We start from the raw sequence: 55,954 nt of genomic DNA, 5'->3' as shown, positions 1-55,954 counted from the left end.
TTGGGTTTCATACAAATTTTAGGATTATTTGTTCTAGTTCTGTGGAAAATGTTGTTGGTATTTCGATAAGGATTGCATTGAATTTGTAGATTACTTTGAGTGTTATGGACATTTTAACAACATTTGTTCTCTAGTCCATGAACATGGAATGTATTTCCATTTGTGTCATCTTAAATTTCTTTCATGACGGTTAACAATCTTGAGTATATTTTCATATATTTTTTGGCCATTTTTCTGTCTTCTTTGGAGAAATATTTGAATCCATAGCCCATTTTAAAATCAGGTTATTTGGGTTTTTGCTACTGAATTGGAGGCAAATACAGTTTCTGTACAATGTATCTGATAATGGATTAATCTATTAACCTAATAGATTATCTGGTATGTTTTGCAAATATTTTCTCCGATTCCCTAGGTTGCCTTTTTCCACTGTGTTGATTGTTTTGTTTGCTTTGTAAAAGATTTTTAGTATGATGTATTTCACTCCTCTAGTTTTGCTTTTGTTGCCTTTGCTTTTGGTGTCCTATCCAAGCAATCAATCACTGTCAACACCAGTGTCAAGTAGCTTTACCCATAAGTTTTATTTGAACAATTTTATGGTTTTAGGACTTACAGTTAAGTCTTTCATCAATTTAAAGTTGGTTTTAGTAAGTAGTATAATAGTCCAATTTCATTCTTTTGCATGTGGATATCTAGTTTTCATAACATCATTTTTTGAAGAGACTACCGTGTCCTCATTGTATATTATTTTTTTTTCATGTGGTCATTAAAAAAAAATTAAATCCAAGTTAGTTAACATATAGTGTAATAAATAATGCCTTCAGGAGTAGAATTTAGTGGTTCATCGTTTACACAGAGTTTTCATCACAAGTGCCCTTCTTAATGCCTGTCACCCATTTAGCCCATTTCCCCCTGCCCCCCCCCCCCCCTCAGTTTGTCCTCTATAGCTAAGAGTCTCTTATGGTTTGCCTCCCTCTCTGTTTTTATCTTATTTTTCCTTCCCTTCCCCTATGTTCATCTGTTTTGTTTCTTAAATTCCACATATGAGTGAAATTATATGGTATTTGTCTTTCTCCGATTGACTTATTTCATTTACCGTTACACACTCTGGCTCCATCCACGTTGTTGCAAATGGCAAAATTTCGTTCTTTTTGATGGCTGACTAATATTTTGTTTTATATTCTCAAGACTGTTTTTGCTATTTGGAATTTCTCGTACTTTCATGTAGATTTTAGGATTCTTTTGTTTATTTCTATAAAAAATGCCATTGGGATTTTAGGATTTTAATAGAGATTGAATTGAATCTGTAGATCACTTTGGTTATAATGGTCATTTTAACAACACTTAGTCTTCCAAGCTATAAACATGTGACATTTTTCCATTTACTTGAGTTCTTCTTTTATTTCTTTCATCAAATGCTTTTGTTTCCAATGATTAAGTCTTTCATCTCATTAGTTGAGTGTATTCGTAAGTAATTTTTTCTTTCTGATGCTACTGATGAAGTAGTTTTCTTATTTCCTTTCAGATTGCTCATTGTGAGTGCATAGAATCACAACTGAATCCTTAACACGCTCTAGTCTGCCTCCTTTCGATTCCTCCATTGCAACCTCATTAACAAAGTCACTAATGGCCTTCATGTCATTAAGGGCAATGGAAAGTCTTCCAGACTGTTTTGCTTCAACTCTGTTAATATTTTAATGTTGTTGACACAGCCTCTTGAGCCTTATTCTATCCTTGAATTATATGATTACTTCCTTTCAATCCTCTTTGGTAATACCTTCCCTATCAGACTCTTCAATGTCAGAAATACTCAGCACTCTTCCCTAGTCCTCCTCAGCCTTCATGTTTCATACTCCTCCTAGTTTATGTCATTCATTCTGATAAAAAGGCAAAATATATTCAAGAAACTCAATATTTTGGTTTAGCCTTGAGCCAAATGTCCAACATTTATATATGTTTAATGAGCTTGTGTGTGTGTAAGGATCCAGTGCATTTCCCTTCACAATTTCCTCATTAAAGGACATACCTGTAGTATTATTCCACTATTGGAATCAACCAGCCTTGCAGGTATGTACATGGTGGGAGGAGGAGCTGTCAAGGGGGTTCCTCTCTACTCCCTAGGGTCATGTAGAAGCTTTCACCTGACTTGGCAAGGTGTTCAAATGGACTGCTTTGACCTTGCCTCTGACTATATTTATTTTCAGAAGAGATTTATTTCATTCTTACCAATGTTTATTAGCAAATTTCCAAGTTCACCCTAGGCTCCTTTGTTTGGGTAGCAAAACTTTGATTCAAGTCCTTTGATAGCATCTGTTCACATCAGCTCACTCCTTCTAAAGGGTGGCAGGATATTCTGACAGAGGATGTCCTCCTATTCTGACAGAGACAGCACTCTATGTGACAGAGAAGGACTAACCTGGGAGTCAGAGTGGTAACTCTTTCACCACAATGTATTATCTCAGGGTCTCTTGTTATCTAAAATTCCCTTTAGTGTGAACTTTTGGGAGATTAGTTATTGACAATGAGTTGTGGTTACAAATGTTATGAGTCACTCCCAGACCAGAGCGTTTTGATGCCAGGGCAAAATTTTTCAGAGCGATGATAAGCATTTGCAATGGTGTTTCTCCATCAACTTTGGTCACAGAATGTTTAAAATGAGAAGCACCCTTATGCTTTTTAATGGTGGGCATGCAGTGTGAATATGAAATAAACCTTTGGTTTCAAGGTCCAATGATTTTGAGATTGTTTCCTCAGCACAACCTCGCTTATCCTGACAGATACACATTGCCTTCTTCCAGATATAAAGGGCATTTCGTGAGGATCATGGACATGTGAACAAAGGCAGAATAAAAGGGAAAGTAAAAGGGGTCAAAAGCTGAGAATTCACTGTGAGGACCCATTGGTATTAGTGAGGGCACTAAATCTGTTTTGTATATTCTTCCATCTTTTCAGACTTACTCTCTCTGTTCTCAAATTGAACAAGCAGCATTGGAGTTTCTGCTATCCCTCAAACGCATTCCAGTACTTATTGCCTTTTCCTCTTTGTGTGGTTCCCACTGTTTAGAATGCTCTGTCCACTTGCTGCTCTATTGAACTTGCTCTGTCAATCCTTAAGGACATCCTTAAGGACAGTCTCAAGTTGTTATTCTAAGAAGTCATTCCAAATTCCCTACAGAATTCATGTAACTTCTTATTCTCAAAATGAATAGGACTTTGTAATTTCTTGAGTATTAGCCAAAGTCAAGTCCAATAGAGGAGGGATTGGAAGACGCTTTATTGTACTTCAAGATAACTTTATTTATATAGGGGGCAGAAATAGCTTTCCTGAAATGTGGGTTCCTAGCAGCACTTGTCCTGGATTGTACATGTATTTGGTCAAGGTTTTTGATAGAAACTAAGTATTCTAGCTTCCCAGTCAGGGCTCTTATTTCTTTTCAACACTACCTTATTATTTTAAAAAAAATGTTTGGTTTTTTTAATTTATTTATTTATTTATTTATTTTTATTTATTTTTGGGACAGAGAGAGAGACAGAGCATGAACGGGGGAGGGGCAGAGAGAGAGGGAGACACAGAATCGGAAACAGGCCCCAGGCTCCGAGCCATCAGCCCAGAGCCTGATGCGGGGCTCGAACTCACGGACCGCGAGATCGTGACCTGGCTGAAGTCGGACGCTTAACCGACTGCGCCACCCAGGCGCCCCTAAAAAAAATGTTTTTTAATGTTTGTTTACTTTTGAAGGAGAGACAGAGTGTGGGGTGGGTGGCAGAGAGTGTGGGGTGGGTGGCAGAGAGTGAGGGAGACATAGAATCTGAAGCAGGCTCCAGGCTCTGAGCTGTCAGCACAGAGCCGGACGTGGGGTTCAAACCCACAAACTGCGAGATCATGACCTGAGCCGAAGTTGGATGCTCAACGGACTAAGCCACCCAGGCGCCTCTCAACACTACTTTAAATGACCTCTTAGTGTGTCATGTGAAAAAATGGATAGGAGGGAAAGATAACATGATCATTTCTTGGGTCATCTCCCAGTTAAGACATTCCATCAATTTTTTCTTTCTATGAGTGAATTCTGTCCCTTAATTTCCTCAAACCCCTCTTCATATCTTTGTTCCTCAGACTATAGATGAAGGGGTTCAGCATGGGTGTCACTACTGTGTACATGACTGTGGCTACCCGGTCTTTCACCACTGAGTACATGGACAGGGGCCTGAAATACACATAGGTGATACTCCCATAGAACAAGGCCACTACAGTGAGGTGGGAGCTACAGGTAGAGAAGGCCTTCCACTTGCCGGCTGCAGAGGGAATTCTGAGCACGGTGACGATGATTCGCAGGTAGGAGAAGAGAATGCACAGAAAGGGGGTCGCGATGACAGCCAGGGTCTCGGTCATGACCACAATCTGGCTGGAGGACGTGTCAGAGCAGGATAGCTTTAGCACAGGCTGGGTGTCACAAAAAAAGTGCTTAATGACATGGGAGGCACAGAAGGACAGGCGGGACATGAGTAGCACACGGAGCAGGGAGTGCAGGTGGGAGATGGTGCAAGAACCCAGCAGCATGAGGAGGCAGCGCCGTGGGTTCATAACCCTATTGTAATGGAAGGGGTGGCAGATGGCTACCAGCCGGTCTATGGCCATGGAGGCCAGCAGGTAACTGTCAGTGTTCCCACAGGCCATGAAGAAGTACATCTGGATCAGGCATCCCAGGAAGGAGATAGCCTTTGTCTCTGACAGTAAATTCACCAGCATCTTGGGCACAATGACAGTTGTGAAGCAGATATCCATGAATGATAGGTTGCTGAGGAAAAAGTACATAGGGGTATGGAGTCGGGGGTCTGAGTGGATGGCCAGGATGATGAGTACATTGCCCAGCACGGTGACCAGGTACATGATGAGGAAGATGGCAAAGAGAGGTTTCTGTAGCCGAGGGTTGGAAGAGAGGCCCAGGAGGATAAAGCCTGAGTCACTGCTGTAGTTCTTGGTCTCCATGTCTGTGCCTTCCTGGACAGGGTGTGGAGAAGCAGTTGGAGAGATGTAAAAGACAATTTCATCAATTCAGCTTCTTCCCTAATCCACAGCCTAGAAAAATAATCTCTCTGCTTTTGTTAGAATTTCAAAACACATTTACTTTAAGAAACTACTGAGATAGAGAGTAAAATCCAACAAGGAAAAAATAAAGAAAATTCCAGTTGCTTTCCCAACGAGAAACTAAAAGTGCGTCCCATGCTTCTTAGGAACTTCTAGGTAGCCTAATGTGTGTGAGTTCTTCTCAAAAATTTTAAAACGATATTCTTCTTAGGTGGTTTCCTGAACAACTCCTTATACTCTTTTTTCCTTCATGTCCCAGGGGAAGAGGCTGCTGAGTTCCACCTTGAATCAGGATGCTTTCATACAAGGGGTTTCCATGAATTAGGTCCTCTCATTAGGAGTCTCTCCTACTCATGGGACCAGAGGTGGTAGTAGTAGTAATGGGGATGGGACAAAAGGGAACATCAAATGTCATCAGTGCTCCTTGGTATCCACAGAAGTCCGATGAGACTTGCTTAAGTCTTCATAGCAAAATTTGCTTACTGTTTATTTAAGTATTTTTGTTTGGCCAATATGATCCAGATACTTGAAGTTTTAGAAAAGGATGCCAGTCAAAATAGGAATACTACCATGGATAGCCCATGTTATTGTGGTTAGTTTTAAAATATGTTAATTTTTCTGATTAAAAGACTATGAAGTCTTCATTCTAAACCTTCAAATATTATTGAAATAGAAGACTTTGAATGTAAGTCCCTTTCTTACCAATATCATGGTAAGAAACACACATAAAAAGATATGGTCATTTTGTGCAGTGATGGAGGAGTTAACCAACTCTATTGTGGTGGTCATTTCAGAATGTGTAAGTGCATCACATCACCATCTTGTGCACCTTAAACTTACAAAATGTTATGTGTCCATTATATTTCAGTAAGGCTAGAAAAAAGTCAATTTTCTCAATTAATAAAGATCAGTGCATGTGTAATAACACCCCAAAAGCATTTTTTGAAGTGTCAAAGTCATTTGTACAAAGATATTTATGGCATCAAATTCAAACTCAAAAGAATTTTTAATGGGACTTGAGAAGGTCATTCTAAAACTCATCTAGAAGAGTAAGTGGCTAATGAAAGAGAAAATAATTTTGAAAAAATTAGAATTTCAGAGAAATTTTCTAACCAAAAGTCAAAGTCCATAACAATGAGAAACAGTAAGATAATAGTACACACAGAGAAAAACAAATGAAGGGTCAACATAAAGAATTCTGTATACCTGTGTTTATACATGTTTATAGATCTTAATCTACATAGAAATTAATATATAATATTTATCTCATAGCAATGAAAAATGGATGAACTATTAAATAAGAGATTTGATATTTATGTCAATTGGCTGCAGCTTTTGAAAAGAGAAGACTAGATTTATATCTTAACACACATAGAAATAATTCTATATGAATGAACAAACTAAAAGTAAAAACAAAATCCAAACCATAAAGTAAGTATAAGCTAAAAAGGAGTATATATTTATGGTCTCAGGACAAGGATGCCATTCCAAGTAAGAAAAAAATGTAGAGGTATAAATACAAAATACTGTACTCAAATATTTGATAATTACATAATAAGTAAAGCTGAAATATACACCAATGACTCAGGGAGAGAGAAGAAATAACAACCAACACTACAGAAAAAACAAAAAATTATAAGAGAATATTATGAAAAACTATTTGCCAACCTGGAAAACTATTTGGACAACCTAGAAGAAATGGATAAATTCCTAGAAACATATAAATCATCAAAACTGCAGCAGGAAGAAGTAGAAAACTTGAACAGACTGATAACCTGCAAAGAAATTTAATCAGTAATCAAAAAACTCCAACAAAGCAAAGTCCTAGACCAGATGGCTTCACAGGTGAATTCTGCGAAACATTTTAAGAAGAGTTAATACCAATTCCTCTGAAACTATCCCCTCCCCCCCAAAAATAGAAAAGGACGGAAAACTTCCGGATTCATTCTGTGAGGCAAGCATTACCCTGATACCAAAACAGCTAAAGATACAACAAAAAGAGAACTGCAGGCCAATATCCCTAATGAACATAGATACAAAAATCTCAATAAAATGCTAGCAAACTGAACCCTACAATACATTAAAAGAATCAGTTGCATTTCTATACACCAAAAATAAAGCAACAGAAAGAGAAATCAAGAAATTGATCCCATTTGCAATTGCACCAAGAACCATAAAATACCTAGGAATAAGACTAACCAATGATGTAAAAGATATGTATGCTGAAAACTATAGAAAATTTATGAAGGAAATTGAAGACACAAAGAAATGGAAAAACATTCCGTGCCCATGGATTGGAAGAACAAATATTGTTAAAATGTCAACACTACCCAAAGAAATCTATAAATTCGATTCAATCCCAATCAAAATTGCACTGGCATTCTTCTCAAAGCTAGAACAAACAATCCTAAAATTTGTATGGAACCCCACAAGACCTCGAATAGCCAAAGTTATGTTAAAAAAGAAAACCAAAGCAGGAGGCATCACAATCCTGGACTTTAGCATCTACTACAAGGCTATAATCATCAAGACAGTATGGTTCTGGCACAAGAAAAGACACATAGACCAATGGAATAGAATAGAGAACCCAGAGTTGGACCTACAAATGTATGGCCAACTAATCTTTGACAAAGCAGGAAAGAGTATCCAAAGGAAAAAAGAGTCTCTTTAGCAAAGGGTGCTGGGAGAACTGGACAGCAACATGCAGAAGAATGAAACTAGACCACTTTCTTACACCATTAACAAAAATAAACTCAAAAGGGATGAAAGACCTAAATGTGAGCCAGGAAACTATCAAAACTGGCAATAATATCTTTGACCTCAGCCGCCGCAATTTCTCGCTCAACACGTCTATGGAGGCAAGGGAAATAAAAGAAAAAATGAACTATTGAACCTCATCAAGATAAAAACCTTCTACACTGTAAAGGAAACAATCAATAAAACTAAAAGGCAACCAATGGAATGGGAGAAGATATTTGCAACTGACATATTTGATAAAGGGTTAGTATCCAAAATCTATAAAGAACTTACCAAACCCAACACCTAAAAAACAAAAAATCCAGTGAAGAAATGGGAAGAAGACATGAATAGACACTTTTCCAAAGAAGACATCCAGATGGCAAACAGACACATGAAAAGATGCTCAACATCACTCATCATTAGGGAAATACAAATCAAGACCACATTGAGATACCACCTCACACTGGTCAGAGTGGCTAAAATTGACAACCCAGGAAACAACAGGTGTCGGTGACGATGTGAAGAAACAGGAACCTTCTTGCATTGTTGGTGGGAATGCAAACTGGTGCAGCCACTTTGGAAAGCAGTTTGGAGGTTCCTCAAAAAATTAAAAATATAAGTACCCTACAACCCAGGAATAGTGCTACTAGGAATTTATCCAAAGGATACAGGAGTGCTGATTCATAGGGGCAGATGTACCCCAGTGTTTATAGCAGTACTTTCAACAATAGCCAAATTGTGGAAAGAGCCCAAATGTCCATCAACTGATGAATGGATAAAGAAGATGTGGTTTATATATACAATGGAATACTACTTGGCAATGAGAAAGAATGAAATCATACCATTTGCAACAACATGGATGGAACTGGAGGTTATTATGCTAAGTGAAATAAGTCCGTCAGAGAAAGACAGATATATGTTTTCACTCATATGTGGAACATGAGAAACTTAACAAAAGACCATGAGGGAAGGAAAGTGGAAAAAATAGTTTTAAACAGAGAGGGAGGCAAACCATAAGAGACTCGTACATACAGAGAACAAACTGAGGGTGATGGGGGTTGGTGCAGGAGGGGGGAGATCAGTGATGGACATTGAGGAGGGCACTTGTTGGGATGAGCAGTGGGTGTTGTATATAAGTGATTAATCACAGGAATCTACCCCCAAAACCAAGAGCACACAGTGTATACACTGTATGTTAGCTAACTTGACAATAAATTATATGTATAAATTTTTTTAATGCCAGAAAAAAAAATGAAAGAATCATTCATGACAGTCAAGTGGGTTTTTTTCCCCTATGTTGCAAGGGTAGTTCAATATTCAAAAATCAATCAATGTGATACACTACATTAATAAAGGATAAGAACCACATGATGATTTCAATAGATGCAGAAAAAGCATTTGACAAAGTACAACATCCATTCATGATAAAAACCTGCAACTAAGTGGGTTTAGAGGGAATATACCTCAACATCATAAAGGCCATATATGAAAAACCCACAGCTAATATCATCCTCAATGTGGAAAAATGGAGAGTTTTTCTTCCATGGTCAGAAACAAGACAGGGATGATACATTCATCACAGTTATTCAAAATAGTACTGATAGTTTTAGCTACAGCAGTCAGACAAGAAAAAGAAATAAAAGGCATCCAAATCAGCAAAGAAGAAGTCAAACTTTCACTATTTGCAGATGACATGATAGTCTATATAGAAAGCCCAAAGACTCCCCCACAAATCTGCTAGAGCTGAACAGTGAATTCAGTAAAGTTTCAGGATACAAAATTAACATACAGGAATGAGTTGCATTTCTATAAAGCAATAACGAAGTAACACAAAGAGAAATTAAGGGATTGACCCCATTTAGGATTGCACCAAAAACAATGAGATACCTAGGAATAAACCTAACCAAAGAGGTGAAGATCTGTACTCTGAAAATTATAAAACATTGATGAAAGAAATTGAAGAGGACACAAAGAAATGGAAAGTCATTCCATGCTCATGGATTGGGAGAACAAATATTGTTAAAATATCTATACTACCCAAAGAAACCTACACATTTAATGCAAGCCCTATTAAAATACCAACAGCATTTTTCACAGAGTGAGAACAAACAATCCTATAATTTGTATGGAACCACAAAGGGCTCTGAATAGCCAAAACAGCCTTGAAAAAGAAAAGCAAAGCTGGAGACATCACCATTCCAAACTTCAAGTTCTACTACAGCTTTAATCAAAACAGTATGGTACTTGCATAAAAATAGACACAGGGGTGCCTGCGTGGCTCAACTGGTTAAGTGTCAGACTCTTGATTTCAGCTCAGGTCATGATCTCACAATTCACGAGTTTGAGGCCTGCATCGGGCTGTGAGCTGACAGTGTGAGCCTGCTTGGGATTCTCTCTCTCAGCCCCTCTCTAACTTGTGTGCACACTCTCTGTCTCTCATTCTCAAAAATAAATAAACTTAAAAAACATTAGACACATAGATCAATAAACAGTATAGAAAACCCAGCAATGAATCCACAACTATATGGTCCTTTATACTTTGACAAAGCAGGAAAGAATATCCAATGGGGAAAAGTCTCTTCAACAAATGGCATTGGGAAAACTGAGCAGAAACTTGCAAAAGAATTATATTGTGTATATTATGCTATACACAAAAATAAATTCAAAATGGATGGAAGACCTAAGTGGGAGACCTGAAACCAGAAAAACCCTAGAGGAGAACACAGGCAGTAACTTCTTAGACATCAGCCTTAGCAACTTCTTTCTAGATATATCTCCTAGGGAAGGGAAGCAAAAGCAAAAATAAACTATTAGGACTACATCAGAATTAAAAGCTTCTACACAGCAAAGGAAACAATCAACAAAACCAAAAGGTAACCTATGAATGGGAGAAGATATTTGCGAATGACCTATCTGGCAAAGGAATCTATAAAGAACTTATAAAACTGAACACCAAAAGATACATTATCCAATTAAAATACGGGCAGAAGACATAAACATTTCTCCAAGAAAGATATATTGATGGCCAACAGACACATGAAAGGTGCTCAACATCAGTCATCGTGAGGGAAATGCAAATCACAACTACAATGAGATATCACCTCACACCTGTCAGAATGGCTACAATCAACAACACAGGAAACCACAGGTGTTAGCAAGGGTGTGTAGAAAGGGGATGTAGTAAGGGTGTGTAGTAAGGCACCTCATACACTGTTGGTGGGAATGCAAAATGGTATAGCCAGTGTGGAAAACATTATGGAATTCCCTCAAAAAGTTAAAATAGAATTACCCCATAATCAAGCCATTGCACTACTAGGTATTGACTCAAAGAATACAAAAATACTTATTCAAAGGAACACATGCACCTCAATGTTTATAGCAGCATTACCTACAATAGCCAAATTATGGAAAGAACTAAAATGTCCATCAACTGATGAATGGATAAAGAAGATAAATACTATACACACACCCGTGCGCGAATATACAATGGAATAGATATACAATGGAATATTACTCAGCTGTCAAAAAGAATGAAATCTTACCATTTGCAACTATGTGGATGCAGGTAGAGAGTATTATGTTAGGCAAAATAATTCAACCAGAGAAAGACAAATACCATATTTCAAATGTTGTGTTTTATCTACCCTAAGTGATGCTATCGCACCTGTTCCCCAAGCCATACGGATGTGGTAGAGAACAAAGCTGGTGTGGTCTCTGCAACAGAAGTCCTTTTACTGCCCAGTGCCTTATGCCTCCTGCTGACCCACTCCTTTTCTCCCTCCTTTGCTCCCACACACTGGGACCTTTTCAATTTACTTCTTTCTTTTCCCTTTTTGCCTCCCATCCCATGAAGCCATGTGCTCACCCATGTTCCCCGTCTTCAGAGAGGAACAGTTGTAGGAGACTTTGGCCCTCAGTGCTGTCACATTGTGAGAAAACAGCAACTCTCTCCTTTTGCACCATCAGTACTTGACCTTCGAATCTCTCGTGGGTCAGGTTCTTAGAAACCCAGCTTGTCCCTGACTACCCTTTTCCCACTTCCAGCAGAGAGGCAAACGGACATGGAGCCCCTTGAACAGATATGTCTTGCTTAGGGAACCTGCAGAGCCCTTTCTAGGCATGTTCCTTCTCTTCAATTGTCTGAAATCCCTTCTTTATGCCCAATTTTCACTCTAGTGTCAGATTGGAGCTTGACCCAGCCATTCCCAGCCATTAAATTACAGATTCCAAGGCAAGTGGACACTTGAAATATGCCCACTGGGTTCTTTTTTACGAATAATTGTCTTCCGTCTGTTTCAACATACCTTTGGTATCCATCTGATTGACCAGAAGTGCTTCAAGTGGGACTTTGGCTGAAACCCTGTGTAGTGTCCCTCTGCTGGGCTGGCAGTGCCTCACCCCGATGTCTCCTACCGGAGACACCCACTTCATCGAGCCCCTTCCCGTGGATACTCTCAGTCATGGTCATACAGTAGCGAGCAGTGACACAGTGCTCAGGTGTGCCAGACCCTGTTCCAGGAATTTTATGTACATTAAGTCATTTAGTCTTTACAGTACCCCCATTTTACAGATAATGAAAGTGAGGTAGAAGCACTTGAAGTGACTTGGCTAAGTCCACACAGCTAGAGGGTGTGGAGTCCAGCTTCAGAATGTGTGCTCTTACCCCCTGCATTATCCTCGTTTTCTCGTTCACTTGTCTCCTGCCTTTGAGATGGAGGAGAGAAGATGGGATTAGGAAAAGAGAGGAAGATCATATGAAGATGTTGACCCCAGGTTCTGTTCCCAATGACCCCTCAGCCAGCCTACCTGTGGGCTTGACAGAGGAGGTTCAGGGTCCTGATCAGACTAGGGGGTTTTCCAGGGGGTTAAGGTCAGGCTCCAAATCTGTGAGGAAGTAGGCGAGGGGAAATGCAGATCTGGTTTCAGGAACGTGCTGTCTCCTTTCTCTACCTACAGTGGGCGTTGGAACCCCGGGGCCTGTCTTCCGTGCATGTCAGAGCCCTGTGGGGATTGGCCCTTTGGGCTTCCCAGGAGAGGAGAACATTACTGATGTCCTCACTGAACTCTTTTGGGAGCTCACAGGGGCTTCTCACGGGAGCTTGGTGGGAACTCTGGGCTGTAGGTGTAGCCTCATCTCCCCAGGAAGAGATAGGGCCATTCAGCAACAAGGGTGGGGGTGATTCATGAACAATTTATGTTAAGTATGTATGTGAAAATGCATGTCGTGCACACACACACTCTCTGTACATGCATGTACTCCTTGTGCATGTCTGTGTGTAGGCTTCTGTGTGCCTACCTGGAGGGAGAAGTGACGGCCTCTTACGTCTCTGAAGTCTGTGTCTACATGCATGGCTTATCTAGGTGCTGGTGTAGTGTTATGACAAAGGATTTAAGAGGCAGGCTCTATAGCCAGAGGGAGTAGATTCAAATGCTGGCTCTGTCGCCTACAATCTTGATGTGCTTTTGCAACTTAGCAGATAGATATTTTAAGTTTTTGTTAGAATTCCAGTTAACTAATATACAACATAATATTAGTTTCATGTGGACAATGTAGTGATTCAACACTTCCATACAACGTCCGGTGCTTGAGTGAATTCCTTAATCCCCATCACCTATTTAACCCATCCCTCCATCCACCTCATCTCTGCTAGCCATCAGTTTGTTCTCTATAGTTAAGAGTCTGTTTCTTGGGTTGCTTCTCTTTTTTTTCCCTTTGCTCATTTGTTTTGTTTCTTAAATTCCCCATATGAGTGAAATAATATGGTATTTTTCTTTCTCTGGTTGAATTATTTTGCTTAGCATAATACTCTCTACCTCTATCCTTGTTGTTGAACATGGCAAGATTTGATTCTTTTTGATGGCTGAGTAATAATCCGCATCTCCTTTATCTTCTTTATCCATTATTCAGTCGATGGACATCTGAGCTGTTTCCATATTTTTGCTATTGTATGTAATGCTACTGTAGACATAGGGGTGCATGTATCTCTTTGAATTAGTATTGGGGTTTTTTAAAGAGAGAAATAGAGAGCATGAGCAGGGGAGAGGGACAGAGAGAGAGGTGGGGGGGGGAATCTTAATCAGGGTCCATGCTCAGGGCAGAGCCTCATGCAGGGCTGAATCCCAGGACCCTGGTATCATGACCTGACTGAAACCAAGAATTGGAGGTCGGCCAAGTGAGCAACCCTGGTGCCCCTGAATTAGTATACTTTGGGAAAATACCTAGTAGTGCAATTGCTGGATTGTAGGATAGTTCTATTTTTAACTTATGAATCCCCAAATTGTGTTTTGAACAATTGTGTTTGCAGTCAGTTGAGTGACTGCACCAGTTTGCATTTGTACCAACAGTGCCAGAGGGTTCCCCTTGCTTACATATTCGGCAACATCTGTTGTTTCCTATGTTGTTGATTTTAGCCATTCTGACAGGTGTGAAGTGATATCTCGTGGTTTTGATTTGCATTTCCATGATCATCAGTACAGTTGAGCATCTTTATATGTGTCAATTGGCTATCTGTATGTCTACCTTGGAAAAATGTCTCTTTTTGTCTTCTGCCCCCTTTTTTAGTTGGATTATTCATTTTGGAGTATTGTTGGTTGTTTCCAGATTTTTTTAAAAAATGTTTTTTCTTTTAATAGACTTAAATTTTTTAGAGGAGTTACAGGTTCACAGAAAATTGATCACTTGGTACAGAGGGTTCCCACATACTTTCAAGCCCCCATACATGCACAGACACCTCCCCCCCCCATTATCAACTTCCCCAGTAGAGTGCTACAGTTGTCATGATTGATGAACCATAGCAACACATCATCATCGTTCATCGAGTTTACATTAGGGTTCACTCTTGCTGTTGTACATTCTACAGGTTTTGACAAATGTATACTGACACCATGATAGTGGTGGCCCTAAAGTCCTTGGTGTTTCACCTATTCCTTCCTCTGTCTCCCTGAACCCTTCAAGCACCAGTCTTTTTACTGTCTCCATAGTTTTACCTTTTCCAGAATGTCATGTAATGGAATCAGATAGCTTGCAACCTTTTCAGACTGGCTTCTTTCATTTAGTAATATGTGTTTAAGTTTCCTCCATGTGTTTTCCAGACTTGATCGCTCATTTCTTTTTTGTACTGAATAATATTTCATTGTTTGGATGTACATATTTATTTATCCTGTTTATTTATCCATTCACCCATTGAAAGATATATATTTAAAAATAGAGATGATTTTATCATTACATGGGAAATGCAAAAATCTTATTCTGCCACATGACACTGTCTTCTGTTTTGTGTGTGGTGCTTCAGTTCTTAAGCCCGACCTCTATTTCAGGTTCCCAGCTTTATAGTGGCTCCGCAAGGGCTCTGTGTATGGGCACTGTGTTCCACTTCACAAGCGAGGCAGAGTAGTCCTCTGACTTGCCAAAGTCACTGTTAGGGTGGGGCTGGCATGGGAGCCTGTTTTTATGGTTCCTTACTTGGTTTCCTCTGATATAGTAGCAGAATACCGCCTCCCTAACAAGGGGCAGGTGTTTGGTGGCTGAGGGCAGGGCTTGGTGGTGGTGGATGGATTCCATGAAGGGAATCTAAAACCCCTAAGCATGCCAGTGGGAATCTGAGAGCTGACCATGGTAAAGTGGTTTGGGACCGGGTCTTCAGTTTCTTTATGCCTGTGTATAGCTGGCTGACTTCATCTTTTTCTTTTGAACCTCCTCATTTCCAAAAACCCTTGTCATTTCTGTTTTGTGAAGCAAGCCCAGGGTTACCTATCATGCAGATCAGTAGGACTCTGGCTCGGATGAAACGAGTTTCTGGGGACGCCCCTAAGAATGACTTTATGATATGTGTCTGGAATTCCTGACACATCCAGAAACAATAGCTCTGAGAACACTTCTCCTGTACAGGGAATGCAGTGGCTCTGGACAAGCTCAGTGCTGTTTGTATTTATAGTTATACACCAGGTTCCACCCTAAGTAGCTCATTTGCTTCCTCCATGTGCAAGTTCTGCTGATGGGACATCTCCTGGAGAGGCTTGTCTAGAAGGAGATTCTTCTGCTGTGGGGGGAAATACATCCATATCCTCATCTCTTGAACCTTCTACTCTTGGATTATATGACTCCTCGTTTTCAGTCTTCTTTGCTAATATCTTCTCTCTCAGACTCTTCAACATCAGAAATACTCAGCACTCTTCTCCAGTCCTCCTTAGCCTTCATGTTTCACATCCCTCGTAGTTTATGTCATTCACTCTGATACACAGATAAACTATATCCAAGGAACTCAATTTTCCTTAGCTCAATATTGAGGAAAATCTCCTCAATATTGAGGAAAAACTCAACTTTCCTTGGCTCAATATTGAGTGATGTTGAATGTTTACAGTGGCATCTGCTCCATTGGCTTTGGTTGCTGAATGTTTAAAATGAGCAGCACCCTAATACTTTTCAGTGGTGGACATGCAGTGTGATAATGAACTAAACCTTTGGTTTCCAAGTCCAGCAATTTTGAGATTGTTTGTTTCCTCAGTACAATCTCGCTTATCCTGATTGACACACACATTGCTTCTTCCAGAATATATAGGGCATTTCCGTGAGGATCATGGCCATGTGGACAAGGGCAGAAGAAAAGGAAAAGGAAAAAGAGTCAAGTGCTGAGAATTCACTATGAGGACACATTGGTGTTTTGGGGCATTAAATCTGCTTTCTGGATTCTTCCATATTTCCAGCCATATTCTCTTTTCTGTCAAATTGAACAAGCCTCACCGGGCTTTCCACTGTCCCTCAAACACATTCCAGTGTTTATCATCTCTTCCTCTTTGTGTGGTTCCCACTATTTGAAATGCTCTGTCCATTTCCTACTCTATTGAACTTTGCTCTGTCAAAATCAATACATTTTAAGTGTGATCTTAGGTCGTTATTCCAAGAAGTCTTTTCCCAATTCCCTACCAGATTCATGTAACTTCTTATTCTCAAATTGAGTAGGACTGTAATTTCTTGAGTATTAGCCAAGGTCAAGCCCATAGAGGAAGGATTGGAAGATGCTTTATTGCACTTCAAGATAGCTTTATTTATATAGGGGGCAGAAATAGCTGTCCTGAAATGTGGATTCCTAGCAGCAGTTGTCCTGGGATTGCACATGTATTTGGCTAAGGTCATTAATATAAACAGACTGTTCTAGCTTCCTGCTCAGGGTTCTTGTTGCTTTTCAACACTCCCTTCTAGGACCTCTCTGTATGCCATGTGACAAATGTGTATGAGGGAATGATGAAGTGATCATTTCTTGGGTCATCTCCCAATTAAGCTGTTCCATCTATTTGTTCTTTCTATAAGTGAATTCTGTTCCTTAATTTCTTTAAGCCCCTGTTCATGTCTTTGTTCCTCAGACTATAGATGAAGGGGTTCAGCATGGGTGTCACTACTGTGTACATGACTGTGGCTACCCGGTCCTTCACCACTGAGTACATGGACAGGGGCCTGAAATACACATAGATGACGCTCCCATAGGTCAAGGCCACTACGGTGAGGTGGGAGCTACAGGTAGAGAAGGCCTTCCACTTGCCGGCTGCAGAGGGAATTCTGAGCACAGTGATGATGATTCGCAGGTAGGAGAAGAGAATGCACAGAAAGGGGGTCGCGATGACAGCCAGGGTCTCGGTCATGACCACAATCTGGCTGGAGGACGTGTCAGAGCAGGATAGCTTTAGCACAGGCTGGGTGTCACAAAAAAAGTGCTTAATGACATGGGAGGCACAGAAGGACAGGCGGGACATGAGTAGCACACGGAGCAGGGAGTGCAGGTGGGAGATGGTGCAAGAACCCAGCAGCATGAGGAGGCAGCGCCGTGGGTTCATAACCCTATTGTAATGGAAGGGGTGGCAGATGGCTACCAGCCGGTCTATGGCCATGGAGGCCAGCAGGTAACTGTCAGTGTTCCCACAGGCCATGAAGAAGTACATCTGGACCAGGCATCCCACAAAGGAGATAGCCTTTGTCTCTGACAGTAAATTCACCAGCATCTTGGGCACAATGACAGTTGTGAAGCAGATATCTATGAAGGACAGGTTGCTGAGGAAAAAGTACATGGGGGTATGGAGTCGGGGGTCTGAGTGGATGGCCAGGATGATGAGTACATTGCCCAGCACGGTGACCAGGTACATGATGAGGAAGATGGCAAAGAGAGGTTTCTGTAGCCGAGGGTTGGAAGAGAGGCCCAGGAGGATAAAGCCTGAGTCACTGCTGTAGTTCTTGGTCTCCATGTCTGTGCCTTCCTGGACAGGGTGTGGAGAAGCAGTTGGAGAGATGTGAAGGGCAATTTCATCAAGTCAGCTTCTTCCCTAATTTCTAGCCTGTAAAAAGAATCCCTCTTGTTTTAAAGAGGAAATTTTATAGTTTTGTTAGAATTTAAGAACATTTACTTAACCCCTAAAACAGATAGTAAATCCCACATGGAAAACTTAAGATAATTCCAAGCTATTTTCTCAATGAGAAAGTAAAGGTGCGTCTCATGTGTCTTAGGAACTTCTAGGTAGCCTAAGGTGTGTGAATTCTTCTCCATTTTCTTTTGAATATTCTTCCTAGATTGTTTCTTGAACAACTCCTTATCCTCTTATTTTCTTCTTTTCTCAGGGGAAGAGGCTTGTGGGCCCCATCTTGAATCAGGATGCTTTCATATAAGGGGTCCCTATGAATGAGATTCTCTTTAGTATTCTCTCCTACTCAAAGGACGACAGGTGGTGGTGGTGGCAGTGATAATGGGAATAAGACAAAAGTGAGAACAAGATGTCATGAGTGTTCCTTGGGATCCACATTGTCAGATGAGACTTGGCTTAGGTCTTCATAGCAGAACCTGCTTAATGTTTATTTAAGAATTGTATTGGCTAATATGATCTGGGTACTTAAGGTTTTGGGTCAGGGATGCCATCAATATAGGAATACTACCATGCCTATGTTACTGTGGTTAATTTTTAAAATATTTTTAATTTTTATTTAAATATGAAGTCATCATTCTCAACCTTCAGATATTATTGGAATAGAAAACTTTGGATGTAAGTCCCTTTCTTACCAGTATTAATGTAAGAAACAGACATAAAAAGTTAATGGTGATTTCATGAGGTGATCGAGGTGTTAACTAATCTAACCTTGGCAATCATTTCAGAATATGTAAGGTTGTCAAGTCATTATGTTGTACACCTTAAACTCACAAAATGTTACATGTCCATTATATCTTAGGAAAGCTGGAAAAAAAGTCAGTTTTGTCAATTAATAAAATTCAATGCACATGTAATAACACCCCAATGTCATCGACTCTCAATAGGAGTTGAGAAGGTCATTCTAAAACTCAGAGGAGTAAAGGCTAAATAAAGACAAGATAATTTGAAAAAATTAGAGTTTTAGAGAAGTTTTCTAACCCAAATCAAAGCACATTACAATGAGAAACTAAGATAATGGTACACACAGAGAAAAACAAATGAAGGGTCAGCATAAAGAGTTCTGCATGCCTATATTTATACATATATACAGATCTTAATCGAAGTGGAACTTAGTGTATAATATTTATCTCACAGCTATGAAAAATGGATGAGCTATTAAATAAGAATATTTGATATTTGTGGCACTTGGCTGCAACTTTGGAAAAGAAAAGACTAGATTTCTATCTAACACACACAGAAATACATCCCGTAAGAATGAACAATCAAGGTAAAAAATCCAAACCATAAAGTAAGTATTCACCAAAAAGAAGTATATATTTATGGTCTCAGGACCAGGATACTGTTCCAAGTAAAAAATATATAGAGGCATAGTGACAAAATACCGTACTCAAAATGCGAAAATTACACCAAAAGAGATAATAAGTAAAGCTAGACTATAATGATTCACAGAAAATATCTGCAGTATATTTACCAAAGAAAACACAGAGAAAATGCTCAGCTTCATTTGAAATCAGAATATTGGGGTGCCGAGTGGCTCAGCTGGTTAAGCCTTGAATTCTTGGTTTTGGCTCTGGTCATGGGCTTGCAGTTTGCGAGTAGAAGCCCTGCATCAGGCTCCATGCTGATAGTATGGAGACTGCTTGGGATTCTCTCTCTTCCTCTCTCTCTGCCCCTCCCCTGCTCGCTGTCTCTGTCTCTGTCAAAATAACTAAATAAAGTTGAAAAAAATTAAAAAAAGAAATCAGAAAATATACATTAGTCTGAAATGCAATTTTCATCCATTAGATTGTCAACGCATTTTTTTTTTTTTTTACAATATGCAAAGGAAAAAAGAGCCTCACATATACTATTGATGGGAAGGTAATCACTATTGGCTTTTTGGTAATCTCTATCAGAATTGAATATACACTTATTTATCCAATAATTTCACTCACAGAAATCTATCCTTTAGAAACAGTCATGTTTCATAGCACAAATATACACACATTTTTATTTTAGCATTGTCTGTAATGCCAAACAAAATAATATAAACAAACAAACAAACAAAACATTCCCCAGAGAAATCACCCAACAATCCACCATCGGGGAATTATTAAAGCAATTTATAGTGCATCTCTTTACTTAGTACCTCACAATGTCTAAAAAAATCATATGGCTCACATCTGCCAACATTTATTAGCATGCAGTGTATGTCCCACACTGAGCTAAGTGCTTGGCATGCCTTCCATCATTTTATTTTCTCCAAATCCTAAGAGACAGGCCCTATTGTTTTCCCTACTTTACAGATAAAAAATAGAATTTAGAAAGGGTAAGTAATGTAGCAGATCCCACAGTTAGTAAGTGGTAGATCAGGGATTTTAATTCAGGCAGCCTGATGGCAGAGTAAGAGCTGTTTACTGCTGCTCTATTATCAAGGCTATACTCTTGCCCATTATGTTTTGTTAAGTGACAAAAGCAGGTTGCAGAGCAATACATATAGAATTATGCTGTTTTGTAAAGAAGAATACTTTTTATTTGTGCTTGTTGAGGTTTGTGTGTTTATTTGTGTGCGGCTTCCTTCTGAAGTGAAGATATGCAGGGAGGAGATCCTTCCATAGTTAACTTTTTACTTTATTGTTCATATTTAAAAACACTGGCCACATGTTTATTTATATTATATTTATATAATTAAAAAGTTGAGAGTTTCCTCTAATTCCAGTTTTCAGAGACTAGACTTGTGTGCATATTCAAAGTTTTTTCCTCTACATAGATGTAGACAAAGATTATATACAATAATGGGGTCACTGCATCCATAATGCTTTGTCCCCCACAGATGGTGCCACAGTGGATATGTGTGTGTGTGTGTGTGTGTGTGTGTGTGTGTGTGTGTGTGTGTGTATGCTCAAACGCGCGTTCACATTGCACTCATGAGAGTTTCTGGGGTATGGAATACATTCTGAGATACGGAATGCTGAATTGGAGTTCATGAATATTGAAAATTCCAATAGATACTCCCAATCTGAGACAAACACCCTCCATCCCACGGCAATATATTCATTTGACTGTCTGGACTCTTTCTCCATTTCCTTCACTAGGTCTTTCAGCCTCAGTGCTGGGACATTGTTTTCCCTGGAAGTGAAGGGTTATCTGGTCCTCTTTGGGCTTGCACCAGGTAACATTGTGTATTTCCTTGTGCCTTGGGCAAGTCATTTCCTGTCCTTAGAGCCATCAGTAAGAGACGCTGGCTCTACTTCCTGTCTAGCCTACTCCTCACACCTGAACACTCACGTGCCTCTTGAAATATGCGTATACCTGTGCTATCATCATCACATTAAATTGCATTAATAAATATATAAAGGTTTTTGTATAGCAGTTATACCCCAAAATAGCTGTTAAAGAAAAGAAGATGAAGGAGAAGCATAGCAGAGCCTGAAATATGTGCAGACCTGTCTACATAGGTAATGATAAGAGGACCCTGCCCATTTGGCTGTCCCTGAATACTTTTCAAAGGTAGACCTGAAAAGAATTTAGGGATTTTGACTGCTGGCTGAACAGTCTCATAAGCAACAGTCAGCTCCTTTTACTTGGAGTACTTGTGTGCTGCCCCAGAGCAGAGTTGGAGGAGGGGTGCTATCTAGCGCCAGATAATTACGTATCTTGCTTATCCTGAGGTTTTGATGTAAAAATGCCGTGTTAATAAAGGATTGTAGTAGAATTCAGAAATGAAGTGCCTGTGTCTCTTTGTAAAAGTTTAGCCTCTCTTTCCCATAATGCTGGTGTTGCCTGACCTACCTAAGGGGGAGGTAGGATGATGCTTCATCAGGGCTTTGTAATGATTCAGAAGCAGCATGGAGTTTTGATTCACAATTTAAGAGTAACAATGAAAGAAACACAGTTATCATTCTCTTCAGAAGCACAGTTGTCATAATGTCATTGGTCTGTACCTTCTTAAGTTCTATTAGTAATTTACGAAGGTTATTTCCCCACCTTCCTAGTATTTAAATGAGATACTGTGTGAAAACTCATTGTGATATGGTATAGCACCATGTAAATGGAAGTTATTACAGTTAGTAATAAAGCATTTTATGTTACTGGCCAAAAACGATAGTTGAATGAAAGAGTTTGGTAAGGCTTCCTACAGGTGGGTGGTATGATTGCTCATACAGTAAGCTTGAGAAGTGACATTTCAAAGATGGGGCTGGTCATCAGGTAGTGGTGGGAGGGACAAAGAGGGATAGGAGTCTTTCCAAGACTTTTAAATTATGCTATCCCCCCTTAAAAGAAGGTATCCACTCCCTTCCTTATTAGACAGGAAATCTAATCTATTTCTGTACTTCTCAACTTTCTCTATTGGAATTTTCCACTTTGTGGACATTTGTCATCTCAGGATGGTTTTCCCTTGCCTGCTTTCTCACCAGTGATGCAGGGCCCTTCTCCTAGCTGCCAGCCCACATCCAACCCAGGACTACAAACTTGGCGTGCAGCGCGGTCTTCCCAAACAGGAAATAAAAGTGCTTGGTGTGTAATGCACTAGGAAAGCCGCCCATCATCCATGCACCTGCACCTGTGAATGAGCGAGGACAGTTGGGAAGTGAGTCAACTGGACAAAATTCAGCTAACATTTCATGGCAAGGTTCTGGGCTTAGTACTCGTCCATTTAGTTCTTCTCACACTAGCACTATGTCGTTAGAAGCAGTGCTTCTCCTCTTGTATAGAAAAAGGGACCGAAGTTCAGAGAGGCATGCTGCTGGTAAGTGGCATAGCTGAGACTCAAACCCAGGTAGGTTTGATTTCAAATGTTGTGTTTTATCTACCCTAAGTGATGCTATCGCACCTGTTCCCCAAGCCATACAGATGTGGTAGAGAACAAAGCAGTGTGGCCTCTGCAACAGAAGTCCTCTTACTGTCCAGTGCCTTACGCTTCCTGCTGACCCACTCCTTTTCTCCCTCCTTTGCTCCCACACACTGGGACCTTTTCAATTTACTTCTTTCCTTTCCCTTTCTGCCTCCCATCCCATGAAGCTGTGTGCTCGCCCACGTTCCCTGTCTTCAGAGAGGAACAGTTGCGGGAGACTTTGGCCCTCAGTGCTGTCACATTGAGAGAAAACAGCAACTTTCTCCTTTTGCACCATTAATCTTCTGGTTCAGGTTCTTAGAAACCCAGCTTGTCCCTGACTACCCTCTTCCCACTTCCAGCAGAGAGGCAAACAGATATGGAGCCCCTTGAACAGATATGTCCTGCTTAGGGAACCTGCAAAGCCCTTTCTAGGCATGGTTCCTCTCTTTTTAATTGTCTGAAATCTGTCTTTTATGCCTAATTTTCATTCCTGCATCATATTGGAGCTCTACCCAGCCATTCCCAGCCATTCCCAGCTATTCCCAGCCATTAAATTACAGATTCCAAGGCAAGTGGACACTTGAAATATGCCTACTGGGTTCTTTTTTACGAATAATTGTCTTCCGTCTGTTTCAACGTACCTTTGGTATCCATCTGATCAACCAGAAGTGCTTCAAGTGGGACTTTGGCTGAAACCCTGTGTAGTGTCCCTCTGCTGGGCTGGCAGTGCCTCACCCTGATGTCTCCTACTGGAGACACCCACTTCATTGCAGCCCCTTCCCGTGGATACTCTCAGTCATGGTCATACAGTAGTGAGCAGTGACACAGTGCTCAGGTGTGCCAGACCCTGTTCCAGGAATTTTATGTACATTAAGTCATTTAGTCTTTACAGTACCCCCATTTTACAGATAACGAAAGTGAGGTAGAAGCACTTGAAGTGACTTGGCTAAGTCCACACAGCTAGAGGGTGTGGAGTCCAGCTTCAGAATGTGTGCTCTTACCCCCTGCATTATCCTCGTTTTCTCGTTCACTTGTCTCCTGCCTTTGAGATGGAGGAGAGAAGATGGGATTAGGAAAAGAGAGGAAGATCATATGAAGATGTTGACCCCAGGTTCTGTTCCCAAGGACCCCTCAGCCAGCCTACCTGTGGGCTTGACAGAGGAGGTTCAGGGTCCTGATCAGGCTAGGGGGTTTTCCAGGGGATTAAGGTCAGGCTCTGAATCTGGGAAGAGCAGGTGAGGGGAAATGCAGATCTGGTTTCAGGAACGTGCTGTTTCCTCTCTCTACCTACAGTGGGCATTGGTGATAGAAAGGGTGACCCAGGGGCCTGTCCTCCGTGCATGTCAGTGCCTTGTGGGGATTGGCCCTGTGGGCTTCCCAGGAGAGGAGAACATTACTGATGTCCTCACTGAGCTCTGTGTGCAGGAGCTTGGTGGGAACCTGGCCTCTGGAGGTGCAGCCTCATATACCCAGGAAGGGAATTAGGGCCTTGCAGCAACACAGGTGATGTTTCATGCACATGTGTGTGAAACATGTACAGTAACATGTACGTTCTTGCACATATGCATGCTGTGTACATACATGTGCTCTTTGTGCAAGTCTCTGTGTAGCTTCTGTGTGCCTACCTGGAGGGAGAGGTGGGGTGATGGCTTCTGACGTCTCTGAAGTTCTATGTCTGTATGTGTGTCTATATCTATGTGAAAATGTAGTGTTAGGGGAAGGGATTAAAATATAGGCTCTGGAGACAGAGGGAATAGATTCAGATGCTGGCTGTTTCTTGTAAACTGTGTGAGCTTTTGCAAACTTAGACACATTTTTTTAAAGTTTTTATTTTAGTTCCAGTTAGTTAATATTCAGGGTTATATTAGTTTCAAGTGTACAGTATAGCAATTCAACACTTCCATTCCTCACGCTGTGCTCATCATGATAAGTGAGCTTCTTGAGCCCCATCTCCGCCTCCCCTGGAAACTGTTAGTTTGTTCTCTATAATTAAGAGTTTGTTTCTTGCTTTGTCTGTCTGTTATTTATTTCCCTTTGCTCATTTGTTTTGTTTCTTAAATTCCACATATGAATTAAATTATATGCTATTTGTCTTTCTCTGACTGACTTATTTCATTTAGCATAATGCTCTAGCTCCATCCATGTCATTGCAAATGCTAAGATTTCATTTTTTGATGGGTGAGTAATATTCCATTGTGTGTGTGTGTGTGTGTATCTCACAACTCATTTTTTTAACGTTTTTAAAACTTTATTTATTTATTTTGAGAGTGAGAGAGACAGAGAGAGTGCTCAAACAGGGGAGGGTAGAGAGAGAGGGACAAAGAGAGAATCCCAAGCAGGCTCTACATTGTCAGCACAAAGCCCGATGCGGGGCTTGACCCATGAGGCATGAGATCATGATCCGAACTGAAACCAAGAGTAGGAGGCTTAACCAACTGAGCCACTCACAACTTCTTTATCCATTAGTTGATGAATACTTGGGTTATTTCCATATTTTGGCTATTGTGGATAATGCTGCTATAAACAAACAGGTGCATATATCCCTTTGAATTGTATCCTTTGGGTAAACACCTGGTAGTGCAATTGCTGGATTGTTGGGTAGTTCTATTTTTAACTTTTTGGGGAACCTCCATAATGTTTTCTAAAGTGGCACACCAGTTTGCATTCCCAGCAATAATGCAAGAGGGTTCCCTTTCTCCACATCGTTACCAATACCTGTTGTTTCTTGTGTTTTTGATTTTACCCATTCTGACAGTTGTGAAGTGATATTTCTTTGTCGTTTTGATTTGTATTTCCCTTATGATCAATGATGTTGAGCATCTGTTCATGTGTCCGTTGGCCAGCTAATGTCTTTGGAAAAATGTCTGTTCATGTCTTCTGTTTTTAATGGATTTTTCACATTTTGGGTTTTGTTGATTGTTTCCAGATAGTTTTTTAAATTTTTTCCTTTAATAGACTTAATTGTTTTAGGGCAGTTTCGGGTTCACAGCAAAATTGATCACATAGTCCAGAAGTTCCCACATACTTGTAAGCCCTCGTACATGCACAGACCTCCAAATTGTCAACATCCCCAGCAGGGTGCTACAGTTGTCATAACTGATGAACTATAATGACACATCGTCATCACTCATCCACAGTTTACATTGGGGTTCACTCTTGCTGTTGTACATTCTACGGGTTTTGACAAATGTATATTGACACCATGATAGTATCAGAGAGAGTAGTTTCACTGGTCCTAAAGTCCTTGGTGTTCCAGCTGTTCATTCCTCCCTCCCTCTGTGCCCTGCAAGCACCAATGTTTGTACTGTCTCCATAGTTTTACCTTTTTCAGAATGTTATATAATGGAATCAGATGGCTTGTAGCCTTTTCAGACTGGCTTCTTTCATTTAGTAATATGTGTTTAAGTTTCCTCCCTGTGTTTTCCAGACTTGATGGCTCATCTCTTTTTTGCACTTAATAATATTTGATTGTTTTGATGTACCACTGTTTCTTTAGCCACTCACCCATTGAAAGATATATATTTAAAAATAGAGTTAATTTTATTATTACATGGGGAATGCAAAAGTCTTATTCTTCCACGTGATGCAGTCTTCTGTTTTGTGTGTGTTACTTCAGTTCTCAAGCCCCGCTTCTATCTCGGGTTCCCAGTTTTATAGTGGCTCCATAGGGGCCCTGTGTATGGGCACTGTGTTCCACTTCACAAGCGAGGCAGAGTAGTCCTCTGACTTGCCAAAGTCACTGTTAGGGTGGGGCTGGCATGGGAGCCTGTTCTTATGGTTCCTTACTTGGTTTCCTCTGATATAGTAGCAGAATACCGCCTCCCTAACAAGGGGCAGGTGTTTGGTGGCTGAGGGCAGGGCTTGGTGGTGGTGGATGGATTCCATGAAGGGAATCTAAAACCCCTAAGCATGCCAGTGGGAATCTGAGAGCTGACCATGGTAAAGTGGTTTGGGACCAGGTCTTCAGTTTCTTCATGCCTGTGTATAGCTGGCTGACTTCATCTTTGTCTTTTGAACCTCCTCATTTCCAAAAACCTTGGTTATTTCTATTTTGTGCAGCAAGCCCAGGGTTACCTATCATGCAGATCAGTAGGACTCTGGCTCGGATGAAACGAGTTTCTGGGGACGCCCCTAAGAATGACTTCATGATATGTGTCTGGAATTCCTGACACATCCAGAAACAATGGCTCTGAGAACACTTCTCCTGTGCAGGGAATGCAGTGGCTCTGGACAAGCTCAGTGCTGTTTGTATTTATAGTTATACACCAGGTTCCACCCTAAGTAGCTCATTTGCTTCCTCCATGTGCAAGTTCTGCTGATGGGACATCTCCTGGAGAGGCTTGTCTGGAAGGAGATTCTTCTGCTGTGGGGGGAAATACATCCATATCCTCATCTCTTGAACCTTCTACTCTTGGATTATATGACTCCTCGTTTTCAGTCTTCTTTGCTAATATCTTCTCTCTCAGACTCTTCAACATCAGAAATACTCAGCACTCTTCTCCAGTCCTCCTTAGCCTTCATGTTTCACATCCCTCGTAGTTTATGTCATTCACTCTGATACACAGATAAACTATGTCCAAGGAACTCAATTTTCCTTAGCTCAGTATTGAGCAAAATCTTCAACATTTACATATATGTAATGAGATTCCAGTAGAAGACCCACAACATTTCCTGTCACAGTTTGCTCATTAAACGACATGCCTCTACTATTATTCTACTATCACATTCAACCAGCCTCACAATATGTGGGAGAAGGAACTGTCAAGGGGTTTCCCGTCTAATCCAAGAACCATGTAGAAGCTTTCCCCCTGACTTGGCAAGGTATTCATAAGGCCCATATAGACCTTTCATCTGCCTATATGTACTTTCAGAAAAGATTTATTTTATTCTTACCAATGTTTATTAGCTAATTTCCAAGTTCCCCCTATGCTCCTTTGTTTGGATAGCAAAAATATGATTAAAGTCCTTTGATAGCATCTGTTCACATCAGCTCACTCCTTCTAAAGGGTGGCAGGATATCTTGTCGAAACTGCCTTCTATTCTGACAGAGACAGCACTCTAGCTGTGTCTGAGAAGATTAGGACTAACCTGGGGGCCAGATTGGTAACTCTCCTCAATGTATTATATCATGGCCACTTGTCATCTACTTTATAGAACACCTGTAGGATTATACATAAAAGATCTTGATTTCTTAGTGACCATGTGCTGTTGAGAAAAAGGAGTGTGGGACTGATGGCAGAGTGGAATCAGAAAAATAATATGTTCAGTTGCCTCGGACCCAGTGACTTAATTTCATTTAGAAATTACCTGAAGATATATTTAATGAACTTATTCCATATATGCCAGGCATTCCTCACATTCTCAAGTGGCTGTGCTTAGTTAAAACTGTGGCACAAAAATAGAGAAAGTAGAAAGCCTACAGAAATCCTAGGCCAGCGTCCCCAAAACTGAGTGACTGGTGGGATATAGTGATGAAAACCAGGTATGTCTGTATAAGATGAAGGCAATTGCAACCTGAGTTTATTTCTTGGATTTCTAGTTGCTTTCTGATCACTTGAAGAGGAAGCAATAACAGCAGTGGCAGGGACCTTAATGTTGGGCTCTCGGTGGCCCTGTGTTCCATAAGGCCACCATACACCTCTTGTTATATTTCTAAGGCTAAGGTCTGATATTCAACTTAAACTCCAGCCATCAACAAGCTTATGATTAGTAAAGGCCGCTGGTTGTTAAAACTTGGTGAAATAATTTAGGCTAAAGGACTCCAGAGACAGTATTCAATTTTATGTTATTTTTGTTATTGAAATTGATAATCAGGAACACTGATTAAGCAACACATTCATACGTTTGTATTTGTGTGTTATTAGAGTTGTGTAGTAGTCATTAAATCTGTTCATCAGTTAATATTGGGTCTCCGTTTGACAGATTCACTGTTGAATTGTGCCTCCTGGCTCCCTTGTGTTTGGGAGGGGTCTTGAGATTAGTTGTTGACAGTGAGTTGTAGGCACAAGTGGTGTGAGTCACTTCCAGACCAGAGTTTTTCGATGCCGGTGGAAAATCTTCAGGAGTTTTCCTCAGCTTCTCATAGAGTGATGATGAATGTTTACAATGGCATCTGCTCTGTCAGCTTTGGCCACTGAACATTTAAAATGAGCAGCACCCTACTACTTCTCAATGGTGAACATGCAGTGTGATTACAAACTAATCCTTTGGTTTCAGGGTCCAACGATTTTGAGACTGTTTCCTCAGTGCAATCTCGCTTATCCTGACTAATACACACATTGCTTTCTTCCAGAATATAAAGGGCATTTCTGTGAGGATCATGGACATGTGGACAAAGGCAGAGTAAGAGGGAAAGGAAAAGGAGTCAAGTGCTGAGAATTCACTGTGAGGACTCCATGGTTTTGGTGGGGGCACTAAATCTGCTTTGTAGATTCTTCCATCTTTCCAGCCTTATTCTTTCTGTTCTCAAATTGAACAAGTGGCATTGGAGTTTCTGCTATCCCTCAAACACATTCCAGTGTTTATTGCCTCTTCCTCTTTGTATGGTTCCCACTATTTGAAATGCTCTCTGTCCATTTCCTACTCTATTGAACTTTGCTCTGTCAAAATCAATACATCTTAAGTGTGATCTTAGGTCATTATCCCAAGAAGTCTTTTCCAATTCCCTACCAAATTCATGTAATTTCTTATCCTCAAAATGAATAGGACTTTTTAATTTCTTGAATACTAGCCAAAGTAAAGCCCATAGAGGAGGGATTTGGAGATGCTTTATTGCCCTTCAAAATAGCTTTAATTTTATAGGGGGTAAAAATGGTTTTCCTGAAATGTGTATTCCTAGCAGCATTTGTCCTGGGATTACACATATATTTGGCCAATGTTATTGATAGAAACTAAGTGTTCTAGCTTTAAGGCCAGGGCTCTTACTGCTTTTCAACACTACCTTCTATGACCTTTTTGAGTGTCATGTGAAAAATGGGTAGTAAAGAAAGATGATGTGACCATTTCTTGGGTCATCTCCCATTTAAACTGTTCCATCTATTTTTTTCATTTTATGAGTGTATTCTGTCCCTTAATTTCCTCAAACCCCTCTTCATATCTTTGTTCCTCAGGCTGTAGATGAAGGGGTTCAGCATGGGTGTCACTACTGTGTACATGACTGTGGCTACCCGGTCCTTCACCACTGAGTACATGGACAGGGGCCTGAAATACACATAGATGACACTCCCATAGAACAAGGCCACTACAGTGAGGTGGGAGCTACAGGTAGAGAAGGCCTTCCACTTGCCGGCTGCAGAGGGAATTCTGAGCACGGTGACGATGATTCGCAGGTAGGAGAAGAGAATGCACAGAAAGGGGGTCGCGATGACAGCCAGGGTCTCGGTCATGACCACAATCTGGCTGGAGGACGTGTCAGAGCAGGATAGCTTTAGCACAGGCTGGGTGTCACAAAAAAAGTGCTTAATGACATGGGAGGCACAGAAGGACAGGCGGGACATGAGTAGCACACGGAGCAGGGAGTGCAGGTGGGAGATGGTGCAAGAACCCAGCAGCATGAGGAGGCAGCGCCGTGGGTTCATAACCCTATTGTAATGGAAGGGGTGGCAGATGGCTACCAGCCGGTCTATGGCCATGGAGGCCAGCAGGTAACTGTCAGTGTTCGCAAAGGCTATGAAGAAGTACATCTGGACCAGGCATCCCAGGAAGGAGATAGCCTTTGTCTCTGATAGTAAATTCACCAGCATCTTGGGTACAGTGACAGTTGTGAAGCAGATATCCATGAATGATAGGTTGCTGAGGAAAAAGTACATGGGGGTATGGAGTCGGGGGTCTGAGTGGATGGCCAGGATGATGAGTACATTGCCCAGCACGGTGACCAGGTACATGATGAGGAAGATGGCAAAGAGAGGTTTCTGTAGCCGAGGGTTGGAAGAGAGGCCCAGGAGGATAAAGCCTGAGTCACTGCTGTAGTTCTTGGTCTCCATGTCTGTGCCTTCCTGGACAGGGTGTGGAGAAGCAGTTGGAGAGATGTGAAGGGCAGTTTCATCAAGTCAGCTTCTTCCCTAATCTCCAGCATGTAAAAAAGCTCACTGGTATTTGTTTTGATTGTAAAGAATATTTACTTCAAGACCTTCCAGAAAAAATGGAATAAAATCCAGTAGGAGAAAAATAAGAAAATTTCAAGCTGCTTTCTAAATGAGAAACTAAAGTTTCCCTTGTGTTTTTAGGATTTTTGTTTGTTTTGAAATTCTATTAGCCAAATTTCTCTGAGTTTTCTTAATTATCTTTCAAAAGATTCTTCTTCAGTTCATCAAGAAACAACCTTGATTTTTTTTTCCTTTTTCACCTAGAGGATGCCTTTATATATATTAATTATTCTGACTAAAAAATTATGAAGCCCTTATTCTAAAATTTAAATTTTACCAGAGTAGAAAACTTTGAATATAAGAGTCTCATTCCCACCAATTATGGGAAGGACAAAGCAAGGATGGTGTCTGTTTCCACTGGTAAGGTATATTTTCAGATGGCAGTGTAATCCAGTGAAAAAGCAAAGTTAATGAAATAGGCACAAATATTTAAAATATGAACATGTAATTATTTTTAACTGACTTGACTGACACTCTAGAAAGCTCCTAGGGACTCATATTAGAACTTTTAAACCTGTGAAGATTTACCAAAGTAGTCAGATACAAGATACATATACAAATATTAATATTTATCCTGTAGTAGAAAAATATAATGCAGTGACAAATTTCAATTGGCAACGGCAAGAACGTATAACTATCCGGTGCCTGAAGTTCCTGCCCTGATCCAGATCCTCTGCCTCTACACTTGACTGGCAATGTAGCCCCCCGACCTTGCACTGGTATAGGATGTGAGAGCCTGTGCTTCAGTAAGTAATCAGGCCTTATTGGAGACACTCAGGTGAAGGTTGGAGAACTAACTTTCCAGAGTAAAAAGGAAACTCATACATCAGAAAAGGTGACTGATAAACATACCAAAAGAATATGTACCCAATACAAGTACCAAATACAAGAATTTGATCAGATAAAACAATTTAAGGAATTTCTTGGAACCTACAATAAATTTCCAGCAACCTGCTTTTTGGGCTGTGTTAAAGACCCCACAACAAGAGGAATAAAACCTGAACAGACCACCTGTTTAGAGCATTGCTTTAAGACATATTTAAAAATGACACAAGGAATATCCATGGGGTTTCAGGAATATCATGTTTAGCTGGATGAAGCCCTGGCACCCAAAACAGGACTACTTGGCCAACCATGATAGAGAAGTCCTGATGGATGGACTTTTGATGAAAGATTGCTAGCAGCTATTGTGATGGAGGTGAGGATTCATCAGATAGAATTCCCTGAAAGCAGTAGCCACCATGTCAAACTGTCTGTGATGACCGTTTGGCAAATGGAAACAGCTGTAGTAACAAAACTGCTATTAACCAGGAATAATAAAAGTAGAAGATCTTATTGTTTAATGAAAATAATAAGGTACAACATTTGTTGAGACCTTAAGATTCAGCAGCTTGGTAACTTCATTAAAAAAAATAAACCAAATTGTTGGAATATTACTCAGCCATCAAAAAGAATGAAATCTTGCTATTTGCAATGATGTGCATGGTGCTAGAGTATATTATGCTAAGTGAAATAAGTCAGTCAGAGATAAGTACCATATGATTTCATTCATCTGTGGAATTTAAGAAACAAAACAAATGAACATATGGGAAGGAAAAAAAAGAGAGAGGGAAACAAACCATAAGGACTCTTAGTGATAGAGAACAAACTGAGGGTTGATGAAGGGAAGTGGGTGGGGGGGTGGGTATTAAGGAGGGCACTAGTTATGATGAGCATAGGGTATTATATGTAAGTGATGAATCACTAAAGAAAAAAAAATAAACCATTGTTTCTTCCAAAGGAAGGAAGGAAGGAAGGCAGGCAGGCAGGCAGGAGACAGACAGACTTGGGAATAAATCTGATAGAAACAAGTAAAAAGAAATGAGAAAAATCTATCTGAAGAAAGTGTAACAGAACACAAAAGGATGTATGAATAAATGGAGATACTATACTTCTAAAAAGGGAAGATTCAGTGCTTAAAAATGTCAATTCTGAGATTGCACATATAAGTGCTGTCATACAGTCTTTCTATTTAGCATAATATCCACAAGTTCTAGCCATGTTATTGCAAATGGCAAGATTCCCTTCTTTTTTTATTTCTGAGTCTAAAAAAGACAAACTCCTCGAAACCAAGAGTTGAATTGTGGTTACCGGGATCTAGGAGATGGCAGAAATGGGGACATGCTGAACAAAAGGTACAAAGTTATAGTTGTAAGTTCTGTAAATGTAATGTAAAGCGTGGTGATAAAAGTTAGCAATATTGTATTACATACTTGATATTTGCTAAGAGAGTAGATATTAATTTATTATTTATTTTATTAATATATAATTGAAATATAGCATCATGTAAACTTAAATTGTAAAATGTGTTGATTTGATGCATTTAATTATTGCAATATGATTACCAGTATAAGATTAGCTAACACCTCTATCACACCAGATAATTATCATTTTTTTTTCGTGATGGGAAAAATTAAGATCTCTCTCTTAGAAACTGTGAAGTTTATATATAATTCAGTACTGTCTTTGCTGCGTGTTAAATCTCCAGGAATGGGGCACTTGGGTGGCTCAGTTGGGTGAGCATCTGACTTGGGCTCAGGTCATGATCTCACAGTTTGTGGGTTTGAGCCCCGCGTCGGGCTCTGTGCTGACAGCTCAGAGGCTGGGGCCTGCTTCGGATTCTGTGTCTCCCTCTCTCTGTGCCCCTCCCCCACTTGTGCTCAGTCTCTTTCTCAAAAATAAATAAACATTGGGGCACCTGGGTGGCTCAGTCAGTTAAGTGTCTGACTCTTGGTTTTGTCTCAGGTCATAAACTCGTGGTTTTTGAGTGCAAGGCCTGTGTCAGGCTCTGTGCTGACAGTGTGGAGCTTGCTTGGAATTCTCTCTCTCCCTCTCTTTGCCCCTCCCCCACTCACACTCTCTGTCTCTCTCTCTCAGAATGGATAAGTAAACTTTAAAAAAAATAATAAACATTAAAAAAATTTCCAGGATTTATTCAGTTACTGGTTGCAAGTTTGTACCCTTAAATGTCTCCCCAATTTCCCCATCTCCCAGCCCCTCCTAACTGCCATTCAATTTAAGAGAGTACTTCTCAAATGTTCTCATAGAAGAACCAGAAATGATCATTATGTCAGGTGATAGACATGTTAATTAACCATACTGCGGGAATCATTGCACAACATGTAAATATATCATATCATCATGTTGTACATCTTAAACTCACACAATGTTATATGTCAATTATATATCAATAAAACTGGAAAAAATCAATTCTTCTAAAATTAATAAAATTTTAGTGCACCTATATTAACACCCTAAGGACATTTTTAATAGAACTTGAGAAGGTCATTCTAAGATTCACCTAGAGGAATAAATGACCTAGAAAAGATAAGATAATTCTGAAAAACTTAGAATAATGAGAGTTTTTAACACGAAAAATCAAGGTAGGTAATAATGAAAAATAATAGGAGAATGGTACACATAAAGAAAAACCAATCAATGAACCAACATAAAGAATTCTGTATGCCTGTATTTATGCATGTATATCGATATTCATCTATAGACATGCTAAACCTTTGTAAAAAATAAAGCCAGATTTCTAACCCATATGAAAATCCATATGAATGAACAAACTAGAAGTAAAAAACCCAAATCATGAAGTATTATCCAAAAATAAAGAGCATATCTATGTAGTGTTAAGATGTGGATTCCATTCCAAATGAGAAAAAAAAATGTAGAGGCAAGAATGACAAAACTACTAAAAAATGTGAAAATTACACAAAAAGAGATCATAAATAAATCTAAAATATTAACTATTGAGTTAAAGAAAATATCTACAATACATTTCTCAAAGACAACATACCAACCTAGTTGGTGCTCAGAAAATGTAAATTAGATTGAAACACGATTTTCACTTATCAGATTGTCAGTAAATTTCTTTGGCAGTATTTAAAGGGAAAATGACCCTCATGTACACTGATAATGAGAAGATAGTCAGTTTAGGCTTTTTGGTAGTCTCTATCAGAATCAAAAATCTACATCTCTTTGTCCAGCAACTCCACTCATAAAAATCTATCCTTTAAAAATAGTCATATATGTGTAGCACAAAGATACATATGCGCATTTTTGTAGCACTGCTTATAATACCGGATAAAAAATATGAACAAACAAAACAAGCAACAGATGAAACAATCTAAATATCCACAAATTATTAAAACAATTAACAGTGCATTCTCATTCCTCAATAGCATACAGTTTCTAAAGAAATGAGATGGCTAATATTAGCCAATTTATTAGTACTCTTGTCGATTCCAACCTGAGGTAAGGGCTTTGCATATCTTTTATGGTTTTATTTTCCCCAAATCCTGGATAGGCACCCATTATTATTATTTTCAATTGGGCTAGATGGATGATGAGTATTAAGGAGGGCACTTGTGATAAGCATTATGTGTTCCATGTAAGTGATAAATCACTGAATTCTACTCCTGAAACCAGTATTGCATTGTATGTTAACTAAAATTTAAATTAAAAAAATAGAATTTAGCAACATAACTTACCAGATCCCCCAGTTAGTAAGTGGTTGAGCTGGGATTTTAATTCAGGCAGTATGATGGTAGAGCAGAAGCTACTCCTTACTAAGCTATATTTTCAAGGTTACACTACTGTCCATGATATTTTATTAAGTGATAAAAGCAAGTTGCAGAACAATGCATATAGAATAATCTCATTTTCTGTAAAGAAATAAATCTCCTTTATATTTGTGTTTGTTGTGTTGTGTGTGTTTATGTGTGTGTAGTTGCCTTTTGAAGTGAGATTGTAGGGATGGAGTGAGGAATTCCTTCCATATTTAACTTTGTATTATATTGTCTTGAAACAGATGTGTCCTGCTTAGGGATCCCACAGAACCCTTTCCAGGCATGGTCCTTCTCTCTTCAGCTCTCTGAAATCGCTCCTTTATGCCTAATTTTCACTCTAGTGTCAGATTGGAGCTTGACCCAGCCATTCCCAGCCATTAAATTACAGATTCCAAGGCAAGTGGACACTTGAAATATGCCCACTGGGTTCTTTTTTACGAATAATTGTCTTCCGTCTGTTTCAACATACCTTTGGTATCCATCTGATCGACCAGAAGTGCTTCAAGTGGGACTTTGGCTGAAACCCAGTGTAGTGTCCCTCTGCTGGGCTGGCAGTGCCTCACCCCGATGTCTCCTACTGGAGACACCCACTTCATTGCAGCCCCTTCCCGTGGATACTCTCAGTCATGGTCATACAGTAGCGAGCAGTGACACAGTGCTCAGGTGTGCCAGACCCCGTTCCAGGAATTTTATGTACATTAAGTCATTTAGTCTTTACAGTACCCCCATTTTACAGATAATGAAAGTGAGGTAGAAGCACTTGAAGTGACTTGGCTAAGTCCACACAGCTAGAGGGTGTGGAGTCCAGCTTCAGAATGTGTGCTCTTACCCCCTGCATTATCCTCGTTTTCTCGTTCACTTGTCTCCTGCCTTTGAGATGGAGGAGAGAAGATGGGATTAGGAAAAGAGAGGAAGATCATATGAAGATGTTGACCCCAGGTTCTGTTCCCAAGGACCCCTCAGCCAGCCTACCTGTGGGCTTGGCAGAGGAGGTTCAGGGTCCTGATCAGGCTAGGGGGTTTTCCAGGGGGTTAAGGTCAGGCTCTGAATCTGTGAGGAAGTAGGCGAGAGGAAATGCAGATCTGGTTTCAGGAACGTGCTGTCTCCTTTCTCTACCTACAGTGGGCATTGGAACCCAGGGGCCTGTCCTCCGTGCATGTCAGAGCCCTGTGAGGATTGGCCTGTGGGCTTCCCAGGAGAGGAGAACATTACTGATGTCCTCACTGAGCTCTGTGTGCAGGAGCCTTGGGGAACCTGGCCTCTGGAGGTGCAGCCTCATATACCTGAGAAGGGAATTAGGGCCTTGCAGAACAGGGGTGGAGATGTTCCATGTGCATATATGTGAAGTACATACATGAACACGTGTTCACGCACACATGCATACTCTCTGTGCATACATGTGCTCCTGTGCAAGTCTGTGTGTAAGCTTATCTGCACCTACCTGGAAGGAGAGGTGATGGCTTCTGACATGATGGCCTCATGACTGTATCTAGGTGCAGGTGTAGTGTTATGGGAAAGGGATTAAGATACATGCTCTGGAGCCAGATGGAATAGATTCAGATGCTGGCTCTACCTCTTACAACCTGTGTGAGTTTTTGCAATACTTAACCTTTTTGAGCCTCATTGTGTGTGTGTGTGTGTGTGTGTGTGTGTGTGTGTGTGTGTGTGTGTGTGTGTGTGTGTGTAAGAGAGAGGTTTTTGTTGCATTTCTTCAACATTTTGTTGCTTCATTTTTAAGCCAGGTCTCTTGTTTTTGAACACCAGTTTCACTAATTACTGAGTGGGTGAATTTGGGCAAGTTACTTAGTTTCACTAAACCACATGTCCTCATCTATAAATGCATAGCAATCATGCCTTTAGATAGATGTTTTCTGTTTTTTTTTTCTATTTTTTCCCTTTAATAGACTTATTTTTTTAAGAGCAGTTACAGGTTTGCAGCAAAATTGATCACTTGGTACAGAGGGTTCCCACATACCTGCGGGCCCCACGCATGCACAGACCCCCCCGCCCAAAATATCAGCATCCCCAGCAGAGGGCTACAGTTCTCACAGTTGATGAACTACAGTGACACATCATCGCTCATCCACAGTTTACATTAGGGTCTACTCTTCCTGTTGCACATTCTACAGGTTTTGACAAATGTATACTGACACCATGATAGTATCATAGAGAATAGTTTCACTGGCCCTAAAGTCCTTGGTGTTCCAGCTCTTCCTTCCTCCCTCCACCAGAGTCCTGCAAGCACTGATCTTTTTACTGTCTCCATAGTTTTACCTTTTCCAGAATGTCATATAATGGAATCAGATAGCTTGTAGCCTTTTCAGATTGGCTTCTTTCATTTAGTAATATGCATTTAAGTTTTCTCCATGTGTTTTCCAGACTTGATCGCTCATTTCTTTTTTGGACTGAATAATATTTCACTGTCTAAATGTACCACTGTTTCTTTATCCACTCACGTAGTGAAGGACGGTAGCAATATTCTTGGTAGTTCCAAGTTTGGCAATTATGAATAAAGGTACTCTAAACATCCATATGTAGAGTTTTATATGGATATAAGTTTTCAGCTCCTTTAGTTTAATACAAAGGAGTGTGATTGCTGGATCATATGTTAAGAATATGTTTAGTTTTGTAAGAAACTGCTAGATCGTCTGTACCTTTTGCCCTCCTATCAGTTGAGAATTCCTGTTGTCTACATTTCTGTCAGCGTTTGGTGTTGTCAGTGTTTTGGACTTTGGCCATTCTAATAGATGTGTTGTGGTATCACAGTGTGGTTTTATTTTGCATTTCCCTGATGGCATGTGATGCTGAGAATTGTTTCCTATACTTATTTTCCATCTGTATATCATTGCTGCAGAGGTGCCTTTAAAGTCTTTGGCCTATTTTATTAGAGTATTTATTTTATTATTACTGAGTTTTTTGAAAGGAATATTTAGATACAGATCTCAGCCTAAGATTTGATACAGCTCCCCTCAGGGAGCACAGAGCAGGGTGGACAAGGGTGGAGAGAAGGGCAAACAGACAACTGGAAGCTTTCCCTCACAACCCCATCTGGTGACCAGAGTGGTTTGTATAAATTATAAATAACTTTGTAATTATTTGGTTACTTCTCTGGTGTACATCCTTCAAAGTCTCCCCTGGGTAACAGCCCATGTTTTCTAGGTGGTTCGTGATACATAATTATACAGAATTAACATGGAGTGATGCCAATTTTACTCATTTTTTTTAAGGGGGAGGAGAGCCACACTGTTCTATCTGGCCTGGAATGGGAGCTTTGCATGAATCTTGGTGATGGAACATATATAACCTGAAACCTGAATGTTTACAAGTTCTTAGTTCTTTGGGAGAATTGCTCGTCCCTTGAAAAGTCACCTCTCACAGGGTGCTGTATGGAAGTGTTGAATGACTATATTGTACACCTGAAACCAATACAACACTATGTTAACTAACTGGAATTAAAATAAAAACTTAAAAAGGGAAAGATGTCAGTTTTCTTGGGCATGCCCCCATGCTCAAGACAGAATGTTCTTGCTGGTCCTCCTGTGAGCTTGTCTTTCTGCTGCTGCTGCCTGTTCTGGGTTGTTTCAGGGCAAGGTGTGATTGAGATCCTCTTCCATGATCTCTCAAGACACACAATGCTCAGGGCTGTGCAGTCACAGACTCTAACAAGACTTGAAGGTAACATAAAGAGATAACACTAGAGAAAACCATAAAAGTAGATAGCCGATCTCACTGTCCCTAGGTGCATTGGCTGTGAACTCTTCTGATCTTTTCTTTTCTTGCTCCAGCAGCATAATCTTATGGCACATTTACCTTTCCCCGAGGAAAGTCCCCTTTTCCATGTTCTCATATTCCCAAATTCAAGTCTAAAAGTGTACTTCTGGGCACACCAGAGGACTGTAGGGTTGCCAGACTTAGCAACCCTATGAGGAACTAATATCATTTATCTACCACCGTCCAATGAAGAAAGTCATTTACACTTGTAACAAAACACATGCTATCTCAATCTGATGCTCTGCAATGATAATATCCTGGCTCAGGGGCTCCTCCAGAACAGTGAAGGAGTATTTTATTTATTTATTTACGTCAGTAGGAATGATCTCTCCCCAAATAAAATTGACAGCAAAGACCCATAAGTAAGTAGTAGGTAATAGAGAGTGACCAATTGGTGACATAATCCATATTTCTGGATGGGAAGATAATATAGTAAAAATGTCAATTTCCCCAAATGAATACATATATTCAATAGACTCACAAAATTCTAAAAGGATTCTTTCTAGAATATGTCAAGTCTACTGTAAAACATGTTAATGAGAGAAAATGTGCAAAACAATATAATTTTGAAAACGAAGCAAAATGGTGAGGATGGGTTTGTCTTCCTAGTCAGAAGAACACACAACAAAACTTTGATAGTTAAAGCAGCATAGTATTTGTATAGGAATATAAAATCCTATATTCTACTCTGCTGATGGAGCAGAGTAGAATCCAGAAATAGACCAAAATAAAAAGACATTTAGCCTTTTTGGATGGGGCAGGAAAGAAAACTGTGAGACAATTGTATATTCAAGTAAAAGATAAATTTAATAAATTTAGATCTCAATATTATACCACCTATGAAAATAAGATCTAGAAGGATTTGAAGATATAAAAAGTAAAAATGCCTAAAATGGTAACAAGGAATTGTAGGAGAATATTTTTATAATCTTGTGGATGGAATAACGCTTACTCAGCAAGATATAAACCTTGAAGCTGTAAAGGAAAAAGATGGGCAGATTTGACTACATAAAAGCAAAAATATGTGTGTGACCAATGATGTCATGGACAGGGTTAAAAGAGAGTCAAAGGGGGGGGGGGTACTGGGTGGCTCAGTCAGTTAAGTGTCCAACTTCAGCGTGGGTCATGATTTTGTGGTTTGTGAGTTCGAGCCCCGCATCGGGCTCTGTGCTGACAGCTCAGAGCCTGGAGCCTGCTTCAGATTCTGTGTCTCCCTCTCTCTCTCTACTCCTCCCCAGCTCACAGTAGTCTTTCTCTCTCAAAAATAAAATAAACATTAAAAAAATTTAAGAGAGAGTCAAAGGATTTGGAGAAAATACTGATGATGTATATATATGTATCAGACAAGATTAGTATTCATGTGATAGAAAAGACTCTAATAAATCAATAAGAAAACGACAAATATTCCAATTGTGATGTTTACAGGATGTTTACAGGAGCAGTGATGTTTACCAAATATTCCATATGAAAACTTGCATTTCCCACCCCTTGCAGTTTGATGTGAACACATGGGGACTTCTGTCCAAAGAAATATGAGTTTAAGTGATGTGTGTTATTTATGGATTAAGGCAACAGAAAACCACATGAAATTCTCCATTCTATCTTTCCCTGATAAGGAGGCCATAAGTTTTTGATAAACTATGGTGGATCTCTATCAGCATGATTTTCTCTGAGTCACTATCCATAGAACAGCCCTGGTGACCTGCAACAGACATATTATGTGAGCAAGAAATAAAGTTTTGCCATGTGAAACTATTGGGATTTGGGGATTAACCTAATGTTGCAGCATTTAAATGCACTCTGGCTGGGGCACTTGGGTGGCTCAGTTGGTTGACTGTCTGACTCTTGGTTTTTGCTCAGGTCATGATGTCATGGTTCGTAGGATTGAGCCCGGCACTGGGCACCTTGCTGAGCGTAGAACCTGCTTGGGATTCATTCTCTCTCTCTCTCTCTCTCTCTCTCTCTCTCCCTCTCTCCCTCTCTCCCTCTCTCCCTCTCTCTCTCCCTCTCTCTCTCCCTCTCTCTCTCCCTCTCTCTCTCCCTCTCTCTCTCCCTCCCTCCCTCTTCCCTTCTCCCCCACCTGTGTACTCTCTCTATCTAAAATAAAATTAAAAAAGTAAAAATAACAAAAGTCCATTCTGGCTAATACTTTAATAGGAAAATGAGAAAAGGAGATAAACAGGTAATTCACAGTGAAAGAAATAGGATCAATAAACATATAAAAGACAATAAAGTATTATTTATTTTGATGAATATATTAGTAAACATAGAAGATGTTGATGTTGATACTCTATGGTGTTGAACTTGTGAGGGGAAAGGTGCTTCATGCACTACAGGCTGGCACAGAAATGCACACAGCCATTTTGGAGAACAACTTGACAATGTCTCTCAAATTTCACTTTTATGTATATAAGGCATTTGAACAATATGTGTTCATATTGAACACAAGGTGTTCATAGAAGTATTGTTTGTAATAGATATAAGAGAAAATAGAAACTTTTAAAATGTCCAGGAATAGAGGAATGGTTAAATAAATTATGGTAGCTTCATATTATAAACTATTAAAAGAATAAGTTAAATAAATGAACAAGTTAAAAACAATAGTATATCATGGATAGTAGTGACTTGAAACCACCCTCAAGACATCTCGTTAGATGAAAAGTCAAGTCCAAAGGTAATATATTTATGCAGTATGATTTCAATGCTCTTAATATATTTTTTTCTACTTAAAGAGTCTTAAATTTTTTTTTTAAGTTTTTATTTAAATTCTGGTTAGTTAATGTTAGCTAACTTAGCTGAATTCCAGTTAGTTAATGTACTAGTTTCAAGTGTACAATAGTGATTCAACGCTTCCATACAACAGCCAGTACTGGTCACAAGTGCTCTTAATCTTTATATTTGCATATGTAAACATATTGTCCTCTATATAACAAGTTTGTGGGTGAAATTCAGGAGGGCTTTTCAGTTTGTACATTATAGCTTCTACTTGAATTTCACAACATGTGGTATCTGTATCCTCAGAAAGTAAAAAATGGTAAGAAATAAGGAAGGTGAGAAAAATAGAATTAAAATATTTTAACACAATGCCTTCTTTCCATCAAATATTGACATATAAAAACCTTAAATACCTTATGATAGCTAAAAACATACCCAGGAGACAGAGGAAGAAGGTCATTAATTTGCCAAACCTTAAAATAACAACAGTGGCTCTACCAAATTTCACAAGCCAACTCAAGTCCCTTAAAGAGGTCAGTGGTTTTCAAGCTTGGCTGTTTATTGGAATCACCTGGGAGCTTTCAAACTGATACCTGGGTTACATCTCAGGGGTTTAGGTTTAATTGGTCTGGGGTGTGGTCCTGGGCATCAGGATCTTTTAAAAAAAATCTTTTTCTTTTTTTACATTTTATTTATTTTTGATAGACAGAGCACAAGTTGGGGAGGGGCAGAGAGAGACACAGAATCTGAGGCAGGCTCCAAACTGTCAGCACAGAGCCCGACATGGGGCTCAAACCCACAAACTGCGTGATCATGACCTGAGTGGAAGTTGGATGCTTAACCAACTGAGCCACCCAGGCACCCCTTTCAGGCTTTTTTTTAAAAGCTCCCCAGGTGATGCTATATGTGCAGAGGAGGCTGAGAACCACTGCTTAAGATAAAGTCGATAGACACTATTGTTAAGATTTTTAATTAGGAGACCAACAGGAATGGGAGAATTGATTTCTATGCCTAAAGGATAAATTTCTTCAAAGCATATAAGGGAAAAGGTTCTGGCTACAACTGGTTTAAACCTTGTCTCCCTCTAAAACCGGTTACTCAATAGCTTCCTCCAAAGCTGCCCTTACAGGATTGAGCTCAGATGGGAGAAGGCAAAGCCTTAGAGTTATGGCATCCTCAATTCCCTTTGTGGAATCAAAGCAGAATGTGGCCCTTTGAGAGGAGCCCAGGGTAAAGCAGGAGAACTCACTAATGACATTGTGCCAGAAAAGTTTCTGAGCCACTGTCATGGCAGAAGTTCCCTCAGAGAGACAAAATCCAATCACAACTTTCTTAACGAGGCTCTGGGGAGATCTTACTGGTGAACCTCCAGGATTCTTTACTTTGATGCTAATTAACCACTAAGGGTAGCTTCTTACAGCCTAATTAAATAGAGCTCTGGGGTAAAAGTTTGTCTTCTCCTTGTGAATGGTTTCTTGGGAATTAAGCCTAGAGCCTCTCAGGACATCAAGTCATTACCAATGTAACCATGGCCATAATGTATCCCAACACTGTCCGGCTGTCAGAGAAACAGATTATCCAGACACACCCATTTCATTGTGTAGTCAAAGAAATATACTTTACATTGAGAACAAAAATGTTGATGTCCTGATCAGAACATTGGTCACCTGGTTCATAACTCTTCTGGAATAGAGGCCAAGCAGGGCCTCTGGGGGAAGGTCATGGCTGTTCTCGGTGATAGTCTCACACAAGTTAAGGTGTGGCCACAGACAGCTTGCATTTCTCCCCATGCTGTTTAGGTAGGCACTTGGGATGTAGATTTTGTCAATTCTGAGTTTGAATTCTGTTTATTCTTACCTGCTAGTGACTTTGGGCAAGTCACTTTACCTCTTTGAACTTCAGTTTCCTCATCTTTAAAATGAGGTCACTCAAATAAATAAGTAATAAATAAAATGAGGTCATTAATTCCCATCAGTCAGAATTATAGGTCAGATTTATGCTAGTTACTTCTATGTTACCATGATAACCTAGTATACATTGGCTGGCATCTTTAAATTTGTTAAAAATATATGATAAAAGGTAAATACTAGCTCACTAGATGATGGAAATTATGAAGGCGTTATGGCCAGGGAACTCAAGAAAATTTGGGTCATCCTCTAAGACTCAGCTGCCTCTTTCTGTGAGGCTGATGATGGAAATGCTGCCCAGGGAAAAATGGCAAAGTGGAAGCAGGAGGTTTGAATGGTGGCTGGTGGTAGTGGAGCTTGTGCCAGCTATTCCCCCAAAGCCCTGATGGGTAGAGGGCTGGATTGCCAGTGCCTGACCATTCTTTAGAATGTAGGGGTTAGACTTCATCCTCGGTTTTGGGCCTTAGTTGCTATTCTGGCACAACAGGTTAGCTCCCAGTGGAAGTCCTTTTGCCAGGGGCACTTTGGCCAGCCCAGCACCGGGGAATTCCCATAGGCACCTTCAGCCTCACAGTCCCCAGCCTCATCTCTTCTCATGACTCCTTGTTCCTTTAAAACTCATCAGGAACATACTGGGGGAAATCTTTGGGCCCCTGAAACACCCACAGTTTTTCTTTTGGGCAAAATGATCTTGTCTGAAATCTCCTGTAGAGGGAAAAACTGTGAGCACATAATCATACATAGATAGCACTTATATTCCCTTTGTATGACATAAAGGTGCCAGTGCAGAAGTTGACCAATGGTCAGTAGGCCAGCAGCTGTGCACAACAAGTGCACTCTTTAATACTCTACATACATGTATTTAACCCATGACCCCACCTACCTCTGCTCTGGTAACCATTAGTTTGTTGTCTATAACTGAGAGTCGGCTTCTAGTTATTAATGTTGGAAAGAAATGGTAAAGCAATTTAGTTAAATTCAAGTCAGGTTAAGTAAAATCTTACTAAGGAGAAACTGGATATTCAGCTTTGACTTTACCTGTGTTAGAAGAAGGTAGAATAAAGAGCTGTCACATACTCAAAGGTCTCATGGTAACAGTAATTCTTTTCCTACTTGAGACTTTAGTTTAATCAGTGTTCCCTTGTCTTTGAGCCGGGGAAGGATGGAGGGAGAGGGAAAGAGAGAATCCCAAGCAGGCTCCATGCTCAATGTAGAGCCCAACGCGGGGCTCAGTCCCACGACTGTGAGACCATAACATGAGCCAGTATCAAAAGTTGGATGTCTAACCGACTGAGCCACCCAGGCGCCCCAGTTCCCAGTTTTATATTTTCTGAGATAATCCGTGAATCAGCAACACTCAGGTTTTGAAAACTGATTTCATTGCCAAAATGGAAGATTTGTTGCAAGCAGATACTGTGAATTAAAATTTTGGGGATTAAGCACCATTTACTTTTCAGGTCTCACCAGCAAAATTATCAAAGATATTGTATTCGTTTTCTGGGGCTGCCATACAAAGTGTTACAGACTGGGTGGCTTAAGCAATGGAAATTTATTTTCTTATAATTCTGGAGGCTGGAAGTTTGAGACCAAGGTATTGGCAGGGTTGGTATCTTCTGAGGAAATGCTTTTTGGCTTGCAATCTTCTATCTGTATCTCCGCAAGTTCTTACCTCTGTGTATATCTGTGTTTTAACCTCCTCTTCCTGTAAGAACACCAGTCATCTTGGATTGGAGACCACCTGAATCATGACATCATTTTAACTTAATTACCTCTTTAAAGGCCCTATCCCAAAATAAGTCACATTCTGAGATGAGGGGGTTAGGATGTCAACTTATGAAATTAGGGGGAAACACAATTCAGGCTAAAACTCCAGTGTGTTAGACACCAAATTCTTAAGAGTCATCACTTGGGATCCACATATAACCCAGGGAAGAGTTGAAGAAGAAACAAAAGCAATAGAGCACATTTAAATAACACTAGAGAGTCTCTTGCAAGGTCCTTTAAGTCTGTGAATCTCACAGTAGAGTGGACGTGTGCCCTGATCCCAATATGAGGGCTGTAGTGGTTCTCCTCTTGCTCTCACAATTAAAAAGAGTGATAGAAAATGGTGGCATTTTATTTAGACAGCAGAGGACCTGATATTGCCGTCAGTATTTTCCTGGAGGTTAATTTGAAGGTTTTCCAGGGGCTCAGTCAGTTAAGCATCCAACTTCAGCTCAGGTCATGATCTTGCAGTTTGTGAGTTGGAGACCTGCATCTGGCTCTGTGCTGACAGCTCAGAATCTGGAACCTGCTTCAGATTCTGTGTCTCCCTCTTTCTCTGCACCTCCCCCACTCACACTCTGTCTCTCTTTTTCTCAAAAATAAATGAACAAAAAAAAAACATAAAAAAAATTAAAGGTTTTTCAAGGGCCTAGAGTGACTTGTTCAAATACATGAGTGAGAGGAACAGAAGCCAGGTTCATAGAGAGAAAAGAGTAGACTAATGTCAAAGGGCTGTGGCAGGAACCCCCTCATGATGCCCCCCACTGATATCACCATTGGATCATCATTGCACAGTATAAGAAGTCATGTGGGCCAGTCATCAATCTTATAGTCAAGCCCTAGCCCTTACCCATGGTGACAAATGAATGGAATAAGGTCAGATGTCAGAAACTGAATCAGCAAAGATGAAAGTACAGAGTAATCTAAAAACAAAGCAAACAAAAACCTGTTGTGTCTTTGAAGACATCAGGGGCAAGTTGTGTATGTCCTGAGAATTTAGAAACAGGACTTGGAAGGAACAATGATATCCATGAGAGGTGGGAAATGAATGAATGAGGCTCAATTGTAAATAAAAATTTACTGAAAAAATATTGGATTGGGTTAAGTCCGAATTGAGATACAGCCAGATAGATGGAGGGCTCAATAGCAAAAGTAAATTGAACTATAGAAATGAAGATATAGAAATAAAATTCCATTTTCAGATGTCTGAGGTGTGAGGTTTACAATGGCTGTGAAAATCTGCTTGTTGTATATGAACCAGTATTTTTTGCACCCACAACCAAAACAGACACTTTTATCAATCTTTATTCAATCTTCTGTATTCAGCGCAGAGTTCAGCACAAGTTTTTTTTCACTACAACAAAATGGGATATCCTTATCAATTGATGAGACTTGGAATGGAGTTAAACTAATTTGCCATACATGTAATAAAGGAATGAAATTGAGGAATTTGTTCTCACCCAGACTCAGCCTTGCCCTAGGTTAGGGATGACTGAGGCAAAATCAAAAGGGTATAAAGACTCCTTATTCTATTATTTAAAACTTTAGAATTATCCATAAATCTCTTGTCTGAAATACTATGGGAGATTAATTTGATTGACTTAGGCATCTCTAAAATGCAAACACTTGGATAGAAAGAGAGAGAATCTCACCATGTTGCTGCTCTTAAGGGTAAAGCAATTTCTTAAGTTTAAAGTAGGGGATGGACTAAATGGGTGACAGACATTAAGGAGGGCACTTGTTGGGATGAGCACTGGGTGTTAAATATAAGCGGTGAATCACCTAGTTCTATTCTTGAAATCATTATTACACTATATGTTAACTAACTTGGATTTAAATAAAATTAAAAAATAAATGAAAAAATAATTTATCAGACTGCTTTTCTGTGTAATTCATTTTCCAACTGAGTTGAGAGCCTCTTTTATATGATGCTTTGTAACCCAAAGCTTCTTAGTAGTAGTTTACATCCATTGATTTTTGACTCTTGTCTTCAGTGGCCACTGGGAGCATTTCTGATTACATAGAACAAATCTTATATCATTCTGAAAAAAGTAACGAATAGAAAAGACATGGAAATACAGGCACCTTTGAGAGAGAAGCACACAGGCAAGGAGTTTCAGGGAGTGTTGGCTGATGAATGCAACCTGAGGAGGGGAGGAGACCAAAACACATACAGAGGCATAGAGCTGGCTTACTAATTGTCAGTTAAGTGATTGATGTCAGTTGTTGTGAATCTAATGACTCCAGAGCTCAGGATATCCAGCTGTGGGGAGAATTAATAAAAGGAACCATAGTTGTATCATGGCATGATCAGAGAACACACACTCTGCAGTTGGGAAGCTCCTAGTCCAACAGAGAGGACACACACACACACACACACACACACACACACACACACACACACACTCACCCACCCACCCAACAACCTGCAAAACAACTTCTGACTATTTCAGATAGAACAGAGTGTTTATGAAGGCAAAACATTTTTGCACATATATAAATTTCTAAGTAGATGTACAAAAACTCTCTTGTAATTCAAGTGACCAAACTCGGATGTATTTATAAATGTTGGAAATATGGGAGGTTCCATATAAATATGGAAGGGGTAAGAGGAATGTGATTTTCTGGAATAGAGAAATATTGTAATCTGCATTGTAGCATAGGTACTAAGACATGAATGATACTGTCAACCATGACATAACAGAGACCACAGGGCTTAAAAGTACAGGGTGCAACTACAGTTGAGCAAAGAGTATGTTTTTACAAAATTTGCCTTACATCCTGGTGTGTGTATGTGTGTGTGTGTGTGCACCTATGAGTGTGTGCAGGCGTGTGTACATGAGCACACACAACCATACTCACACCTTATAATCAGGATCCATGGATTTTGTTGGCTTGTGTAGTAGAAAGCATATCCATTTGAGCCTTAATCCTGCTTATCAGTTTCTCTAAGCCCCGTTTCATGTCTTTATTTCTCAAAGTGTAGATAAATGGATTCAACATGGATGTCAGTACAGTGTAGATGATTGTTGCTACTCGGTCCTTGACAGTATACCTGGACAAAGGGTGGAAATATTCATAGCTAATACTCCCATAAAACAGAGTCACCACAGTGAGATGGGAGCTGCAGGTGGAGAAGGCTTTGCATTTTCCAGATGCCGAGGGAATGTTGAAGACAGCAATGAGGATTCTTAGGTATGAGATGATGATGCAGATACATGGGGCCATCACAGAAGCCATCCCTTCTGTCATGGCCATAACTTCATTGACAAAGGTGGAAGAGCAGGCCAGTTTCAGAACAGGGTTGACATCACAGAAAAAATGTTGGATTACATTTGATGCGCAGAACGTGAGCCGATTCACCAGGAGGACATGTAGGAGGGAGTGGAGGCAGGAGAAAGCTACGGAGAAGGCCAGCAGCAACGTACAGCGTCTGTGGTTCATCACAGTGACATAGTGGAAAGGATTACAAATGGCTACATAGCGGTCAATGGCCATAACTGCCAGGAGATAACTGTCTATGTTTCCAAAAACCAGGAAAAAATACATCTGTGTCATACATTCAGCATAGGAAATGGTCTTTGTCTCTGATAAGAAGTTCACTAACATCTTGGGGACTACGACTGTTGTGTAGCAAATATCAGCAAAGGACAAGATGCTCAGGAAGAAGTACATGGGGTTTTGGAGTTTGGGATCAGAGCGGATAGCCAGGATGATGAGCAGATTCCCCGTTATAGTGACCAGGTACATGATAAGAAAGAGAGCAAAGAGTGGCTTCTGGTCCTCAGGGTGAGAGGAGAGTCCTATGAGGATGAATTCAGACAGTCTTGTCAGGTTGGACATTCCCATAGACTTGAATGCACCTACAGGTAAAAGGTCCTGTCAATTAATGGTTCTTATGTCATCTAGGACATGCACCTTTCCATCTGGTTCTTGCAATGAGAATTAGCAGTTACTAATAGAGCATTTACTTCAATGTTTTTCTTTATGAATATGGGCAAATGAGAGCCAGAAGTGTATTTTCACTTGTTCTTTTAGAATTTTTGAGATAGAGATCTATAGAAAATAGATTCAAGAGGAAAGAGAGAGAAAAAGAGGAGCACACACACACAGACACACACACACACACAGAGAGAGAGAGAGAGAGAGAGAGAGAGAGAGAGAGAGAGAGAGAGAGAGATATTACCGTCTTCTTTTCCTTACTCTGTGGCTGATAATCACAGGATTCACAGATACAGTCTATGAATAAGGTTCAGGTCAGCTTCTCATAAAGGTTATTTTGGGCTAAGCCACCCCTATATAATCATGAAATAGCTATCTCACCTAATTTGTGGTTGAAGAATAACAATCTTTTTAAACAAACATGCTTCTTTCCACATCACTTGCAACAGAAGCAGGATAGTCATTAAAAAACATTGAACTGAATGTAGAACTGAATGTAAGCAGTTAGGGGCAAAGAGAGATGGGGAAGGGAAAGTGAAAGGGAGGGAGTATATTTTTGTGAGAAAATTCTCTCCCCAAATTCCCTTTCTTCAGCTGAGAATTCCTATTCTGAGGTCTGGGCTATGTGACTCACAGGTAGACTGGGTAAATAAAGATTATAGAGTATAGATATAAAATCTCAACATTTAGCACAAACATAAGGTCACTCTCTTAGCATCCAGTGATGACTAATTATCTCTCTGAGTTCAGATATTTACACCTTCTTACCAGGGAAGGACATTGAAGTCTTGCCTCATGTATTTATTCCCCTCCCCTTATTTCTGCTCCATGGAAAAGAAGACAAACTGTGCTTAGAGACAGCAAACAGAAAATGTCCCTGGTTGTAGAAAATCTAAGGTTTCTTGAATATGAATGCTCCCTTCCATGGATTCTTACCACCCTTCCCAAGCTGTAGATACTTACAGCCCCTACATCCCTCATGGGAGATTCTTCTGATGCTGTGTCACTAAATCCCTGGTGTTTGGTGGGACAGTAAGAAGAGAAACACACATTAACCTTTTACAGGATTGTCTCGAAGGGTTCAGAAGAATTGTATGTGTTCTCCCTCCCTAGGTGGCTGCATATCCCTCACCTCAAACATCTGGGTAGAATCCAGCATCTGCATAGCCTGGTATATGTTTCCAAGATGGACAATAATTTTCTGTCCCTAGCTCTTGTAACCTCTCTGAAACAATAAGCTTCTGTCCCTGGCTTAGTGGGTGATGTCCCATATATCGTGAGGACAGAGCACCAGGCAGGGACATGTAGGTCCAGTTTCCATCTTGAAAAAGTTTTTTTTGGAGTTCCCCTTAGTGCCTCCATTTTTTCAAAGGACAACTCCCTGGAAGAACTACAACATCATGTGTATCTTCAAGTTTATTGTTATGTATTTATGTATTATTTAAGTGTCATTGTCATATAACATATTAGTTTCTGGTGTACAATATAGTGCTTCAACATTTATATACTTTATGAAGTAATTACCAGGATAAATGTAGCTACAACCTGTCACCATACAAAGTTGTTACAATCTTAAACTATATTAACTATGCAGTACATTACATCCCTATGACTTATTTTTCAAAATTTATTTATTTGTATTTATTACTAAAATATAATTATTTTTTAATATCTCAGTAGTGTTTTGTTTTTATTATTAATTTTACTTTTTAAATCTTTTCCAAATTAGTTAGCATATAGTGCAACAGTGATTTTAGGAGTAGATTCCTTTAGGAATAAATTCCTTATTGCCCCTTACCCATTTAGCCCATCTCCCCTCCCACAATCCCTCCAGTAACCCTCTGTTTGTTCTCCATATTTAAGAGTCTCTTATGTTTTGTCCCCCTCCCTGTTTTTATATTATTTTTGCTTTCCTTCCCTTATGTTCATCTTCTCTGTGTCTTAAAGCCCTCATATGAATGAAGTTATATGATATTTGTCTTTCTCTGACTAATTTCGCTTAGCATAATACCCTCTAGTTCCATCCATGTAGTTGCAATGGCAAGATTTCATTCTTTTTGATTGCCGAGCAATACTCCATTGTATATATATATACCACATCTTCTTTATCCATTTATCCATTGATGGACATTTGGGCTTTTTCCATACTTTGGCTATTGTCTATAGTGCTACTATAAACATGGGGGTGCATGTTTATGAAACAGCATACCTGTATCCCTTGGATAAATACCTAGTAGTGCAATTGCTAAGTCACAGCGTAGTTCCATTTTTAGTTTTTTGAGGAACCTCCATACTGTTTTCCAGAGTGGCTGTATGAACCTGCATTCCCACCATCAATGCAAAAGAGATCCTCTTTCTCTGCATCCTCGCCAACATCTGTTGTTGCCTGAGTTGTTAATGTTAGCCATTTTGACAGGTGTAAGGTGGTATCTCATTGTGGTTTTGATTTGTATTTCCATGATGATGAGTGATGTTGAGCATTTTTTCATGTGTTGGTTGGCCATCTGGATGTCTTTTTTGGAGATGTGTCTATTCATGTCTTTTGCCCATTTCTTCACTGGATTCTTTGTTTTTTGGGTGTTGAGTTTGATAAGGTCTTTATAGATTTTGGATACTAACCCTTTATTTGATATGTCATTTGCCAATATCATCTCCTATTCTGTTGGTTGCCTTTTAGTTTTGATGATTGTTTCCTTCACTGTGCAGAAGCTTTTTATTTTGATGAGGTCCCAATAGTTCATTTTTGCTTTTGTTTCCCTTGCCTCTGGAGATGTGTTGAGCAAGAAATTGCTGTGGCCAAGATCAGAGAGGTTTTTGCCTGCTTTCTTCTTGAGGATTTTGATGGCTTCCTGTCTTACATTTAGGTTTTTCATCCATTTTGAGTTTGTTTTTGTGTATGGTGTAAGTAAGTGGTCCAGGTTCATTCTTCTGCACGTCGCTGTCCAGTTTTCCCAGCACCACTTGCTGAAGAGACTGCCTTTATTCCATTGGATATTCTTTCCTGCTTTGTCAAGGATTAGTTGGCCATATGTTTGTGGGCCCATTTCTGAGTTCTCTATTCTGTTCCATTGATCTGAGTGTCTGTTTTTGTGCCATGAAATATAATTATTATAAAATGTAATATATGTTTCAGGTTACAGCATATTGATTCAACAGTTTTGTATATTAGTCAGTGTTCACCACAATAAGTGTAACCACCCTCTGTCACCATACAATATTATTACAATATTATTGACTATATTCCTTACGCTGTACTTTTATTTGCATGACTTACTTATTTTATAACTAGAAGTTTATATTTATTTATCCCCTTCTTTTATTTTGCCTAACCCCCTTCTGGCTACCACCAGTTTATTCTCTGTATTTGATTCTGTGTTTGTTTGTTTGTTTGTTTTGTTTTACTTTTATATTTCACATATAAATGAAATTATATAGTATTTGTTTTTCTCTGTCTGACTTATTTCACTTAGTATAATACACTCTAGGTCAATCCATGATGTAGAATATGGGAAGATTTCATTTTTTAAGTATCTGAGTAACATTCCAGTGTGTGTGTGTGTGTGTGTGTGTGTGTGTGTGTGTGTGTCCACATACCACCCCACCACCGGTCAGAGTGGCTAAAGTGAACAACTCAGGAAACTACAGATGTTGGCGAGGATGTGGAGAAATGGGAACCCTCTTGCACTGTTCATGGGAACGCAAACTTGTGTAGCTGCTCTGGGAAACAGTGTGGAGGTTCCTCAAAAAATTAAAAATAGAACTGCCCTATGACCCAGCAATAGCATTACTAGGAATTTATCCAAGGATACAGGAGTGCTGATTCATAGGGGCACATGTACCCCAATGTTTATTGCAGTACTTTCAACAATAGCCAAATTATGGAAAGAGCCTAAATGTTCATCATCTGATGAATGGATAAAGAAGATGTGGTTTATATATACAATGGAATACTACTTGGCAATGAGAAAGAATAAAATCATGCCATTTGCAGCAACATGGATGGAACTGGAAGGTATTATTGCTGGGTGAAATAAGTCAGTCAGAGAAGGACAGATATCACATGTTTTCACTCATATGTGGATCTTGAGAAACTTAACAGAAGACCATGGGGAAAGGGAAGGGGAAGAAAATAGTTACAAACAGAGAGGGAGGAAGGCACAAACCACAAGACTCTTAAATACAGAGAACAAACTGAGGGTGAATGGGGGTGGGGGAGAGGGGGAAATGGGTGATGAGCATTGAGGAGGCCACTTGTTGGGATGAGCACTGGGTGTTGTATGTAAACGATGAACCACGGAAATCTACCCCAAAAACCAAGAGCACACTTTACACACTGTATGTTAGCCAATTTGACAATAAATGATATTTAAAAAAAAAGTCTCTTATGGTTTGCCTCCGTCTCTGTTTTTATCTTAATAGCCTTCCCTTCCCCTATGCTCATCTGTTGTGTTTCTTAAATTCCATATGAGTGAAATAATATATCTGTCTTTATCTGCTTGACTTATTTTGCTTAGCATAATACACTCTAGTTCCATCCACGTTGTTGCAAATGACAAGATTTCATTCTTCATCACCGAGTATTATTCTGTTGTATATAGGTACCACATCTTCTTTATCTATTCATCAGTTGGTGGATATTTGTGCTCTTTCCATAATTTGGTTGTTGTTGATAGAATTGCTATAAAAATTGGGGAGCATGTCCCCATCTTAATCAACAGTTTTGTATCCTTTGAATGAATTCCTAGTAGTACAATTGCTGGGTCATAGGGTAGTTCTGTTTTTAATTTTTTGAGGAAACTCCACACTGTTTCCCAGAGTGCTGCACCAGTTTGCATTCCCACCTACAGTGCAAAAGTGTTCTCCTTTCTCTACATATTCGCCAACACCTGTTGTTTCCTGTGTTGTTGATTTTAGCCATTCTGATAGGTGTGAAGTGATATCTCATTGTAGTTTTGATATGCATTTCCATGATCATCAGTAAAGTTGAACATCTCTTCATGTGTCTGTTGGCCATCTGTATGTCCACTTTGGAAAAATACCGCTTTTTGTTTTCTGTCCTTTTTTTTTAGTTTGATTATTGTTTCTTTTAGGTATTGTTGGTTGTTTCCATACTTAAAAAATGTGTTTTCCTTTAATAGACTTAATTTTTTTAGAGCAGTTAAGGAGTACAGAAATAGACTCAAGTATGTATTGGAACTTATTATTTGATACTGGGGTAATTCAGTGGAAAGTTGTGTTTTATTAAGTAAATATTTTGGCCTCTTATATAGGTAATAAGTATTTTATATAAATATTTTCCAGATGCACTAAAACTAAAGGCCTAAAACTAAACTAATGAAACACTAGAGTTGATTTTGAAAAGTTTTTAGTTTAAATTTTAGTTAGCCAACATATAGTATAAATATTGGTTTCAGGAGTAGAATTTGGTGATTCATCACTTACATACAACAGTGCTCATCACGACAGGTGCCCATCACCCATCTAACCCATCTCCCATCCACCTTCCTCCATCAACCCTCAGTTTGTTCTCTATCATTAGGAATCTTATGTGGTTTGTTCCCCTGTCTCCTCTCCCCGCCCCCGTATATTCATCTGTTTTGTTTCTTAAGTTCCACATATGAGTGAAGTTATATGGTATTTGTCTATATCTGATTGACTTATTTTGCTTATCACAATACATTCTAGCTCCATGCATGTCATTGCAAATGGCAAGATTTCATTCTTTTTGATGGCTGAGTAATATTCCATTGTATATATGTACCACATCTTTATCCATGCATCAGTTAATGAACATTTGGGCTCTCGCCTTAGTTTGGCCATTGTTTATAATGCTGCTGTTAGCATTGGAGTGCATGCGTACCCCTTTGGGTTTGTATTTTTGTATCATTTGGGTAAATACCTAATAGTGCAATTGCTAAAATGTAAGGTAATTCTATTTGTAGTTTTTTGAACCTCAATACCATTCTCTAGGGTGGGTGCACCCCTTTGCATTCCCACTAACAGTGTAAGAGGGTTCCCCTTTCTCTGGATCCTTATTAACACCTCTTGTTTCT

General features: G+C 39.7%; 5 protein-coding genes across 5 annotated transcripts; 1 reads left to right on the top strand and 4 right to left on the bottom strand.

Annotated features, from left to right (window-relative positions):
* Positions 1-4,051: 4,051 nt before the first annotated feature.
* Positions 4,052-5,079, bottom strand: LOC109261272 (olfactory receptor 1L4-like). The gene has a single exon (XM_019439845.2). The coding sequence runs from the start codon at positions 4,982-4,984 to the stop codon at positions 4,052-4,054; it is 933 nt and encodes a 310-aa protein (XP_019295390.2). The 5' UTR covers positions 4,985-5,079.
* Positions 5,080-17,122: 12,043 nt separating this feature from the next.
* On the bottom strand, positions 17,123-18,147 carry LOC109261266 (olfactory receptor 1L4-like). The gene has a single exon (XM_019439840.2). It carries the CDS (start codon positions 18,053-18,055, stop codon positions 17,123-17,125), a length of 933 nt encoding a protein of 310 aa, XP_019295385.2. The 5' UTR covers positions 18,056-18,147.
* An 11,947-nt stretch (positions 18,148-30,094) lies between these two features.
* Positions 30,095-31,119, bottom strand: LOC109261270 (olfactory receptor 1L4). Its single transcript, XM_019439844.2, has one exon. The coding sequence runs from the start codon at positions 31,025-31,027 to the stop codon at positions 30,095-30,097; it is 933 nt and encodes a 310-aa protein (XP_019295389.1). The 5' UTR covers positions 31,028-31,119.
* Positions 31,120-31,530: 411 nt separating this feature from the next.
* LOC109261846 (mitochondrial import inner membrane translocase subunit Tim9-like) lies at positions 31,531-32,327 on the top strand. Its single transcript, XM_019440287.2, has 3 exons — positions 31,531-31,554; positions 31,968-32,199; positions 32,284-32,327. The coding sequence occupies exons 1-3, from the start codon at positions 31,531-31,533 to the stop codon at positions 32,325-32,327; spliced, it is 300 nt and encodes a 99-aa protein (XP_019295832.2).
* A 16,503-nt stretch (positions 32,328-48,830) lies between these two features.
* On the bottom strand, positions 48,831-49,808 carry LOC109261267 (olfactory receptor 1L3-like). The gene has a single exon (XM_019439841.2). The coding sequence runs from the start codon at positions 49,806-49,808 to the stop codon at positions 48,831-48,833; it is 978 nt and encodes a 325-aa protein (XP_019295386.2).
* Between the last annotated feature and the right edge of the window lie 6,146 nt (positions 49,809-55,954).

Source organism: Panthera pardus, unplaced genomic scaffold (genome assembly GCF_024362965.1).
Source record: "Panthera pardus isolate Hobbes unplaced genomic scaffold, ASM2436296v1 HiC_scaffold_20, whole genome shotgun sequence".
NCBI classification, from domain to species: Eukaryota; Metazoa; Chordata; class Mammalia; order Carnivora; family Felidae; genus Panthera; species Panthera pardus.
This window is presented reverse-complemented; position numbering and strand designations above follow the sequence as displayed.

What these genes read in the sequence shown, in the direction of transcription:
- LOC109261266 (XM_019439840.2), bottom strand. Translation starts at nt 18,055, where the DNA reads ATGGAGACCAAGAACTACAGCAGTGACTCAGGCTTTATCCTCCTGGGC.
- LOC109261846 (XM_019440287.2), top strand. Translation starts at nt 31,531, where the DNA reads ATGGTGTCTGTTTCCACTGGTAAG. An exon ending in TGTCTGTTTCCACTGGTAAG is followed by an intron (nt 31,555 to 31,967) that starts GTATATTTTCAG and finishes GGAGACACTCAG; the next exon opens with GTGAAGGTTGGAGAACTAAC. An exon ending in AATAAAACCTGAACAGACCA is followed by an intron (nt 32,200 to 32,283) that starts CCTGTTTAGAGC and finishes ATGTTTAGCTGG; the next exon opens with ATGAAGCCCTGGCACCCAAA.
- LOC109261272 (XM_019439845.2), bottom strand. Translation starts at nt 4,984, where the DNA reads ATGGAGACCAAGAACTACAGCAGTGACTCAGGCTTTATCCTCCTGGGC.
- LOC109261270 (XM_019439844.2), bottom strand. Translation starts at nt 31,027, where the DNA reads ATGGAGACCAAGAACTACAGCAGTGACTCAGGCTTTATCCTCCTGGGC.
- LOC109261267 (XM_019439841.2), bottom strand. Translation starts at nt 49,808, where the DNA reads ATGGGAATGTCCAACCTGACAAGACTGTCTGAATTCATCCTCATAGGA.